At 39.9% G+C, this 72089-nt stretch overlaps 1 protein-coding gene across 1 annotated transcript; it reads right to left on the bottom strand.

Moving 5' to 3' along the window:
• Positions 1-5299: 5299 nt before the first annotated feature.
• Positions 5300-52497, bottom strand: Lpar3 (lysophosphatidic acid receptor 3). Its single transcript, XM_026406175.2, has 2 exons — positions 51762-52497; positions 5300-5628 (listed from the first exon to the last, which is right to left on the bottom strand). The coding sequence occupies exons 1-2, from the start codon at positions 52495-52497 to the stop codon at positions 5300-5302; spliced, it is 1065 nt and encodes a 354-aa protein (XP_026261960.1).
• Between the last annotated feature and the right edge of the window lie 19592 nt (positions 52498-72089).

Genomic DNA, 72089 nt, shown 5'->3' on the forward strand with positions numbered 1-72089 from the left:
AAAAATAAATAAGATGCAAATCCAAAAAATATATATATAAGCACTTAATGTCCTGTTTTAAATATCTTCTTACTTCAAATACCAGAATAGTTTCTGGTTTTCTGACTAAAGATTGACTGCTATGTCCTAGCTCTTGTATTTACGTAAACCTGTGGTCAGGCATTCACCTCAGCAAAGCAAAACATACCAAAACAGAGAAGTCTAGTTTAGATTATCAGCACCAGATCCCTAGCCCATAATTTGCAATATATTTTTTTTAACCCAAGAAGTAACCCATTTGTGTGATTGCAATTTCTTCTCCAGGTCTTATAGAATACTGCAACACAAATCATAACACAGAGGCCAGATCAAAAAATTACCATATGAGCATCACCAGCGTTCCAAGGTGATACCCTGAGGATGGGGGTTACAATATGTACATGTCCATCCCTACTATTTTTCTGCTCCCTTTTACTTTATTCTGCTTATATGTGTATTTATTGGATTTATGTTTTGTCAATTCTTTTAAGGAAAGGTTTTTTGGAGGGGCAGAGGAGGGTCCTCAGCTCCTAGGAAATGTTAAAAAAATATGGTTAAATTAAACGTAAAATTAATGAGTGGTTTTCTACTTGTTTTGATGGAGCAAACAGCAGTTCACACATTTCAAATCTGAGTTAACTTTCAGCTAAAATAAGCCTCTCAGTTTCTCCAAATGGGTTAGCTGTCCATTTTATTTTAGGATTTATTTCTCCCCTGTATTCATGATGGATTTATGATTATACCTTTTACACTTATTTAAAACAGATTTTAGATTATCTCCGTAAGTGATTCTTGTGTACACTAAAACTTGAGAACCACTGTAATAAATAAAAGTAGAACTTTGTTTCTTTGAAATCCTCATTTAAGGAGTTAAATCTAAAGAATCCAAAGTCTTAGGGCTCTTCACAGGATTCACATCTGAGAGATGATGCATAGAATCAGAATTTTGAAGGTGCAAAGATTCTTACAGATCATTTAATTTTAGCCTCTCATTTAGGATGTCAGCAATCACATTTAGAGTTCATAGACAGTTTGGAGCAGAACAGAAATCAGAATGCAGTTATGTGAATTTCAATTCAGTGCTTTTTAAAACATGGCTGTCACGTGCATTTGTGAGAGTGGTGAACTGCACAACTGATAGCAGTAAAGTTCAAACATAATTAGTGTATTAACTTTTCAAAACATGCAGAAGTCCCTTGAGGAAGGGATACTATTTTTTTTTAATATGTACAAAGATGTAACACAAGTTTGTGGTCGGCAGCCCCTCTCGGCTTTTAATAAAAAACATACCTTTTTATTAACGTACAATCTACAGGCTCTAATCTCACTAACATACAGTACAGATACATTTTATGGAAATTTGAATTATACAATTTGAGATTGCTGAAACAGGAAAAAAAAAACTTTACAAAAACAAAGTTTTACTGCAAAAACTGCACATCTCTAAAAAGCTGCCGAGAATTGCAAATTCTGAACTGGCTAACCCAGTGAAATGCAAACTGGATTCATGGATCATCATGCAGAGGTGGTGCATCACACAATATAGAGTGACCCACACTCCAGTTGATGGGCACTGCAACTTCCAATGTGAGTCAGTGACCATGATGCCATTGCCTGCACTATAAACTTTTAGCATAGAACTTACCATGATAAAACACTTGAACTCCTAACCACTGCAACAACGGTATACCATCTGTTAATTTAGGAGACAGCATACTCTAAAAAGCACTGGAGAAAATGATGTAAAGGTGAAATATAGAAGTAGGGCCAAAAAACCACAACAGCATCCCACCTAATATTTTTTTCTGTGAAAACTGGTCTTAAGTTATGAGTATTTGAAATTATGTGGTATATTCAGGACAGCATTCCTCACACAAAGTGCAGCTTCCTTTACTTTAAAAATTTTTGATGTCTTTCAGTGACTCTAATTCCAACTCTATGCCTGAAAGACAATGTGTAAAATTAGAAGCCCGGGGGGTTTCCAATTGAACATGACATTTAGTGATCCACAAAGGGGATGTAAGTCTATGGTAAGCTTTCCAGAAGTTAGATCTGTTTTTGTGTGTTATTAATTTTTTCTAGTATACAGTGAAATGCAGCATCATGTAGAATAATGCTGTGGGTAGGTTTGGTCCAGGCTCTAATAGGTTTTGAATTTGTCACTAAGTTACCTTTGTGGGTGTCTTCACAAGCTTATCTTCACTGTACCTGTTCAACCAGTTAAAACAGAGGGTCAAGCAATCGTATTGCCTCCCCTCCCCAAGTTAGAGGATTAAGGAGCTACTAAGCACAAAATGCTTTTAACCTAAGGAACACGACAAATACTGTGGCCTTGTGGGGCGATATCCACAGGGGAATAGAGCCACACCCTCGTCACCACCTGATGCTGTTGCAGCCAATTCCTTTGTCCTGGGACATCAACTCTGCATGTGCTCAAATTTCCAGGGAAGCTGGCCTCAAATTTGATATATTTCATTTTTTTTTCCCTAGCACTAGGGATTGAACCCCGGGGTGCTCTACCACTGAGCCATGTCCCCAGCCCTTTTTATTTTTTTATTTTGAGATAGGGTCTCCCTAAGTTGCTTAGGGTCTAGCTAAGTTGCTGAGGCTGTCTTTAAATTTGCAGTCCTCCTGCCTCAGCCTTCCAAATGGCTGGGATTACAGATGTGCACCACCAAGCCTGGCAAATTTTAGTATTTGTAAAAATCATCAAAGTGCTGACTATGAGGGTAACTAGAACTTTGATGAAATCCTACATTTACTTTATGGTTTTGTATTACTTGTAATTGGATTATCACAAACTTGTCCCAAATGTACTACTCAATTAAAAAAATTTGCCAAGAAATTTTAACAGTTTATTATTTTTAAAATTACTTCTTTCCAAGCAGGCAGTCTTCATGAATAACCAAGTTCTCTTACCAATATAGATTGATCAGAACACCTTGGAGAGTACTGCAATTTTAAGAAGAATATGAGGGGCTGGGGATGTGGCTCAAGCGGTAGCACGCTCGCCTGGCATGCGTGCAACCCGGGTTCGATCCTCAGCACCACATACCAACAAAGATGTTGTGTCCGCCGAGAACTAAAAAATAAATATTAAAAATTCTCTCTCTCACTCTCTCTTTAAAAAAAAAAAAAAAAGAAGAATATGAAATCTTGTTTGGTTAGGGAGTAACCTATGTTTAAAGTCAAGGGCTGATCTGATAAATTCTGGGTGACATTTTCAGTATTACTATCTTAATGACTTACAGATAAGTTTGGGATCTTAGAATTTGCAGAAGAATATTATTTAAAAATTTTTTTTCTTTCCTATTAAGGCCAGGTTTGCTGAGAGGTCTCGATGAGTTCTGTGACCCCTGGCACTTGTCATTTCCAAATATACATGATTTTTCTACTCTTGTACCATCACTGAGATATGTGTGTGCATAAAAACAAAAACTATATATATCTACCCTGCATTTCCACATTTTGGATCCCCTCCAGACACCATTCCGAATATGACAGTTGGCTGCAGGGTAGTAAAAATGGTTCTTTCCTCAAAATAAAACCTTTAAAGATCCCTTAGTAGCTATTTGGGGACTGGAATTCAATTTCAATTCTCCACCCTTTGGCCAGCTGTAGATTCAAAATGCTTACATAAAACATCCAGAGTATGTACTTCATGGCAAATTTGATTTTTCTTTTGCAATAGAAATGTGTGCCATAGTTACCACAAACTTTATCTTTATTTAGAAAAAAATGCATAGCAGTAATGTACCTCAACAAGAGAGAACAGATCTTTTTAAAATTTTATTTTTATAGGTGTCTTTGATATAAGCTTCTTACAACACAGAGCTCATGAAATCTACACCTGCAAATAATAATACTCTCTATTTTATATCTAAAAGCATTACTTCTCAAATTCTATTATTACAAGTAGTTCTTGCACATAAATGTTACATCACAATAGCAAAAAAAAATGTAAACTTCTTTTGCAAACTACATAAATACTATAATATGTGCCTTAAAGTTATTCTTATTTTAAATCAGAATATGTTCTAACTGCCTTACACAGAAAACCTTGGTCAGTAGCCTATATATTATATATCATATCATATTCCTTTTTTTATTTTTTACTGGTTTGCTTTTTCGTGTTGCCCACGTAAGTCTTTGAAGAAGAAAAATTCAAAATAGAACCCAGATAAAAATTCAGTTCATAAGTTGGACAAGTACTGAAGTAGGTTGATAACTTTGAGCAAAATATGAAATGTGAAATTATTCCACACACTAAATCTAACAAGCCAACAGCGACGTGGAAGTAACTGAAAATCAGGACTCTAGTCATGCTTGTACTTGATCCTATATGGAAGGGATTCTGCCTACTTGTTGATATACCTTTTACTATGCTGTTCTTAAAAAGTCTGCTCTTAAATGGACACTTATTTCTCTCTTTCTCTTTTTTTTTTTTTTTTTTTTTGAGCATAATAGGTTAATTCTATAGCTACCGTCCTGGACTGAAAAGTCTAGATGTCCAGTGACTTTCCTCTACCACCACTGTCGTTGGAGTCTTCAGACACAGAGTTCATGATAAGCAGATGTGCTTCTGTAGGCATGCCCATGTAGAGGACCACACTGAAGCCTTCCCCATTTCCAACAAGGTTTTAAAACCTTTGCCTTTTTGTTGCTATTTTTAAGTAAATGGTTTCCTCAGAATGTTCTTTTGGTTCAAAGTCACGTTTATCCTGCAGCTCTCACCGATTTGTTATTCTTAGATTCCTATTGAACACCTCGCTACTGGCCTAGTTTCTTTGAGGAAAGAAAAAAAAAATACAAATTGCTGAAGCATTTCTGAAAATTTTAAATGCATGCAGAAAGAACTACGTAGGTTTTTCTAGCAGCTAAATAAGATGGCTCAAGTAACATCGTTTATTATTTATTTCAGCTTAAGCCCTTTAACAACATCTTTTAAAAACCCAGGGAGAATGGCTACAAGGTGGTGGCAAAGCCCAGAATGCTCAGCCAGCCAGCTAGATGTTCTGAGCAGTTCACAGGACAAGCAGGAAGACACTGTGCTGTCTTCTCTCTTTCTGTGCATTTTCACCAAATGCATTGTGTCTTCTCGTCCCTGCCCATGCTTTTAAACTATGGAAAACAATATATATATATATATTTTTTTTTAATTTACCAGTGATTAATTCAGACCTCAAATAACACTGTGCATGGGCTTTGTTAGAGACAGGTAACCATTCTTAACAGCTCTTTCCCCAGGGGAGGCCTGGATTGAAGGAGAGGTGTCCACAGCTTAGGAGCTGTTTTTGTTGCAGACTGTGCTTTGGCTAATACTATCTTCTGTATACTGGCTGCCTGTGTCACTCCTGCTGAGGACTGTAGAGGGGATGCGGGAGGGACGCCTCTCTGGGTTGTTCTCCTGAGAAAAGCAGCAGATCATCTTCTTCATGGTGCTGTACATGTCCTCATCTTTATAGGAGTAGATGATGGGGTTCATGACGGAGTTAAGCAGCGCCAGCAGCAGGAACCAGCGTTTCACATGCTGCACGCCACACTGCGTGCAGCTCAGGCCATCCAGGAGCAGAACCACCAGACCTGGGGTCCAGCACACCACGAATGCCCCTAGAGGGAGAGAAGAGGAAGCAACATGGACTCAGACTTATTCAGGATCCTTTTCTCCTAAGGGACCGCAAGGATTTGTCAACTGCAAAACAAACTTTCAGCTTTCATCTGAGCATTTGAGACCTGAATTTGTGAGAGACAAGTAGCTGGGAACCTCCTTGATTATCAATCATATAGGTTTCACTATCTAACCCAGGTCTTGTTATTGTTCAGAGCTTACACCAATCTCCTGCTTAGGAAGCCCTATACTCACATGATCTCCAGCAGTTCTCTGACCTACCCACACTGGAAGGCTGATGCCATCATTATCCACATTTGACAGATGGGGAAACTGAGACTCAATTCCAGGGGGACATGGGGGGAAGCCTCTCTAACACTAGGACCACACACCCAACCCTATCTGCTGCTGTTCTCTAAATCAGACATTCTAAATGCTTTCTTGAAAATAGGACACATTGCATCCATGGTGTATCTCCTAAGGTTTTAACTAAGTCACCCGTTCAAAAATGCTATTCTTTACAGATTCATGCCAATGCTTGGTAAGCACTGTATTCTTTTTGGCATCTCCACAGGTCATCTGCTTAATCATCTGGCCAGAAATAAAATTTTCCTGGGAGGGTAGAAAAGTGCTTTTGAGACTCCACAATAGAACAGAAGATTCTTATTGTCTTCTTACCCTGTAGCCTAAGTCTCTAGGTATTGGAGCACTCTTACCTTACTTGCAAGTTTCCTGAAAATTTTCTTTTAAAATATAAGTCAAGGATGCAATATTCTGCACTTGGTTCTCATAACCAAGTAGCAGCTAGACTCTGTACAGTGCTCAGTGAGCTAGCACTGGTGTGAATGACTTCCCTTGATTAACTCAGGACTACCATATGAGGTCGGCATTATTATTATCTCTGGGAATTGGAGACACCAGGAAAGTTATGTAACTTGCCTTTGTTTTAATAGCTCTTAAGGGACACTTAATTTTGAATGCAGGGAATCTTTTGCCAAGGGATATGCTCTTGGCCATCATGTGACCTGACCCCAGTAGTGTGATGTGGTTACTTTCTTTCAATGTCCTTGTCATTTCCAAATACACTTGCTTATTCATGTGAGGAGCTCTACTAGACAGCAAAGGAGGTGAAGGTCATGTACTCAGGGAGCTAAAATGCTAATGCCGGACAAAGAATAAGCAGATAATTCTGTAAAACCATAGCAACAACTAGTTACTCTTAGTGGTTAGGATTAATCCTGGGCAGTTTCTTCTTGTTGCTTTATTTTCCTTCTAAGAGACAGAATATGAAGCAAGACAAGGTGAGGAAATGCCATGAGCTCACTTTATGAGCCACCCAACATAGGCAAATTACTTCATTTTTCTGAGTCTTCATTCTCTCCTTTAAAAAAATAAGACGATAAACTTAACTATGTGGGGTGGTTGTGGGGATCAGAGATAATGGAAAATGTTGCTCACCAGTATGCTCGAGGCAGCAAAGGCCCTGAGACGTTAGGTGACATCCTCCACAGAGTCAAGTGTCAGAGCCGGGATTTGCACCCAGGATTAGCACCAGAGGCTGTACTCCTTTCCCTAAGCTGGGATGCTCAGTGGTGGGCCAGAAACTGTCTTATTACTAAAGTGAGTGATGGGGATACTTCTGGATCTAAAGTTCCTTTTGAGGTATGTCACATCTGACCATGAAGCTGCATATATCATAACTAAGTTATGCTTTGACACGCTAAAGAAAGATTATCTGGCCAGAAAAAGGAAAGAAGGAGAAGAAATGGGGAGGGAAGCGGAGGAGAAAGGAAAGGATGGGAGGAGAGAGTCTGGATACAGGGTAAGAAGAGAATAAAAATCTGCTGATCTTGTCTTCATAGTGCTTCAGAAGACCAATGAAAGACAAGTTTTCTTTGACAGAATGGCCCCAACACACCAGGCTGCTAAATTAGGGAACAGATGCTTCAGAGACATGGCCGTGAGCTGAGAGTGACACTCCATGACAGTCACCTGGGGAAACACTCTGGTACCCAGAGGCCAAGGTTTCAGCTCAAATACATCTCTGGAGGTAGGCACAGTTAACCTAACAGTTCATTCTTTAGAGCTTTCTTCCATATGTCAGTTTTGGTATGAGCCTTCACCCCAAAATCTTTCAAAGACAAAATGTCAGGAATGGTTTTGGTTCTGGGGATCTGTAATCTTGGAGAATTCTTAGAGGATGTCGGAAATACACAAATGAGCAATTGTCCTAATTCTTAAAAGAGGAGGGGAGTGTGTGTGTGAGAGAGAGGGAGTAATCCTGGAAGATACAGGTCACTTGGTCTCCTACTAATTCTCAGTAAATTCTAGGAAAAAAAAAAAAGCTAAAAATGAACTTCTGGACTGGGGATGTAGCTTAGTGTAGCACTTACCTAGAATGCTGGAGCTCAACCTTAGTACAGCAAAAATAAATAAATATATCAATGAACAAACAAATTCTCTTTAAAAGTGAAAGAAAAATTAAATTAAAAAGTAATGTTTTTTGAGCTGGGAGCCATTGTGCACACCTGTAATCCCAGTGGCTTGAAAGGCTGAGACAGGAGGATCACAAGTTCAAAGCCAGCCTCAGAAAAAGTGAGGTGCCAAGCAACTCAGTGAGACCCTGTCTCTAAATAAAAAAATACAAAGCAGAGCTGGGGATGTGGCTCAGTGGTTGAGTGCCCCTGAGTACAATCCCCAGTACCAAAAAAAAAAAAAAAAAAAAAAAATGACCACAGAGGTGAGAAACAGCATGAGGCATATGGGGAATTCCAAATAGTTCAGGATGGTTTTAACCCAGGTATGTGATTGAGGAAGTAAGATGAAGTCTGAGAGGTCAACATAGGCCAAATTCAGAACGCTGTGAGCAAGATGCAAAAATTAAGATTTATTGTATAGATCAGACACTAAGAGCCTTTTTCAAAAAGGAGTTGATCCAGGGAACGAAGAAGCCTAAATGCCTTCAGTGTATGTAAAGAATTAACTTCTTTCCCAAGCTTCTAGGTGGTATGATTTATATACTATCCTTGATAGGATTAGGACAATATTTGTGTTCCATGATTCATAAGCAAACCCAAATGAAAAAGGTTAGATCAAAGGCCTTTCAGACTCAGTAGCAAGTTGATGCATTGTGAAATCCATTTAGTGGATTGCAACCAGCAGTTTTTTTTTTTTGTTTAAGAAACAATATAGAACAGAAAACATCAGGGTGCTGTAAGTTTACTTCAAGAAATTTGTTTCCATCACACACACAAATGTGTGTGTTAGTCTGTGATTCAGAATGTACACTATTTCTTACTATGAGTCTTTTTTTCTTTTTCTTTTTTAAAGAAAAGTTTTAAATCTACTTCTATAGATCACAAACTTTTGGTCTGTTTGTTTGTTTTAAGTAGAGGAATACTTTTCCCAAAGGAGCTCTCTCATTATACTCAAAAGCCAGGTTTCTCTGACTAAAGAAAGAGCTGGGGAAGGGGGTATGGATAAAGCCCTGCAGGGCAAAATTCCCTCTATCTTCCAACTCCAAATGCTGCGCCCATACACGCATGTATATTGAGATACCTCTAAGGAATCCTTGGCAACTCCACTGACCATAGTCTAAAAACTACTGCTACAGGATGATAGTTCTTTGAAGATTTCTAATCAGGGGTGGGATAAATCTTTTATTTTAAAGTGAAGTTTTACTCACATGCTCAGGGTGGACAGGAGGCATGTGAAACTAGATGTCTGTTCCCACCTGTGTTAGAATCACCTAGATGTCCGCTTTCCATGCAGATTCCTGATCCTTCTCTCAAGTCTAATCAAATGAGAAACTGATGGAGGTGTGATCTGGGCATTTCCCAGTTTTAACCAGCTCCCTGGGAAATGCTATAGCATGGTAAAATTTGAGAACCCCTGGTCTAGGCAGGGAAACACATCTAAAGAAGGGCTAAAATCCCAGGGGATCCAATGAGGACCTGAAGAGGTAGTGACTGAGATGGACTAAAGTGGATGGGTTTGAGGGGGGAGTAAGCAGGAAGGCACTAAAGACTTGATGAGTACTCGGATCTAGGAAGTGAGGGGGAGGAAAGAATCTAAGGTGACTGGGTGGCATCTGGCTGTGAAAACCAAGTGGAGGAGACAGAGGAGGACTAGATTCAGAAGGCGACAGTGGTTCAGTTTTAGGCATCAGGCACTTAAGGGTATCTGTGGCTCCTTCATGGGGAGGAAGCAGCCAGAATCCTGGATCAGAACTCAGCGCTCTAAACACAAATGTTGACTTGGGAGTCACCAGCAATAGATGACAAGTGAATCCATATGTCCTTCCATTAATAAATATTTACTAAGCAATCATCTTCCCTGTGCCAGCTAATCAAAGGGAATGTCTTCATAATGAAGCCGTCTCACTTCCTTCCATTGCCAAGTGACAGGTCAGTTATATTGATCAGATACAGTTACTTTTAATTTTAATGGTGGTTTATGTTCTTTCAGTACCTGTGTAAGAGACTCACTAATAGTCCAATTAGACTACAAATGAGCTTTCTGCCAATAATCAAATAAACTAGTTGGAATGCTATTTTCAAAAATCAATAACAAGAGTTCAATGTTAATTTTTAAAGTATAGTGAATCATATACTCGAATATTCAATTACAGTACTGAGATGACATTCTAATGACTTCAATTTAAGTAATCAGCCACATCAAATTAAGGACTATTTTACTCTTTGGATGGTACAATTATAAATGAAAATATTGGTGACAAGTGAAATAAAAGATCTTTCCAAGTTTCTAAATCAATATGAAGTTTAAATAATCTATATGTCCCCCACCCCAATTTGGAAGTTTACAAAAATCTCAAATAATGCCCTGGCTAACACCTCCCCTCCACGGTGTAGGAAATAGTAAGAGAGAAGAGCACTTTAGCTGGGAGAAGTGGCCTCACTGGAATACATTTAAGACAGTTCAGCATTCCTGGGGTTTTGGTGACAGATAGGATGTACACAAGATGGGATTTTAAGTTGCATGTAACCTGATCTTCAGGACTCATACTTTTCTATTCCATGTAGTTAGACTTGTAGCCATATTTTCATTTGTTTAAAAATTCACACATGCAATTAACAACAAAAAAAATCTTGACATGTGAGTGGCACACAAAACATCCATAATGATAAAAACAATCACACAAAATAGTCTCACTTTGACACATGGACTACTAATTTCATCAAACAGGAAGATATATTTTAAATCTGTTCACTCTGTTATTCTTTGTTTTTGGTCCAGGAAAAAACAGCAATGCACAAGCAATAATACTAACTTACTAAGCCACAGGGCTGTCTGATTTACTAAAATAGAAAATTACAGCTCTACATAAAAATCAGGTTGTGAACCTCATCCTAGGGAAGTGCTGTTCTTATTTGAAAAGAAACTTTAAAAGTAAAAATTTAAAGTAAATAGCTGTTTGGGGTTGGAAGCATCATAATGTGGAAGTCATATTAACAGAATATTCAAGGGAAAATGCTCTTTGACATTAAAAAATGTGTTCAATTTAAAAATAATACATCTAGGGCTAGGGTTGTGGCTCAGTGGTAGAGTGCTCGCCTAGCATGTGTGAGGCACTGGGTTCGATCCTCAGCACCACATAAAAATAAATAAAGATATTGTGTTCATCTACAACTAAAATTTTTTTAATTAAAAAAATAAAAATAACACATCTAGATGTGATGTGCATTCAATTCACATTCATTCACAACATTTTAGAAGTTCAATCATTGAAAGAATAAATTTTCATAATATGAAAATGTATACTTTTAGTAAATCTGACTTATTTTTATTTCAGAAGACAAGAAAACACTAAGGTATTGAGATAGATGATGAGCAGTTAAACTTTCCACAAATAATTCATTTGACACCATTGTTATGACTGTTGGGTGGGTCTTTTGATTCCAACAACCTGTTTTAGACACTTGTTTTAAATTTGTGGCCAGCTTTGGAAAATTGAAAATCTTGATGCCAAGAGGTTATGAGGTAAAGGTTAAAGCAGAGGCATGACAGCCTAAACCACAGCTAAGATCTAATTCTAGTTTTAATTCTAGACAACAGCTGGAAACCATAAACTGTATAAATAAGAAAACACCATCTCCACCTCCAGATTCTACTTTAAGCATCGTATGGATTGACCAACAACACTCAGCATCGCACTAACTATTCTATCAAGGGCTCTCCAGCTTCCAAGAAAAGGTGTGAGGTCCGCTGCATGAATTGGCAGAGCAGCAGCTGTTTGCCTTAAAGAATGACAGATCCCTACCCGCAAGCTCAAGTGCCTCCTTGTGCAGTCATTCCTTTGGATTAGGAACACCTCTGTTGCACTTCACTTGGAAATACTAACACTGAATGAAGGTATGTGTTATTTTATCACATGAACCGCCATTAGCACAGAACAGGACCCTGGGGAATGTAAAAGGAATACCCTTGATGGGGTTGAAAATTTTGAAAGGATTATAGCATGGGGTACTGCACAGGAAAGTTCACCCAGATTCTGGACATGCAGATGGTACAAAATGCCATTCCGAATGGCAAGTAACATGAATACAAGTAACAATAAATATTGGCGAGGATGTACAGAAAAGGGTACACTCATAGATTGTCAGTGGGACTGCAAACTAGTGCAACCACTTTAGAAAGCAGCATGAAGATTCCTCAAAAAACTAGGAATGAAACCACCATTTGACCCAGCTATCCCACTCCTTGGTTTATATCCAAAGGCTTTAAAATCAGCATACTGCATTGACACAGTCACTTTAATGTTTATAGCAGCACAATTAACAATAGCTAAGCTATGGAACCAACCTAGGTACCCTTCAATAGATGAATGGATAAAGAAAATGTGGTATATATACATACAATGGAGTATTACTCAGCCATAAAGAATGACTTTATAATATTTGCCAGTAAATGGATGGATCTGGAGAATATCATGCTAAGTGAAATAAACCAATTCCCTGAAACAAAGGTCAGATTCTTTCTCTGATATGTGGAAGCTAATCCGAGATAAGATGGTGGGGCAAAGAATAGAAATTCTGTAGACTAGATAAAGAGGAATGAAGGGAAGGGAGGGGGATAGGAAAAGAAAAGATAGTGGAATATATCTGACATAACTGGTGAATCTTACCATCATATAAATCCACACGAAATTAATTAAAAAATTAACTACAGTAAATGGCAGAAAAATCAATAGAGGGAAAGGAGTAGGGGGTGGGGAGCGGGAAGAAGAAGGAGAGGTACTGGGAACTGAATTAGAACAAGATATATTCCATACTTGTATGTCAAAATACATTCTGCTGTCATGTTTAACTAAAATGACTAATAAAGTAATAAAATAAAATTTGAAAACACCATTCTGAACTCAGAGAGAGGGAACAGGAAGTAGTAGGAAATGGAGGAGTGTTTGAGGTTAAAGATGAACCTGGAAGGAACTACAGCATGGCACAGCTTAGGAAAAATAAAGTCCTGAGAGAGCTATCATTTCCTGTCCTACTCCATGGCCACTCTCACTGACTCCTCATGACTCTCTTATAGCTCAGGGCCCAAACAACCTCTAGCAATCAAATAGACTTGGTCCTTGAGATGAAATCCCCTTAACATTTCTGTTAGAGTAAAAAGCACAGGCTTGAAATCAAGTGGATCCTGAGTTGAAATCCTGGTTTAGGAGGGAGGGCAAATCAGTTCACTTGCCTGTGCCTTCGATTTTTTTTTTTTTTTTTAATTGTGAGATGAGCATGATGATGTGACCTGACAGGATTTTTTTGTGAGAATTTAATGAGATACTAGGTGGAGAGAACCCAACCCAGAAAACATTAGTTCTGACTGCCCAGATACTGTTGGTTACTTCCTGTGCTGTGCTTCTTGCATGATTTACAAGCAGATCTGGTAAAGTGCTTTAGCTGCTGTTGTGTGCTCACTGCGTGCATGAACACACTCATGTGCTGTCTTAGACCATTTCCTGCTGTTATGATGATTGCCACAGACTTGGGAAATTACCAACAATAGAAGCTTATTTGGCTCACGATTCTGGAGGTTGGGGAGTCCAGGAGCATGGTACTGTCATCTGTGTTACCTGATAACATGGCAGAAGGGCAAGCAAGCAAGCATGAGACAGAGAGCAGGAAGACAGGGCTGGACTCACACCAAATCCACTCTTGAAATAACTAACCCACTCCTGGAATAATGACATCAGTAAGAGCAACTTTGAGAAGGAAGAAAAGTTCACTTGGGGCTCATGGTTTCAGAGTTCTCAGTCCATGGTTGGCCAATGCCGTTGCTCTATGTCCAAGGTAGAACATCATAGCAGAAGGGTGGCAGAGGAAAGATGCTTCCCACCCTCCAGGAAGCAGAGAGAACAAAAGGAGAGGGCCACAGGGCAGATGAACCCTCCCAGGACACCCCCCACCCCACCCCCAGTGATCCACCTCCTCCAGCCATGCTTATAGTTACCAACCAGTCATCTAGTCAAATTACTAATCCATCAAATGGATTAATCCACTGATTGGGTCACAGTTCCCATAATCTAATAATTTCATTTCTGGACATTCCTGCATTTACACAGGACTTTTGGGGGACACCTCATATCCAAACCATAACCTGATGACAGAGCCCTCCTAACATAATTACCCCTTAAAGGTCCTACCTCTTAATCCTGGTACAGTGGTGATTCAAGTTCAGCATGAGTTTTGCGGGGGATGTTCAACCCATAGCACATGCACACACAAAAAATTTATTACATTCTTCTGTTTCTGTATTCATTTGGCTGCCCTACTAGACTGAGAACCTTGGGGAAGATTCTTTTTGTATCTTATTCGACTTGGGACACCCAGTGGTTAGCCAAGTGCCACACATCCTCTAGGTACTTAATAAATTCTTGTTGAAAAAAGGAGTAAAGGATCTTGATTCAAGTCCAGACTTAAAACTACAGTATGATTTTTTTTAAATCTTCCAGTTTCTTCATCGGTATATTAATGGGATTGGAAAAGAGTAACCTGTAAGGCTCCTTCTGACTCCTACAGTCCATGATTTCCTTTAATCATCGTGGATACATAGTCCAAGCAACTGAATAAAAAGGCAAAAATGGATTCTCTGCATGGTGCCCGGCAAAATAATTTTGTGTTAAATTTAAGACGCATATCATGTGATTCCAGAAGAAACTGTTGTCTTGATGGACCACCAGATATTTGATATTTATTTAACATACAGTGAACATTTGTTCAGTGTCAGACACTGCTCATCACTGGTAACATCAAGACAAAGAGTAGAGGATATGGGATTATTGTGCTGGGTGTATACAAGGTGCTGTCAGTACAGGGCCTAATGGTCTCCATTATAATGAATGTCCTCTGTAGGGGTCACCACCACGTGAGTTTTCAAATGGGTAGAAATGTTAAGAATACCTCTGGTCATGAACTGTGGCTCCTTCCCTAGGACTGGACTTCTCTCTGCTCTACTATGTCGTCTCAAGTCCATTTCATTATGTTTAATTGCTCCCTCTGCTTTCAAGTACATCTTTAAACAAAATATTTCCAGGCTTGATAATGACTCTAAGAAATTTTTAACTCAAACAAAGAAAAGTCAAAGAGGCAGGGCCTGGCCTGTGTTGGCCATCAGAGACATGGGCAAGCCCTCAGGATCCCAATTCCCCCTTACAGTGAGTACTCGGAAATATCTGACAATGAGTAAAGGAACAAATGAATGAACAGAAAAAGTTACAAAGCAACCAGGCTAAGTACTAACAGAACCCCACAGGCTATTAAATGCAAAAGCCTGCAAATACACACCATATGGACATCACATCACTCATGGGTAAGGCTTCATAAGGTGTGCACTGTATTATTCCAGAAAATGTCATTCACAGAAAATACAATGATGCTGCTGCCCCTGAAGTCATCCAATGCAATGATTTTGTGCTAATGGTAACATTACTACTCAATAGCTCATAGGTATTTCATATAAAAATATTAATTATTTTTACATATATTATACATAATAGCTAAGTCGTGCTCAGTAGCTGTATCTCAAAAAGAAAAAGGTACAATTTTTACAGATAGTCTGGAGAATATCTACTAACTCACTTTATAAATTCCACATTTGTCATTTCTGATGAAATGTTGACCAAAAATTCAACAAGAACGTTGGTTAAGATTTTTAGGTCAGAGACATTCTGAGAGTACTGCAGGTCTTCAAACTCCTTTTTCTTTTCTGGTTGTTTTCTCAGGTCCCAAGTACTTTTTTCTTTTTAAGATTTTAAAAAATCCTTAGAAATATAGGTACTTATAATGTAGCTAAGTGCCCTGAGAAAGCTAAGATTAAAAATGTGTTGCATATGAAGGCTCAACTCACATATATGTATGATTTATCCAAAGAATGGTACAATATGTAGCTGTTGAAAGCAATAATACTCATGTGAAACATGTTCATAATTTATTGGTATTTAAAAACAAAAAAACAGACTATAAAACACTATGCACAGTAAGACAGCATCCTGCCTAAATAAATTATTAACTTATTAAAAAGACTGATTAATTAATAAAGCACATTTCATGTATATTTGTGTACTTAGAAAAGATCCCAAAACAGATATCCAAAAACCCTAGCAGATACAATCTCTAAGCAGCATGATCCAAATGATTTTTATCTTCTTCTTTACACTTTTCACTGTCTTAATTTTTTTTGTCATGAGCATATCTGTCTTTGAAGTAATACACCTTCACTAAAACCATTTCTGTTTCCATTATGGCAATAAGTAATTTTTCACTCACTACTGTGAGAAATACTATAAGATTGATTCCACATTGAGAATCTATAAGGTCATGAGTACCTTTCCCAGTGAATCTTTTAATGGTAAGATCACTCCATTTTGTCTACAGCTAATTCACTAAATAGGAAAATGCAAAACATGAGTATGAAGGAATCACTGCATGGTAAAACCATGCCATAAGCCTTAGAGTAGAACCAATTATGAAATCAATTATATAAGTGAGATTTGTCATTATTCATTAGAAAAATTATGAATTGGAAAAATGTATTATTAAATGGAAATTTTTTACGAGTTGTACATTAAGTTACTAAAAGCACAGAAGTTGAAGAAGAAAAAACATCCTCTATTATATATTGAGACAAAAGGTCCTGAAGGATCACTTCTCCTCTCCCCTTAAGAGCACAACTATAGCTGGTCATTCTCTGAAAACAGGGCTGAGGGAGATGGAAGCCACAGATTGCCTATTATGGGTGTGAGGGATGCTAGCCTCCTTCATTTATCTACTCTCAGAGGATGATCGTTCATGCAAGTCCACCTCTCAGATAATTGAAGATTAAAATTTTTCTTTGAGAAGTAGAGGCTACTGACCACAAGTCTGCTTTTCTTGATAATTGTGTCACTACTGTGAGCATCTGTTATCCCTGGAGCGAGTGATATCACTCCACAGCTTCCCTTCCCTTGTTCCTTGGCTCTCAGTTATCCACATCCAGCAGTCCAGGTGCCTCTAACAAGCCCTGCTGCCCACTTCTAAGGTACTGTGGGGTTATAATGCAAACACATTAGCTAAGAACTGCAATTAAAAAGTCCATAAGGCCCTGAAGAGTAACATCATATATAAAGCATATTGAAAGACATCAAGACAACTATTTGTGTTGGGAGACCATTTTCCATGATGAGTGCTGGTGCCAGAAGATTGTCAGGGGCATCAGGAAAACACAATCCATCTCTTTATGGGTTAATTTTAATACTCCCTCTCTCATAAAAGATGGAAAAGAAATGCATCACAATTATTATTACTTCAAATCAAAACAGAACAAAACATAAAACAGCCAACCCCCACAGCAAGAGGGGAAAAAAAAAAAAAAAAGGTTCTTAAGCAAGTAGTTGGTAGCTCAGCCCCAGAGGTCCATCTGAGCTCTGGATACTGGCACAATAACATAGGAAAACATATTCACCTTTTTTTTTTTTTTTAAGCCCACATGTTTGAATGTAGGCTAAGCCAGCTCTGGACACACACAGATGTAGATAGCCTGTTGTAAGTACACCCGCTACTAATTCTTAAATAACCAGCTTCTCCAATAACTTTCATTTTGCTTTTTAATACTTTTTGTTGCCAAGAGGTGTGTGTGTGTGTGTGCGCGCGCATGCGCGCGCACTGGGGGGGGGGTGAATCCAAATAACAAGGACCTATACTTTTAACTCAGCAGGGGTATGATTCAAAGGACCATTCAAATTCTATTGAATACCTCCCACTTGTTACTTCCGATCATATCTGACATTTCCCGAAGCTAGTAGTAATAGTATTTATCCTAATTTGCTTCAAAGGAATGTAATGTAACTTCATCTTTGTTTTCTAAGGACTTATTTTTCTAAGTTAACTTTGTAATATACAAAGCAATGCTAATAAGAGCACAGTACTCAGTCCCAAGAATATGGCCACAATCACTGATTAACTTCTTAGCGGGCAGCATGTAATGCCAGAGGTATGCCTACTGACTGCTTTCCCAATCTCTTGCCTCAACTCCTTAGCTGTCCTACTGCCTTCTCCACCACCTATTCTTCTCAGATGTTCTTATTTATTCACTTTTCTTCATCTTCTGTTTTTCTTCGGGAATTCTGATTGTATCCTATTTGTGATAGCAACCCCACCTAACTAGGTAACTCCGTCAAACTTAAACGAAACTCACTTGCTTCCATTGTTCAGAACCTGGGTACAACATTGCCATCTAAGGATTTCATGCATTACCTAACAGATATTTAATGAGCCTCTACAAGAGGCCAACATTAGTGCTAATTGTTCAGGACACAAGAAAACAAGACAGACACCAGCTCTCTCCCAGTCAGTTTCTGACTTCATTGGCAACTTTTCAAAGTTCAGATATAAATTTGCCTCTTTGGAGAGGTTTATTTTGTGTCAAATAAAGTAGTATCCAGTCCAATCAATCCCCTAAACATTATTCTGTTTGGTTTCTTTGTATTACTCTAGGCAGTTATTTTGTTTATGGGTTGGTTGGTTGAGTGATTTATTGTCAGCACCCCAGTTGCAAAGTAAACTTGAAAGTGGGGACTTTGCCCATTTATTTCACCTACAGGCACTTCCCATGTGTTCAGTCCCACTGAGTCCTCCTCTGAAAATTCTGATTTCATGAATCTGGAGTGAGGCCCAAGAGTAAGAATGTTTAACGAGTGCCCCAAGAGAGCCTCATGCTTAAGGGAATGTGGGAAGTACCGATTGTTTTACAAACCTAGATCTTGAACTCTCATCTACAATCCAAAAATCTTATGATCATATCTGCTTCCATTCCACTAAGGGAATGGTTTCTCAGGGGTCCTTTTGCTGTGAAGAAAATTGTCTTCAATGCTGAGATATTCTGGAGGCTCCTGTGAAATGTAATTTGGTAATAATGAATGCCCTGAACCGATAGGAATTTGTGAAAAGTCATTGTCAATTAGGCTCATGCTCAAGAAAAAGAACATGATCCTGCTGATAAGTGACTGTGATGAGTGACTATGCAACCAGAGAAAGGAAAAATACACATTATCTGGAAATATTTTCATGATTTGTACTGAGCAAACTTCCAAAGTTTGACGTAGGAATATGGGAGAAGAGTGGATGAGAGGATTAAGCATACAGTAAGGAATAAAGCAGAAGATGGAAAGTGAGGGAGAGGACAATAAGATAAAAGGGAAAGGAAAGGAAGGACAGACATGACAAGCAGATGCCATTGAGGTGTTCCAGGAGAACCTGGAAATGAGAGAAAAAAGGTTGCCCTGTGAATTAAACCTGAAACCAAAGTCACCAGACAGAGATGTTCTAGACCTCAGAACTGCAAAACCTTCACAGCTATCAGACCGAAGGCTACAGCAACTCATGGGGGCTAGCCATGTCTACAGTGACCCTTTTCTCTCTGGGAGAAAAGTCCTTGGTCAAGGTCAGTCTGTTCTTGTGGCTGGGTGGATATTTTTGTTGTTCTGATTCTGTTCAAAAGGCAACTTCTGATTCCAATTGGACTTGCTAGGTATAGGGAGTAGGCCAAAGGGAGGAAGGAAAGAGGCAAATGAGTTCTGATTCCCATTCTTCCTTCACATTCTTCCCTCTGCCACTATTACTGCCTGGTGACCTCATTCTTTAAAGGCCAGCTCCTCTGCCACATCTTCTGTGATGTCTTCCCCAGTCACTCTCGCCCAGATGAGTCAAATGTTCCCCATGCCACCTTTTCAAAGCATCTGTGGGCTATTGCCCATGTAGCCAGCTAGATGGAAAGCACCTCAAGGGCAGAAATTCACCTTGGAATCCCACACCTGATCTGGCCAGATGTTTAGTAGGTGACTCAGTTTTCAGGGAATCAGGACGTGGAAGCTGAAATGTCACAGAGAGGATACCCAAAGGTAACACAATGGAAACGAAAATGTTTTCCCTGCCAGTTTTCCACCAAGAATGACTCACCCCACTGTACCATCCTCAGACAAAACAGTTCCCAAGCAATCAACTGATCACTTTTTGGTGCAGTCAGGGCTGCAGCGCTTCAGGAGTCCCACCTGATGAATTCCCCCAGTAGCCAGGTCTGTTCCCACCCTTGGCAAGTTGGTTGGTCAGAATTCAAAGCACACTTTTGTTATGAGGACACTGATATATGTGGCTCAAAGTCACTCACCTGTAGTTAATCACTTTATAAGCAATTCCAGACTTTGAGAGATTTCATTTGCCGTGGTTGTATTCATTGATTTATGCTTGACAAGTTATATCCTTTTTACCCTCACTGATATTTAGAAAAACTTCCAATAATATTCTCTAAACTGTGAACCTTACTTTGTGTAAGGCCCCACCAGGGGCGTTCACTCTCTCTCTCTGTCTCTCTCTCTGTCTCTCTCTCTGTCTCTCTCTCTCTCTTTGGTTATTTCTTCAATGCCCTTCAGTCCTTTCCCACCATTCCAGATACATTTGATGCCTCTGTATTTGAAAACAAGTTAAACCAAATCTCAAAACACAATGGATAGCTGGGCTATAATCCCAGTGGCTTGGGAGGCTGAGGCAGGAGAATTTCAAGTTCAAAGCCAGCCTTAACAATTTAGCAAGGCCCTAAGCATCAGTGGATCCCTATCTCTAAATAAAATACAAAATAGGACTAGGGATGTGGCTCAGAGATCGAGTGCCCTTGAGTTCCATCCCCAGTATGCCCCCACCATGGTCTCCCCCTCCAAAAAAAAAAAAAAAACCCACAATGGATGGGCTGGGGTTGTGGTTCAGTGGTAGAATGTTTGCCTAGCATGCATGAGGCACTGGATTAGATCCTTAGCACCATATAAAAATAATAAAGGTAGTGTGTTCACCTACAAATTAAAATCTCTCTCTCTCTCTCTCTCTCTCTCTCTCTCTCTATATATATATATATATATATATATATATATATACACACACATACACACACACACACACACACACACACACACACATATATACACACACATAATGGAATACTCTCTTCACCCTAAATAATACATCTACATTTTATACAACATATAAAAATATATATATATATATATATTAGCCTTATGTTATATACAAATAAGTATATAATTGAGTTGGTACATTGAGTACTGGTATAAATTCCCTCTAGAGAAAGACTGAAACTTCTAGGCCCTTGGATGGGAACACTATTCCCCATTAAGACATTGTTCCTACTGGTTCGACTGAACTTAGTTTCTATTACTTTGTTCTAGAAAGTAGGCAGGGAGCTTAACCATGAGGAGTACTCACACTGGCAGTGCTACACTGCTAACCATCATGATATCCCATTTCAGAACACTAATGGAAAATGCCAAAGTACTTCTTGCTCTTGTTCCTTCTCATAACTATCGACACATTTTTTAATCTCTGTTATACATGTTGGGAAGTCAAGATGATGTAAGGGACAATTCCTGCCCTTCCAGTATTTGCCTTCTAGTAGGGCAAAATGGACTCACACAGGAAAATAACTGTCATAAGATAATAAATGACACATATTAAGTGAAGAGAATGGGTGGATGAGTCAGGAACTCAAAAGAAAAAATTGCACATTGGGGCCATTGAAGAAGACATGATGGAGAAGATAGGGCATGAGGGGATCAGGAAGGAAATACAGGAATTGAATTATTAGGGAAGAAGAATATTCACAGTTTTGTCCCCTATCCCCTGGCCAAACATATAAATATACCAAACATCTTCAAGACGGGGCACCACATATGGTGCTATAAGAATGACAAGCTGGGATAACTCCCAGTACGTATGTCACCCAAAGGAACTGGAGACTGTTACCAGGTCCCTGGGAAGCCAGGGCTTCTCCCATTTTGAAAGAGTTTATCATGATTTCAACAGAAGCGACTGGAGCTTTTCTTCCAGTCCCTCTGTTTCCACATTTGGGCAAATCAAACACACTGAAATCACAGTACATTGCGGTTTGAAAGAATCCTCTGTTTAAAAAGTTACTTTACTAGTATTTCTTTTACTAGTATTTGATTACTTAACGAGTAATCAAATGAGATTAGTAAGTCAAAATGTGTAAACAACAATAAATATTTTGCAAACTATTAATCAACGAAGAAGAAACTTCTAAATGAAATAAAAACAGATGCTGAGAGAGATTGTTCAAGGTTTAAGGGAGTCTTTCTCTGAATTAGGGATGGTCTACATAGGCCCAGGTAATGGAACAAATCAGATACCCTAATTTCAACAAAGGGAGTCTGGACACTCTCTCACTGAAACCATGGAGCTGAAGACATCTTGATACTCAAGTAGCACAAATCTCATCTTCTGGTCCCTTAGGACTCCTCTCCCCATGGAGAACACATCAAAACTTCCTCTTTCAACATGTTCCTTTTTATTTTCATGAAACAACTGTTTGTTGTTGTGTACGGTGACTAATGTGGTATTTTTACCCACTGATAGAGATAACTGGTGGATTTACTAGTTAGGTAAACTTGGATAATACCCTCTAAGCCTTGTTTCCTCAGCCACACATCAGTCAATAAACCCCTCTCCAGGGCTGGAGAGGACCGAGTGAGAAGGCAGGTAGAAGGCCCTTCCATGTGGCATCTGGCACTGGCTCTTCTCATAACTGTGATGGTGGCCCTGGCTCTCTTACTATTACTCCCAGATGCCTGTTTTGATCTGATACTTGGAAACCTAGGACAGTTGGTCAGAAGCACAATATGGTGCAGTGTTTTAACATCCAGGCCTCTAGAGCCAGACCCCGGGGTCTACCCACTGCTCATGGGTAACTCTGCCCCATGTTTATTTGATCTATGAACCCACATGTACCTCAGCTACCCTAGCTGTCACCTGTGGATGATAAGGATGCCCACCTGCTAGGTGGTTGGAAGAGCCAAGTGACTTACTTATATGAGGCTTTGTGTGTGTGTGTGTGTGTGTGTGTGTGTGTGTGTGTATGTTTCTTTTTAGTTATATATAAGGCTGTTCTTGGTGTTGATGCTGCTCTCCAACTTTAACAATGGTCAAAATCAAACTCAAGAGTTTGGATAAAGCTGGAAAAATACTAAGAATCTAGAGCTATCTGAGTTGCAGAAACTAGCTGTTGCTTGCTAAGGAATCCTAGAGGGGTATTGATTTTAAAAAAATAATAAATTTAGTTGTTTAGAACAAAGCTGTACAAATGGAAAGATGTGAAAAAGACCCAGATGCTGAATCTACCCAGTCAGCACACTTCTATTACAGAACTAACAAAGCTGCTTTTTTAAAAACCAAAAATTTATTTATTTATTTAGTTTTCATGTCAATTTTCTCCATTGGACCATATGTGTCTCAAGGACAGGGACCATATATAGCAAATTTACTTTCTTACTTCCAGTTTTTAGTATGCCTGCCATACAGCAAGAACTTGATCAATATTTAGTCACGAATGAATGATCACATGAGTGAATGTATGGATGATTTAATGATACATGTAGATATCTGCCCAAGTGCAAGAACTTTGAATATTAATGGATCAGCATTTGACCCTTGGGTAACCAGATGGGAGCTAATGGCAGATGAGAAGACAGACAGATGAACAAGAGTGCCATTCCTATAACCTGGAACCTCAATTTTGCAACTGCTGTGTGTCTATTTTTACTAAACAGAGGTTATATTATGAATCATCTTGTGTGCTTGGTAATTCTAATCAGTTCAGTCAGAACAAAGGCATTTCATAGGCCTTGGAAAGATCATTTTGCTTTATGCAGATGATACATACCTAATTAAAGTATTTATGCCTAGTTCGAATGAGCTCAAATCTTTTTTCCATACTTATAAAAAATGCTTACTAATAAATCTAATAAATTTTTTGGTAGAATCATAGACTCTAAGGCTTGCCAGAATTTGTACAAGTTGTCTATCTGTCCTCCCACTCTATGAAAGAATCTGCTAACTAACACTATGTACAAGGGTCATCTAACGGCCACCTTAACACCCAAGGAAGCATTCACTCCTCTAGGCAGGCAGCTCTATTTTTAGAAAAGTCTGATAATGGAATAAAATATTTTCCCCTATTTTCTATCCTTTATTCCTAGTTATAACTCCCAAACCTGTGAAATAAAATAATTCATTTTTCCAAGTAACAGTTCTTTAAATGTTTTAAGGTAATTGTTGTGTCCTCGGATCTTTTCTTCTTTGGAGATACTTTTCAAATTCCTTCATATGTTCTGAATCCTTCAAAACCTCAGTCAGCTCCTATTGGTACTGACTACACTAACAAAATTCCTATTAAACTCTGAGCTGCAGAACTGGCCTTAAGAGCCACCACAGTCTAATTTGTATCCAGAAAAAAAAGCAAAATCATATCTTGTCCAATCCAGAATTCTATACATGCCCACGACTGCCTTTCCCTTTCAGATGATAAGAGCCCTCTCCCGTGTACTTGTGGTGACAGAAACACTGAGGTCTTTGGTGTCCTCCAAACATGCCCTGTTGTTAAGGAGTTCTCATCTTTGTGTTCATGTAGTTGGGAAGTGCATCTTATCCACACTTAATGGCCGTATCTATTCTTACAAAATGCTATCATTTGGGGGAGATATCATTCTGCTCCATTGATGGCTGTTTGAAAGATCTTATATTACATGTTATTCTTCCCCTTTTTACCTCCCATGTATTTTGCCACACACAGCTTTATTTATTTATTTATTTATTTATATATCTTTCCTAAATCATTGCTGTTTTGCTCAGGAAATACTTACCAAGTGCAGGGTTCTCCAGCACACTTTTAAGATTCTTGCTTTGTTGACTTTGATCCTGTCTCTTCAGGTCATCTTCAGGTATAATTGCTCAGTTATTGATGAGTATCCTGACTGTTCTATCACCCTGCCTATAATTCTTCTCGGCCACCAGAACATGATGTCCAACTACCAAAGCCCTTCTCAACACCCACTACACAGCATCTATAGATTCTCTTTACCTGATCAGAGTCCATAACACAAAGTGTAAATTGGGTTAACATGTTACTTATGTGGTACTTTAATAATATCTATTTTGTAATTTTGCTGAATAGTTAAGATTCTTTTTTAAATATTAAAATAGAAAAGCAATACACATTCATGTCATCATTTTCTGACTTTATACAAAACTGCTTATATTTATAAAGTATTCAAAATCTTCTAATGTTGGTCAGAATGTAAAAATTAAAGTTCTATTGTTCAAAACTGTAGCATTCCTTATTTAAATATACACTCTGTCCTGGGAAAGAATAATAACTTATTTCATTTTCTATTAACTTTTTTGGGATTCAGTGTAGAATACTAAAGTGTTAAAACCATTGTGTTCAATAGTAACAATAATGAGTATGCTTTCTAATCATCTCATTTTATAGATGAGGAAACTGATACACAGAGGTATAAGGAAATCTTATTAGTGAATAATACAACAAAAGCTCATCTATTCTGAAAAAAAAGCCCCATATTCTTAAGAAAAAAATTCTAGCCAAAAGGAAAAGAGGAAATAAAAATCTTGATATGAACACATCATTTTAATTATTTAAAGAAAAAGAAAATTCCCCTAGGCTGATCCCATCTAGTCAGTAAATATACTTTCTCATAGGATCTGAGCCAGTTTGGGACTCACGAAAGGAGGATTGGGTGTCTTTTTCCATTCTCGAAAGAAACAAGATGACATCAACTCTGATAAGAGTCAACAGAGGGATGTGTGAAATGTTAAACCGAGGTTGGAATTTCTCTTCATAAACATGGAAATGTGGCCCATTAGCAAAATCTGTATTTTGTGTGTGTGTGTGTATATGTGTATATATTTATATATAATATACGTATACAACCGATGTGATTCTGCAATCTGTATTTGGGGTAAAAATGGGAGTTCATAACCCACTTGATTCTAATGTATGAAATATGATATGTCAAGAGCTTTGTAATGTTGTGAACAACCAATAAAAAAAATATACGTATACACACACACACACACACACACACACATATATATATATATATATATATATATATATATATATATGCATTTTAGTGGATTACAGAATTTTATTTATTTATTTATTTATTTTTTTAAATGACTGCTGTGGGGCTGGGGTTGTGGCTCAGCGGTAGAGAGCTCCCCTCGCACGTGTGAGGCCCTGGGTTCCATCCTCAGCACCACATAAATAAATAAAATAGAGATATTGTGTTCAATTACAACAAAAAAATTTTTTTTAAATGATAGCTGAATGCATTATAATTCTTATTACACATATATACCACAATTTTTCATATCTCTCTTTGTATAAAAAGTATTTTGACAGCCAATTTGTGTCTTCATACATGTACTTTGGATAATGATGTCTATCACATGGGGATTAGCAAGGATGGTGTTCTATGGAGATTTGTTAAATCACATCCTATTACACCAGTGGGGATCCCAGGGGCTGTCTGGTTCAAGGAAGATATTTCACAAATAGTACATCAGTTTGCGGACACTAAAAAGGATGGCTAACAGTGATAACAAAATAAAGACACAGGAGTGCAGTGAGACCAGAAGAGTTTGTACAGATTGTAAGCAACCTTCACTTTCCTCTACATAGCACTTCTTATCTGGGCCACTATAAAATCAGTGGGGATATGGTTTCTACTTTTGTGTAGAAACTTATGTCCTTATTTGCAGAAAAATCGGTGACAAGACTGTTGTTTGAAGCTAGAAGAAAAATGGTGTGATTCAGAAATGACATCCTTGCAATACACACAGGTCCCCGTATTATGACATCTACTTGTGAAATATCTTCCTTGAATGGTTGAATCAGACAGCCCCTGGGGTCCCCACTGGTGTAATAGGATGTGATTTAACAAATCTCTGTAAAACACCAGAGCTCAGCAAAACACTCATTTTAGCATGTTTTGGGGCATAGAGGGCATCAGGCCAACTTTGGGAGATACAAGTTGTACTTACCACCCACCTGGGCAGGCCCTGGAGGCTAAAGGACAAGCAGGAGATCCTTAGGGCAGGAGGTTTAAGGAGGAGGATCACTGCTGCCAGCAACCCTGTGCCAGTAGTCTTAGCATGAATGCTAAGAAATCTACACCAGCCAGTATGAACCCCTGAACCCATGGTGGAGTCATTCACAGATCACCCTCCCCTTTCACAGTGTATACAAAAATCAAGTCTGACAAAGCTTCTTCCCTGTTGAGAAGTCTTCTAGAAAAGACCAACAGTCCACAATCTGGCAGGCAGGTCTTCATGACTTTGCTCCAATGGATTGACCCACCAGCCTGCTTGCTCCTCTGAGTAACCCCCTTTTCACCCTTAGACCTGTCTTCTATGTTATTTGCAATGTCCTGGTCTGGCCATTATTAAACCACTCGGTTTAATAAAAATAGTAGCTTACTGTGGGGTGTCCCATTGAAAAAAGTTTTGTACAGTTGGTTATTTAGTCCTTACATCTATGCTTTGAAGTATTATGACCATGTTACCCTTTTACAAATGAGGATATCTAGGCAGTTTAGGTGACACTTGGTCTGGGAAGCTTGTGTGAGATCTCTAATCAGGGGTGCTCCTTCTGTGTGCTTCCAGAGTTCATTGTTGATCATAGAACTTCCATAGTTCATTGTTGTTTTCACAATTTTCTTTACCATGGACTGTAAGTCCTTAAGGGAAAAGACAAGTCTGATTCTTGGTAGCTTCATAGATGGAGCTTAATGAATGTTTGTGAAATAAATAAATAAATGATAACAACACACTGCAATATGGTGTGTTAGGAGCATACTCTGGCACCAACGTGTTTGTATTCAAATCTCAGCTCTTCCAATACTGACTGTGTGACCTTGAGCAAATTATTTGACTTCTCTGCTTAGAATGGGGATAATGATAATCTGTACTTCAGAGAAGAACTAAATGGGTAAATATCTGTGGAGTGCTTAGTTAAGTGCCTGGCATATAGCAAGGATTATGTAAGTGTTTGCTATGCTATTATAGGCATTTAATGATAATGAAGAAACTAAAAAGCACTTGTTAAATGGAATGAATATCATTAGCTCAGTTTTACAGGCAAGAAGAATAACAGAGATAAAGTGACAATCCTCAAATATATGCTGGTCCTAGAATTAAATATCATCACCCGAAGATTTGTTACAAAACATCAAATACTTAGCCTAAGGATTCCTTACAAAATACCTTATCAGTAGACTTTTGAAACAACAACAAACAGCAGATGAATGAGTAGGATCCTAACAAACTCTAAAGAGGCAATGATCTAGAAGTATCATTCAGCGCAAACACACCACTTACTCATACGAAAGATAAACTCCTACACATAAGAACAAAATTAACAAGAAACTTATAAGGAAATGTTTCCTTAGGTTTGTGAGAATGTTCAGGACCAATGAAGTTTCATCTCTGGGGAAATTTTCAGAACAATTTGAGACCTCAGACCTCAACAGAGGATTTAGTGGTATACTCTTCAAAGTAAAGCAGATGTCTCATTAAAACAATAATTTGGTTTAAGAAAAGATATAACCAAAGGAGTCAACAACTGTGTGCCAGGGTTTGGGGGAGTAATTAAATACTGGATCGCTTGTTGGGGACACTGTCTTTTACTGGAATGGAGACTTCTCTTTCTGATAGTAGTGACTGGTTCTCACCAAAGGAGACACAGAAATCTGAAAGATTTGAGTTGACCCTCCTCTGAGCAATCCAAAGACTTTGTCTTCATGTCTGTGACACATTCCAACTTACTTGTGAAGAAATGATAACCAAAACTTGTACTATAAATGGAACCCAGGCCCTCAGTCCTGAACAGTTGTTCTATGAAAATAATACAGCATTTACTGAGGTTCACATCTTTTTTGTCCTAGATCACAGATCAAACATGAATTCTGAAGCATCCTTTTCCATTTTTTTATGATACATATTAAGACCTGCTTAAAATGTTAGCAAAATCATGAAAATATTTACCTAAGAGATTTTCAAGGACAACCCTAGGTAACATGGTTTTTAATATACTCATTAATTTAATCAAAGCCTTTTGAAAAACAAAACCCCGTTGCTACTACAACTCCGGAGAGTTTTTGGATTTCAGTAAAAAGGAATTTGTCCTTGAGAGGATGAAGCCTCCATGAAGATTCTAGGCAATGTTAGTCTCCAAGTTTCTGTCTCTGCATTGTCAGGTTTTCAGTGGGTACAGCTCCATGTTTTGAGATGAAAATGAGCACCTACAAGTCAAAGATCCCCACTTCTAGGGTAACGACTGCTCTCTGCATACTCCTCCATTAACCACACTCACATCCTCATCTATACAATTACACAGGGGAGACTCCTAATCTTATTCCTGACCAAAATCAGTTTCTTCTTTCTTTACACTGGACCCAATAAAAAAAGTCCCTTTCCTAGACCCCAGTTTCTGGCCAGACTTGAATGGTCTAAGGGTGTGAGACTGATTCTAGGCTGGACCAGCTGGATTCCTCTGTAGAGAATATGCAAATCAGAGAAAGAGAGAGACCTTGGTATATGCACATAGGAGCTAAGGTATGCCATGTTTTCCACTGTTTAAATAGAAGGGGGAGGGGAGGTGTAAGTTGGCAAAGGAAGAATAAAATAAGTATGTGGAGAGAAATTGAAATGAGAAATGAATAGAAAAATTTTCTGGATAACATAGGTCTTTCCAAGCCTGGTTCCAGGCTATTCTTTGAAAAGGTAATCTCTATGCCCTTGGGTTGTATGAGGCACCCCTATTCCTCTCCTTTTTCACTTAAGCTGACATGGCATTGTTTCTATTTTTACAATCAAAATATGATTGATAGATGAATGAAACTCTACATGTAAGTCATTTAAGTCTAGGATCCCAAACTGAAATATAAACTTTTTATTCCAGATAAGTCATTACCACCTATATCAAATCAAGCATTTGTTGTAATTGTTAAGTTCCAAATAAAAGAATCAGTCACTGGTCAAAGGCGAAAAGTGCTTCCAGAGAGTTTGCATGGGTATGTGGGTGATTGTAGTATGTAAACGAACGAGAAGACATTTTCCTAACATTTCCTTTCGCTTCATAAGTTAGAGCTTTGAAGAGATGTTTTAAAAGAAATGCACTTAAGTAGATTAGTTATCATTTTGATAAAATGAAAAGTATTAGTGCAAATTATAAACCTCATCAACCGGCTTATTCATAGCACTCTTTAAAAATTGTCCACTTTAAAAAATTATCTGTTGGAGGACTCATGAGCAAGCACATTTTTTTCTTTATGTAGGTAAATGAGGGTGGATTTGGGAGTTGCTTTTAGAGCAGAAGATAATTATAACAGTCCTATGTTTGAATTTCAAGTTCAATATCACATTTGGCATGGATTTCAAAGTCTACCAGGGGTGCTGCTGTATTCACAAGGAGGTTTTTCTTGTTTGATTCCTCTTGCATAACACTCTGAGAAGCGAGCAAAGAAAAAAATAAAAAAGATTCCCTACATGTTGAGACCTGGAGGAATTAGTGTGCAGGAAACAAAACCACACAATAAGCTATACTTCAGTCTCTATAAGCTTTCTATCAAGTCAATTTCATCCTCTCCTTAATATAGGTTTAATAGGCTGGGACCAAATGTTGAAGAGAACATGAACTTCTGACATGGTCTTAACGCTGCCGAAAGACATTGAGCCTGGGTTTGTGACAGGGTTAAGCCATAAGTCCACTGCTATGGAGGCTCTGCCTGCAGGAAATTCCAAGTCCATCTTCACATTTAAAACAGCCTTTTTTCTTTCACCTCATCCATTCCTGCTGCTGTCAGCCAATGCTGGGATCTCTAAGGAGGGGGTGGTAACCATCCTGAGACTCAAGGCTGGTCAGTGGAAGCTCTGTGACCAGTTTCCAATACACTTCATCTGCACCTGTGATTTCTTCTCTCCAGGTTAGAAAGCAGGAAGAAGGATCCATCAGTCCTGAGGGTGTTGATCTAACCTCTTTCGCCCTAGAGGTGCAGTGGGCCTGTTTTGCCCTTGTATATAGTCCGCCATGCACAGTCTTTCACTAGGTAGAGAGGTTGTACAAAACACAGCATCTGCTGGTTGTTGGCAGAGACTTGCTGGCAGATTTAAGTGTTAACATTCTGCTTTTTATTAACAGCATTACTCTTCTAAAGAGACATGAGGAGTTCACAAGTTCATTTGCCTGAATGTGAAATTCTACAAAGAAAGTGAGTAGCCTAGTTTTCCCTCTTCTGACAATCAAAGTCAGTGCAGCTTCAGGGCTATTTCTAGAAGCTGCCAAACTGGTTTCTTTCTCAGGCCTTTTGCACTTGCTTCTGTCAGCTCTGCCTAGATGGAACTTTCCCAGGTCACAGCAGTGGGCTCAGACTTCACTGTGCTTGGGTTTCTATTCCAGGGTCACATCAGCAGAAAAACCTGTCAGGGCCACCCTGTTGAAAGTAGCTTCACTACTCCCCCACCCACTACCATACCCCACTAATTTCTTTCTCTGTCTTCTTCCTCATTGAAGATCTTAACAGTACTTGATGTTACATTCTAATTTATTTATGGTTAACCCACACTAGAATGTGAGCTCATGAAGGAGGGACTTTGTCTTGTTTAACACTTTATTCCCAGGGTCTAAACAGGGCTTGGCCCATAGCAGCCCTCAGTTAGTGTTACTTGAATGAATGAATAGGAATGGAAGCCAAATACCTCAATTTCTAGAGTGACATCTGCTTGCCTTCCCGTCAGCTTTAATTTACCCTTTTATGCTTCCTCCCTTTTTTGCTGACAGGGACAATAGATGGATAGCTCTTTCCTTTCAAACACCTTGTGTTGAAGCAGGAATCCTTCATTTAAAGGTACATGAGTTATAAAAATGTAGTATTCATGGAAAACATAAAGAGAAAGATTTATTGCACTGTTTGTGGGAGTATAGATTAATGAGATTCACTGGAGAACAATTTATAAATATCTAATAAAATTGTAGAACAGGTATTTTCTTGACCTATTAATTCTAAATAATACAGTCCATAAAAATAGCTTATGAATGCTTGGAGAAGAATATAGAAGGAAGCTCATTGTAGCATTGTTTTAGTGGCGAAAAATTAGAAATAGTCCATGAAATATCAATAATTCACACAGCTACAGTACAGTGTGGAATACAATGTAATCTTACATAGTCACCGAAGAGAATTATATACATAGAATTATAGATATAGATATGTGTCTATAGTGACATGAAAAAAATTACTATATTCTCAAGTTTAAAAAGCAAGCTGGAAAACTATCATAAACAGTAAGAACATATTTCTATACAAAAATGATCATTGTGTGTATTGGTAGTATGCACACCCCCACAACTCCCAACATACACATGCACACTCATGCACACATACCCACATACACATACACACACACACACACAAAATTTATATTGGAGGCAAAATGTCTGCAAAATGGTGTATCAAGCTGTTAGTAGTGGTTTTGAATCTCTAAATAGAGAGCTGAGAAGGACTTCCACTTTCTAAATCATAAGTTTTGTAATATCTACATTTTAACAATAAGCAAATGACATTCACAATACCAAAAACAATAAAGATGTTTGACTTCATTTAAATTCTGGAGCCAAAGTACTTCAATATTTATAAAACTATTTAAATTCTGAGCTCTAGTCCCAGTGTTTATATGAACAAATGCTGTTACCTCTGTAGTTTTATTTATTCTTGATCCATAAGATGGAATACTTGCCTGTCTACTGCTTAGGGTTACTGAGTGACTAAATCAACTTCATAGAAAACATTTAAAAACCACTAAGTAAATTCCAAGCAATTTTGTGTATATAGTTTAAGCTCTTTGTTAGCATTACTAATTAATTTATCCCTAAAAATACACTCTGTTACAACTCTTACAGATGAGGAAACTGTGGTGTAAAAACATTAATTTTTTTTTTCCTAGAAAGCAGAACTAGATTCAAACTCTCCATCTTTAAGCCCTTGTTCCATCTCCCAGATTCCCCAGAAAGCAGGTAGGTGCAAAGGCCCTACAGACTATAAACCTGTTCAGGACCAAAGGGACTAGGATCATAGTAAGTGGCAGTGACACATTGCTTTGAACTATAAAATAAAGTAAAACTGTACTGAAAAAAATTATGTTTCTTATCTTGCAAAGTGTGTTGGTCCATTATTACCAAAACAAATCAATCATTTTAATTAGGTGCAGATGATATGCTTTGAGGCACCCCAAACCAGAAACCAAAACAGTTTAGGAAAACCTCTTCATAATCTTCAAGATGATGATGAAGAATATAGAAAAAGTGAGGGAGAGGGCTGGAGAAGATGGAGAAAAGGGAAGGGGATGAAAGAGGAGGAAGAAAGAAAATGTAGGTTTTGATAAAACAAGCATGCCTTCATTGGAGGAAAATTAAACTTCTAGAAAAAAAAAAAGCAGAAATTTGTTTACTAAACTGCAAAACGGATACTTTATCCTCAAGAAATTTGTCAAAGTTTGCGTATTACAGTCATGCCACCATTATACATATCAAGGTATACCAACCTGGGGAAAGGGCCACATGTTCTACCAGGTCCACACAACACAATACCAAATTGCTACTCTTACCATGAAGTCAGTGGGTGGGTGGACTTCAATCCCCTAAGCTTCAGGCAAGCAGCTAATTTTAGTCTAGTATTACAAAGTTCTCTCAAATTCTCAGTTCCAGAGTTCTAGTAGGATAATACACAATTCAGGAAAGTGTCTGTTGATCATAAAACACTGCCAAGATGATTTCAAATGTAAGTTGCCCCAAGTGTTAAAAAAAAGTTACCTTAAAGATGCTTCAGCTTTGTAAGGGATCAGTAGAGAACTACCAGTCACATTGCCCCAGTTAAAGTCAGAAATGTTCTGCCTAGTTTTCATGCACTGGAACATTCCAGTCCTCTCAAGGAGTCTCAAAACACAAAACTGTAGAACCCCACACAATTTTTATTTGCACAATGCTGCAGTGACAGCTCCTGTGCCCAATTCAGACACCCTGATGGCATGCCACTCAAAACTAGTAAAACTTGCCATCAGAATAATTCTAGAAAGCACTTCTTGCCTCTCATTTATAGCTACTTATACTGCTCTGCTTTTCTTTATGTCTTCTCTACGAAGCATTCTCTAAAATATTTTCAGGCAAGACTTCATTCCAAGCTTCCTCGGTGTGCTATAATATTGGAAGCACAGTTTGTAGGTCACTGTAAGAGGTCAGCAAGAAGTCCCCTGGTGTTAATAGCTTGAGTAATACTGCTTTCTCCTTCAGACCATACCATTAAATTGTTTTCATTACCCACAGAGGGATTATTGTGTTAGAGCAAATGAGATCTCACACAAATTCAAACTGGCTAACTTCAACCTAATAAAATAGTTTATTCCTAATAACGAAAAGAATGAGACAATGACAAGAATTTGGAAAGAATTTTCTTATGATATACAGGCAGAAGACAAAAAAAAATGTACTTAACAGATGGATCCTAATAGAACAAAACAGTGCAACTTCAAAGTGCAATCTGGAAATTTAGGGTGAGGGGGTCCACTCTACAGTTTATATTAAGGCTGGAGTTAGGTATTGAGGTTTTAGAAAGAGCTTATATCTTATGTTCCCTGGGAATAGCAGAGATTCCACTTTGGGCCTATTTCACTGGGATTCTTTCATTTCTAAACCACTGGTTTCTTTAGTTAACTGAATTTAAAAGTCAGAAACTGAATCCATGCTCTTGCTGTTCTCCTCATGCCTAGTGTGTCTCCACCTCCTGAGGCTTCTGTCCTTTTATTGTCTTTTAGGTGCACTCTTCTTTGCCTCTCTCACTGCCATCACAGTTACTCTTGCCTCTCACATGCTTCTGCCTGGGAGGAGGGCATTCAGAACAACTCTGTCATTACTCCAGAGTACACCTGCCAGGACACTACCAGCAGAACATTGAATTAGAAACTGGGGTGTGTGTGTGTGCGTGTGTGTGCATGTGTGTGCATGTGTGTGCATGTGTGTGTATGTGTGTGTGTGGTGGGGGAGGCTCATGCATGTTAAATATGTTGCCCAGTGATCTTGACAAAAAAGAGTCACATCACCTCCTACAGATACATTTCTACAATGTCAACTTTCCAAATCCAAATGCCAGTCAGAGCCCATCAGCAGGCCCAGGAAGCAAACTTTCCTTTGATGAGGAGGGATCAGGAGTCCCAGGCCTAGCAGACCTGGCTGACCAGGACCTGGATGTCTGCTTCCTGTCCTAGTCCCACTAATTAGAATCTCCAGGACAACCTGATGCTGGGCCTCCCAGGGGCTCACTGTCCTTCCAAATGATATGTCCACTTATCCTGATTCCCATCCTGGCCCATGTGAAGGGCCAGGCCCCATCACCTGCAGTTTCCTTGATGCTGACATCCGACTACTGATTGCCAAGGGCCCTTAAGCACCTGATTGTTAGGAAATACATTTCATTCTCCCCGACTCTCATTCCCAGATCCCCATGCTTTCTTGGTGGCTCCTAGACACATTCTAGGGTACATGTCATTGTGCTTTGTCATCTAGGAGCTGCCACTTTACACTGATCAGTTGTCATGCTCCAGGCAGGCACAGCCTCTAGGAATCTGTCCAGAGAGAGCCGGTCCCTCCCCTCCACTGGATTATCTGGCAATTCTGATCAAGCCTGCCAGAAACTCCAGCCTTTCCACTGCTGCAGAATCACAGTGGCAGCCAGAAAGGGCGCTATCCATCTCAATGGGCCATCTTCAATCTGTACTACTTCCTTTATCTAAAATGTAGGCCCTGCCATGACCTTTGACCCTTTTTTGCTGTCCTGGAGTATTAAAAGAGCTCCACCAAGGGGCCCCTCAGATTTTCAGGCACTCCTTTCCTCTATCTTGAGGGACTGGCCAGAGATCTTTCTGGGAAACTCAGAGCCCAGAGATGCCGAGGACTTTCCCTCCCATGGAGAAATGCACACTGTGTTTTTTGCATCTGGTCTCACACTTCCCTTGGAAAGGGGTTCTCCTTCCACTACCAGGGGTTCTCCGCTCACCGGTAAATACAGGATGTCCATTAGTATGTCCCAATAAATCTCCAGGGACCTTATGAGAATGAGGACTCTCTGAAGCAACCTCAAGCCCTAGCCTACCCTCCATTCTTTTGTCCAAAGTTGCCTCTGGCCCATGAACCCCATGGGCTCAGCTAGTTCATTTGTGTCCTCTGAACCTCCAGGACCTAGTTATGTCAGTCTCTAAGTCATCCAAGATGGCTGCCCTGTCCAGAGGCCCTGAGCCTCTTGGAGCTGTCTGTAAGTCCCCAGATCCTGGAGCCTAGCCCTAGAGGCTTGGTAGGTTCTGCAGAGGCAGATCTCAGTAAGGTTCCCAGTTTAGAAATCTCCATCCTTCTCTGCCACTTCCCACCAGTCACAACCCCTCCACATCACAATCACTAGATCCCCCTAGACCAAGGCCAACCATCCCCTTAACACGTGGAGCAGAACAAGGCCTGACTCTCTCATGTATCTCATTCCGGGCTTTATAGGAATCCAAGAAAGCTTTCAACTTTTGAACCTTCAGACTGTCCCTGATGGGCCCCGAGGCCAGTCACTTTCCCTTCCACTTGGCAGAAGTCCAGAACCCAGTGGTTGGTTCTTGGCATTGTCCATATGGACCACATTCAGAAAGACTCCCTGAGGCAGGAGGCCCTGCATTCAGAGGCCAGCAAAGAGAAGGCAGGAAAGGTTACACAAACGCTACCCTCCTAAATAGTCAGTTGCCTTTGCCACATGTTCTTCAGCATCTAGACCCTCAAAAGCAAACTCCTTAGGGCATCTCTGGGACCCAGAGCCTTCAACAGCATAAGAAGCCCTAGGAGTAAGATCTTGGAACATTTCCTAGGGAGGAAGACACTGACCTACCAGGGCAGGAACTGCCCATGTTGTACAAAAAGTCCCACTGGACTTTGCTTCAGGTGAACTCAGTCACAAGGAGGACAAGTTTGGATATAACATTTATATCATAAGCCTTGTCTCGAACCTGATAGGAAGGCTCAGAACAGATACAGAGTGAGAACAGACTGTCCTCTGACTCATTGGTGAGTCTAGTTACGCATGCTCAGAAACACAGAAATTCTAAGTGGAGCCCTAGGCGTACCAGTTGAGTGCAGGATTCCTCAACCACACAGTGCTGGATGCCACTTGTCAGGGCTCCAGGCTGTTGGTAATGAAACTTGGTCTGAAAAAAGTATATATCAGCCCTGGAGAAGACAAGAATCCTCTAAGAAAATACTTCTCTAAATTGAGGTTGATCATAAGATAACATACACAGCTGGCCCTCCTAATCCTGGGGAACTACTTTAATGAGAGCTAAGTCTCCTCTAGTGCCATGGACCCTAGTAGGGTTGGTCCTGGTCTGGCATAAGCCAAGAGGCTCCTCTCAGCCATGAGGGCCTCATGGACTGGGCCCAGTCACAAGATGTCAGCACCCACAAGAGCTAAACCTTGGTTTATAGCTCTACTAACCTGTCTTGAAATCCTCAATAATTTTGAGTTTACTTATTTTTTGTAAGGGGGGCAATGGAACATAAGAGAGTCAGAGGAGACAAGCGAAGAAAAAGGAAAGAGCTTTATGTTTTAGAATCTTTAGTGTATTTCCCCTCTGCTTTTTGAACAAGGGACCCACAAATTACATAGCAGACCCTGTAGTAGTATTAATATAACCCTTTTCCAAGTAACCACCACCCTGTGAAGGAGGGAATCATGCTAATCATCACCAGGGACCCTGGAGGTCCCCCAATTCTAGTCCTAACTTTTCCAAAGAAATCTCATTTCATGCTTTAGGGTCACTCAAAAAAGCCAATTCTAGTCCCAAGATAATTAGGTTTTCTACCCAGAACTGCCCCACCCCCACTCATCAGGTCCCTGGTAAGATCCAGGACACAGGGGCTATCTGCTAGGAAACAATCATGACATGATGTCCAGAATCAGTAAGACAGGTCCTTAGTGATGTTGAACCTGTCCCCACAATAAAGGTCAGCACAAGGACTGAGGTTCTGGAAGCTGCTCAGGGCAGAAGAGCCCTGAAGGGAAGAGTCCTGCCTCTCACCAACTGCACATCCCTCCAATTTCCTGAATGGCGCTGCTAAGAGGTGGGCTCCGGCACTGTGAGGGTAGCACAGCTCTCTCTGGTCAGGCAGTGGGGTTGGAATGGAGGCTTGGCCGCAGTTTGATGTCTGACCTGGGGCAGGTTTCCATCTCTGAGCCTCTGTTTCCTCATATTCGAAATGGTGGCAACAAGGCTTCCCTACAGAGCTGTCAAGAGGATTAGAAAGCACCATGTGGTGCTTGATTCAATAAAAATCCTCGCTTTTTTCCTGATAAGGTTGTTATTAGAAATGAGACAATCAAAAGACAGTAGAATGAATCGAACATTACTTTCCTATGTTCATGACCAGTGTACCTCCACATCGTGTACAACCTCAAGAATGGGAAGTTATGGAAGTTACTCTGTGTATGTATAATATGTCAAAATACATTCTACTGTCATATACAAATAAAAAGAACAAATAAAAAATAAAAAAGAAATAAATGAGACAATCATACATACAAATGCCTGACAATTCAAGGTGTTCAATAAATGTCAATTCTGTTCTACCTTCTCCTTCTTTGTCCCTTTGTTCTTGTGATCAGACTCTTCATTAACTGTTGGTTCCTACCCCATTTGTCACCAATACATGTGTTTGTTAGTTCATTATATAAGCACTTGTTGAGTACCTACTGTGTGCCAGGGATTGCAGATATAAAAACAGAGAGTCACAGTCTTATCTGACAGGCTCACAGTCTCATAAGAGATGTAGACATTTAGCAAAGATAATTTAATTGAATTTAGCAAAAATTATTTAAGTTATTTTATTAAAAATTATAACAAAACAAGTTAAATACTTTGCATACATAGATAGTGCACTATAGAAGCATTGGATAATTAATTCTGCCTGAGGGAATCCAAGAAAATATGGAGACAGGAGAATTTTCAGTTGGATATTGAAGGAAGGACATGCGTTTGCCATACTTAAAAAAAAATTGAGAGGAGCATGACGTAGTCATTGCTTATCTGCAGAACTGTGACAAGTTTGGTGTGACAGGAGCTGCATGTGTGTGAAGGGGAGAATGGGGAGAAGTGGTGTGGGGACAGAAATAGGAAAGGAGCCTTGAATTCCAGCTAAGGAATTGGAGCTTCATCTACTTTACAAGAGGAGACATGAAAAGATCAGGGTTCACTCTGCTTTTTAGGAAGATGCCTCAGTTGGTAGTATGAGGACTGGAACAAGAAAGCCTGGAGGAAGTAATCCAGATCCAGACAAAGGTCTTAAGGATGCATGGCAGGATCTGACGACATAGATTTGGTGAGCAAGATGACGCGACCAAGCTTTCCTATTTGGAAGCCAAGGCAGATGGGGCATCCTCTGCAGAGATCCAAAGCAACACAAGAAACAAGATTATAGGGTGGGTAAAAGGTGGGATGCCTGTAGCACATCCAGATGTGCCTGCAACAGGCAGCAGGAAAGAAGGAGCTGGATACCATGTGAGAGTCCAAGGATGGAGACATTCCCTCCAGAGGCACTCACGGGGATGTGTTGGCTCAAGCCTCAAGAGGGAGGAAGATGGCCTTGAAAGCACTTGGAAGGCTGAGGAGAGGGACAAAGGGAACTTCAGGGATGGCCAGAAATGGAGGAGACTGGACAAGCAACAGAAAAGGAGCAGGAGGAGACAGAAAGCATCAAAGGGTCACATGAAGCAGCAGTCACACCACAGGGAAGTCAAATTAGGCAGCTAAATGTGGCAATGGAGGCTTAATTAAGAAGGGTTGTTAGAGTGGTAGGGTAAGAAGCCAGCTTGTCACAGTTTGACGTCTTAAGAAAATAAGATAATGAAGGGTAAAACCTCTGATAATGATGGCAAGGAGACAGGACAGTAATTAGAAGAGGAGATAATGTCAGAGGTTGGACTCTACTGGTTAAACACACAGGAGAGCAGGCTTCAGGCTCCCCAGCTCCTGGATGGAAGTAATGGGTTCCAGCAGAAAATTAGAAAGTAAGGACAGGGGGTAGGAAGGTCCATGCCAGATGAAGGAAGGGAGGGTGTCAAGGCCAGCTGGGAGGTGAGAGAGGACACAGCTCAGAGTCCTTAAGGAAAGTGGCAGCTTGATGAGTCCAATCTAGTTCTTGTCTGTCCTCTGCCTCTGACTCTCAGTATCCACAATAGAATCCTACTTCTGTGTTTCTCTGGTTTCTACCATCTACTTTTGGGATCTCTGCTTCCTGCCAAGTTTCCAGAGGATTCCAAGAAGCTCACACTCTACTGACCTGCTCCCTGTCTGCTCCCTGCAGCCCCTGATGGGCCTCCCTGGCTGGCGGTCTCTCTGGTATACACTGTGCTGCTGCTGGCAGAGGCTCCTTCCTGCAGGGGTTCCTATGAGAACCAGCTCTGCCTGTCTCTGGCACCTGAGTTGCTGACCACTGTAGGGCCCTGGGCCTCTCCCACGAGTCTCCTATATCATTCTTTCTTCCACCTACCTCTCACCTTTCTAAAACTCTGCTTTGTGCTTTTCAGACCCCACCTTCATGTTAACCCATCAATACCCATCAAGATCCTACAGAGTTTTCCATTGCTAGGTGGGGCAGTTTCACTAGGGCCTGAAGATTGGTCACAGACCTACTTAATTCGGTCTGCATGATCTTTTAACAACACTTGAAATCTGAATGTCATTGCATGGGACATGATCTATCTAATTGGCCACAGGTACCACCCCTCACTGCATTATGCCCACCTCAGGTCCAATTTGTATACTCATGTATCTTCCTGGTCTTTGTTCTTCCTTTGGCAAAAAAAAAAAAAAAAAAAAAATCCACACTATCTTGGAATTCAAGGCTTTCCATTCTCTGACTCCAGGATGCCTCTAAAACGGAATTGTCATTGCTACTTAGTTCTTTACTCCAGAAACAGTCTGTGCTGCCCAATACTAACCCATGGCCTGGCGTGACCTCCCTTGATCTGTGGATGCCTGTCTCCTGCCCTGCCACTCCTCCTGTCTTCAAGGCCTTGTTCTCATCTCTTGCTTCCTCTGCTAAGATCTAGTATATATCCTATCTCCTCAGGAAAGCCTCCAAAAGCCATCCAAACTGTTTTATTTGCCTGGATCCCCTCACTTGGCCATTGCATACATTTCTTTGTTCCTTTAGTTATCTTTTGGGGAGCTATCTCATTTTCTCAGATAAGCTCATAAACAGCGTTCCTTATAAGTCAGGCATAAGAAAAAGCCACATGGAGCAGACCTGCCTGTGTGTGCTCTGTCACAAGACACAACTTGCTGACTCACAAGCCTTGGTCATCTCCCGACAACCATAAACCACCAGAGCAAGTACAGAGTCAAAATCCCTTCAGGGTAGAGGCCATGTCTTAGAGTTATCTACTGCCTAAAACCTAGGAGGGAGTCAATAAATGTATATGATGAAGGGGGAAAAAAAAAGCAGAAATCTCTTGTTGAGAAAATATAAAGAATAAAATAGACCTACAGTTGGGTGGTAACCTGTCTGATCTGATAAAAACAGATAACCTTTGTGCTATATCACTACTACTCAGACATCTAAGAACAGGTATATTTCTCCAAGACAAGAAGGTAGAACTCACTAGAAGCAGCAAGAACTAGGAAACCCAGGACTCTGGCCAAAGCTAGCAACGATTTACAAGGTGAACTTGGTCAAATCTCTCAACTGATATTAATTCCTCAAGGCAATGGGATCTTTCCTGCACACACTCCACAGGTCTCATGATAACAATCTGGTGGCAAAGGAGAGCAAGTGTCTGGGCTGGAGGGACAACTGTCAGAGCAGGAGGGAAGGGCTGCTTGCCTGTGGTGTCCTCATAGCTGAGACTTCCTGATTCTCCTTCCCTTTACCCAGCTTCCATGTTGAACCCCAGGTCCATGAGAGGCTTTTATTCTAGAAAACACCTCTCACTCTGGATTCCTGCTGAACATTTTTTTTGCCTAAGCTACACACTGAATGCAGAAGTCTCCAGTTAAAATTTTCAAAGTATAAACAATGCTAACATGAATTTGATAAAATTCCATAGGTCAGAATACACCATAACATTCTAGATGTTAAGTGAGCCTGCTGATGTGAGACCTGATAATATATTATATTACAGGTAATATATAACATTATATTACAGATAATAATCACTTTCTCCTTTAGCAGAAATCAAGGCCCTGAGAGAGGGCTTTGCTGAGTTTTAGAATTCTGAGCCTTCTAGGAGGCCAGGTGTTAGTAGGAAGGTTGGATGTGTTTGGGTAATGGAACTTCTCCCCCAAGCATGTTCTCCTCAAAAAAGGTCAAATTGAGGAATGTTTCTGTCCCTTGCACTCAGAAAATACCCAATAATTGTTTGTTCCTGCTGAAGAGGAAGGTCTCAGTTTTCTTAAAAAAGAAAAGAAAAGAAAAGAAAAAGAAAGAAGCAGAATCCTTGCCTCGCACATGTGAGGTACTGGGTTTGGTCCTCAGCACCACATAAAAATAAACAAGCAAAATAAAGATATTGTGTCCATGTAGAAATAAAAATTATTTTAAAAAATAAAAAGAAGAAAAGCAAAGGAAAAAAATGTTTCAAAGAAGGGAACATGAAAGTTGAATAATGCAACAAAACCGGAAGTGCATTTAATGCAACAGAACTTGAGGGTATGTGGAAGAAAGGGAAGAAGGCAGAAGGCAGAGCAGTGACAGCACTAGAAACAAGGACAATGGTTTGGAAAAAAATGACTTTCAAACTGACTGCAAAGGGAGGCACTAGCAGCAGGGAAATGGGGAAGAAGGACCAATAAAAGCCAGACTGGAGATGACAAAAGCCACACATGGTAGAGGGGGGAGAGAGCGAGAGCGAGAGTGAGAGCGAGAGCGAGAGCGAGAGCGAGAGCGAGAGAGAGAGCGAGAGAGAGAGAGAGAGAGAGAGAAAAGAAAGATTCCTAACAGTGCTGTGCTAGTGAGAAGAGGCAGTGAGGTGACGATCTGAAAAGGCAGGATGAAGTAGCATGGGACAATGGATTTTTGTTTTTTAAATGTGAAGATGATTTCCTTCTAACATCAGATATTGAGGTCTTCCCAATCCTCATGACCCAAGGGGAAAGGATATGTCCAAAACTGTGTTGCTGGGGCAGCAGCTGAGAGTCAGTGACAACTACTCATTCACAACTTGCCCAGGAAACAGATGCGTCCCTCCCTGTCGCCACGTCATGATGCAGGAAGGTCACAGTCTGCCACATAGGTTCTCTGAGTAGTTGTTTCAAGACCAGAGAACAGCCCTGGACACAATGTACTAAGTAATGGTGCCACAAAGGCTTCACTCTGAAAAGATTTACTCTTTCTCTGTCTGATATAACTCTGCACAGTGATAAGAGAGGCCCTGCATGCCAACAGTTGGTTCACAGCACAAGGCAAAAACTTGAGCTCATTTTTTTTTTTTTTTTAGCTATGTGTTCAGTAGGGCAAGGTGGCTAACACTGAAAGCAGACTTCTGTGCTGTGGAGGTACTACAAGAATCTACATGAAAGCTGAAAACAAATGTCTCAGAATTCCCAGGTTCCCTGGTTAGCTTCCCCTGCCTCCTGGTTAAGCATGTGTGTCTATGTGTGTGTGTGTGCATAAGCACACATGTTTGTTTGTTTGTTTGTTCCTTCCTTCTTCCTTCCTTTCCTTCCTTCCTCTCTCCCTTTCTATCCAATAGGGCAAACACAATTCACTGATTGAAGGCCATGAACAATGACAAAAGGCCTAGGTTCTGGTCCCAGTTCTTTGCAGACTCAGGGCAAATTTTTTAATCCTAGCAAAGGAAATAAAGGCAGTTGACTAACAAGGCACCCTGGTAGGATTTGTCTGCAAGATGGGGACAATTTCATACAAGGAATGTCCAGTATATCTACACACAGATGCTGGTGCTGTACTATAGGACTTGAATCAAGCAAATTATTGGTGATCAAGGTCTTATTTACAATGTTTTATTCATAAATGTTGCAAAAGTGAAATGAATTATTAATGCAAGATCATCTGTCAGAGACAGTAATCATTAACAGAATTTCTTGGGGGAGAAGGTAGTTCAGAGGAACTAGCAATGCAAGCGCAAAGCTTCTCAGTTTTGTGGTGACTATGCGCTCAAATTGGTCTGGGTTTCTGGAAACGAAACTGGTACCATTTGCCAGCTGTTAGGCAGCCTCTGCAAAGTACACCTGGTTAGCTTTCCTTTGGCTATATGTCTGTATTACAAAATCTGCCATTGGGATGACACCAACAGTAGGCCTTTCCTCACTGTCTCCAAGGTACTTGGTAACATTACCAGAAATAAAAGAGTACTCGGCTTGAATAGGCAAAAGCTCTTCAGAATCAAAGTCGAAGAAGAGTAGCTAATATTTACTTAGTACTTACTGTGTACTAAGCACTATACTGTATGTTTTATGCATATTATCTCACTGAATCCTCAAAACCTCACCATGCCAGGGGCTCGGGTTGTGGCTCAGTGGTAGAGCGCTTGCCTAGCATGTGTGATGTAACTCTGCACAGTGATAAGAGAGGCCCTTGCATGCCAATAGTTGGCTCACAGCACAAGGCAAAACTTCGATTCTCAGCACCACATACAAATAAATAAAATAAAGGTCCATCAACAACAAAAAATATTAAAAAACAAACATGCCAAACGTGCTAATATTATTCCCATTTTACAGACAGAAAAAAGAAGTCTCAGAGAGGTTAGGTAAATTGCTTGAGGTCACACAACTTAGGTAAATTGCTTAAAGGGTCACACAACTTGGAAGTAACAAAGTCAGGATTTAAATCTACTTCCCTGACTCCAAAGCTCATACTCTTACAGTCTACTTTCATAAGTACAAAATTTATGGAGTATGACAAGTATGGAGTTGTTGGTCCCCTGGAGGTGTTATAACCATCACTACCATTTTTCAAAATCTTTAGAACAAATCAAGAGTGAGTTAAATGTTGGAAGAGAATTATAGGAATAAACTAGAAATAACTAGAATTCAGGGGAAATATAAGTTATGAACCCCATGACTTGAGTCTGGGTCATTCTAGCCCCATTACTTGTAAGAGGCCATTAATTGACTGTGAAAAGTGGGGTCCTGGAGCCAATAAACTTGAATTTGAACCTTGGGCAAGATCAAGACACTGAACCTCTTTGGGCCTCAGTTTGCTCATCTGGTAATGATAATAGAACCTCCCTCATACAGTGGGCATGAATATTAAATGGAATAAAACACATAAGTGAATATAAAACACACAATGGATATGAAATTTCAGTGTTTGTACCAGTGTGAGTCTAGGGCCAAGATATGGAAGTCCACTCAAGTTTTCCTGTCTGTAAGCTAAATCTGCACAGAGTTATCATGAGGGTTAAGTGAAACAAAATGCTTAAAGCTAGGAACATGCTGACTTCGTAATAAGGGGCACCCAACCCTGGTCCTTTCATTTCTCCTTCCCAAGACAGTTCCATCTCTTACCCTTCTGAGACCTTGGTTCCTCATACTGAAAACAGGAAATCCACCCATTCCCTTCCACTCTCTACCTCACCAGCATGTCCCAGCCAGAGCCTGCCACAGGTCAAACTGGAACTGAGGAAACCTGGGTTCTTCTTTGAGTTCCAGCTTTTGAAAAGTCACTTAACTTCCCTAAATCTCAATTTCCTCATTTATCCATTCTATCATGAGCTCAAGAAGCATGTGCTAGAGATGGCAGTACATGTTAGGTACACAAAGACAGATAAAAAGGGACACTTCCCAACTTCAAAGTGCTCTAGGTAAAAATAAAAGCATGTAAACAATTCAGTGCATTGATTATTACCATCAATTTAAGTGAAGAGAAGAGAGGAAGAAGTGAGAAGAAAAACAACCTAGTTTCTTGTTTCAACTACTATAATAAAACTTTTCAAAATCCCATTAATAATAATAATGTTTCATATTTTAACAATTTGGTCCTTTTACTGCCCCAAAAAGAAACCGTGACTTTTCAAATGTTCTTGACTATATCCTGTGGCAAGAAATACATTTTTATCATGATCCAGTATATACATGCACACATGAAAAGAAAGGTTATGAAACGAACTTATACCTATTCAATGCAAGATACGATGACATTACTTTTTATTTGATGTCATTTAAAAAATGTGTTGGCTAAAAATCCCACTACTTTACCCACTACCACCACCATTTTATTTTTGCCTTTTCATAGTTTCAATTACCTTGTTAATTCCAGTCTGAAAATATTAAATGGAAAATTCCAGAAATAAACAATTCGTAAGCTTTTTATGTGTGACATTCTGATTAGCATGATGGATGTGAGACTTACCACCTGGGATGTGAATTTCCCCCATCCCACCTGACATGTGAATCATCCCTTTGTCCAGCATGTCCACACTATATGGGCTACCTGTCTGTCAGTCACTTAGTCATCGTGGTGACCAAGTCAACTGTCATGGTATCACAGTGCTCGTGTTCAAGTAACCCTTATTTAATTTAACAGAAGCTTCAAAGGACAAGAGTAGTCATGCTAACAATCTGAGTATGCCACAGAGAGCCAAAGTGAGTTCTTCTATGTGAAAAGATGGATATTTCAACTTAACAAGGAAAGAAAAGAAAAACTTTATGCTAAAGTTGTAAGCTATTGTTGTTAATCTCTTACTCTGCTTAATTTATAAATTAAACTTTATATTTGTATGCACATACAGAATAAAACAGTGCATATAGGCTTTGTACCATCCACAGTTTGGGGCATTCACTAGAGGATCTGGAACATACTCCCATGGACAACTGGGGACTAAACAATGCACCATCTGAAAAACATCATCCTGAGAACCAGGAAGGTTTGTGAAAGGCTCCAAAAGTATGGTTCACAAATTCTTCACCCTTTCTTTTCTTTTGTATTTCAAGACATTGCAAAATAGAAGAAAGTCCAGCCCATTTTCTGATCCCTGTGTGCACATTTCACATAATGTGTTGTTTGACAATAGACAAGGTGTGTGTGTGTGTGTGTGTGTGTGTGTTTAGTAACTGAAGCTAATTAGCCTTGTTTTTTTTTTTATTGTTGGTCGTTCAAAACATTACATAGTTCTTAATACATCATATTTCACAATTTGATTCAAGTGGGTTATGAACTCCCAATTTTACCCTGTATACAGATTGCTGAATCACATCAGTTACCCTTCCATTGATTGACAAATTGCCTTTCTAGTGTCTGATGTATTCTGCTGTCTGTCCTATTCTCTACTATCCCTCCTCCCCTCCCCTCCCCTCCCCTCCCCTTTTCTCTCTCTACCCCTTCTACTGTAAATCATTTCTTCAATTTGTATTATCTTGTCTTACCCCTCCTTTCCTCTTATATGTCCTTATGTATAATCCTGAGGATCGCCTTCCATTTCCATGCGATTTCCCAGCCTTGTTGACATGTAAGTAGGATTTCAAAATCTCTGAGGCAGGTCCTCAGTGCCCTTTGAAAAGCAGGATCATATGTCTCTAGTGTCTTTTCAATGAGAACCAATATGCAAGTTTCTTCCTCCCTCCCTCCCCCCTTCTCCCCCTCCTCCTCCTCCTCCTCCTCCTCCTCCTCCTCCTCCTCCTCCTCCTCCTCCTCCTTCTTCTTCTTCTTCCTCTCTCTCTCTCTCTCTCTCTCTCTCTCTCTCTCTCTTTCTTTCTCCATCTAAAGGACCCTACCACACATCATAACCCAGAAGCCAGCAAGCATTCTGCCTCAGGGCTGCTAAAATGGGAACATGATGCCTACATGTCTTTCCACCCATGCACAGATTTGAAACTCACACCACCATCATCATCACCAACAACCTCAAAGAAAGAGTCTGCTCCCCATCCTGCTGTGTGTGTTCAACAAAATCCTACACTACAAAGGAACACAATGGATTTCTGGTCTACCTCTTTCCTTCCAAAGGGAGCAGACAATAAAACTTCTCTGCTTCACAATTATACTGTTTCCCACTGTGCCATGACAATCATGAGTGTTCATGGACCCTTCCTTTTGGTACTACACAAGCTTCAGATGTTTCTACTACCACACTTTTCATTGTGCAGTTTTTCCTACTCAGAATTTCTTTCCTCCTGCTCAAACAAATCCCATCTATCCTTCCTGATTACACCCCAAGCTAAGCAGCTTCCCCAAACTTGACAGTCCCTGCTCATCCTTCCCTCCTTCTCAGAACTGAGATTAAGCCCATTAAATCCATGCAACCCCTTGCCTCCTGCATGCTGTTTAGTAGACAGTCAATATGTATTTACTGACTGACTTTCTAACATTTAAAAAGAATAGTATTTGTAAGAAGCATTAGGATTGCGTTTTAAATTACCTTTCCCTACAGGATATATATCAAGGAGTAGTTAGAAAGGTTTGGCACTTTGTCATAAAGATATTTAAAACATGTAATTCTTTTTTTAATATTTTAGTTTTGAATGGACACAATACCTTTATTTTGTTTATTTAGTTTTTTAATGTGGTTCTGGGGATTGAACCCAGTCCTTCACACATGCTAGGCAAGCACACTCACTACCACTGAGCCACAACCCCAGCCCTCAAATCGTGTAATTCTTAAAAAAATTAATATTAAGCTATTGATATCCATATACCAATATAATTATGGTAGATGTCAATGGTGTTGGTTTTTCTAATATACTATCCTTTGGGAGATGCTCATTTTAGGCAACTGAATTTTTATATTTATTAGATAGGGCATCTGGGAACATCTTCCCTAGGAGAATACTGCAGTAGGTGCTCTCGTGGAAAGAGGATCTGCTTGCAATGTATTTATTGCCTTGATCCACAGTCAATCCATAGACCTGTGTTGGTTGCTGCCCCACAAGATTCTCTATCATCTTCTCCCAGCCCTTTCTCTCCGACTTACAACCCCTACCCCTTATACCCTCTCTTTCTTCTTATCCCCATCTTTGATTAATTATGCTTTAATGGGATCATTGAACTTTATAACTTGGAAAGAACTTGAAGATTACTTATTCCATCTCAGATAAGAATATTTAATGCAGAAAAAAATAATGTTCTTCTGATCACCCTATAGAAAGATGAAAGGGTTGGAGCCAACCCCCAAATCTCTGTTATTCAAAGAAATTAGGAGTTCAAGGTCTTAAAAACCTTTAAACTACCTAGCTCAGTTTCATTTCCCCTGTCCGCAAACTTCCCATCTTCCACCAGATCCCTCTGTCTCACCATTGAGGAACTTCCCTAGGCCCTCAACACCAAGCTGTCTTCCCGCTATAAACCAATTCCCCAGTGCTGTTTCATATTAATCCCACTACTTCTCTTATCCTACTTACCTATTTCATTATTTATTCCTGTTTTTCTCTTACCCAATACCACATCTGTCAAAACCACATATCCTTTATTTTAAACTCTTCCATAACTGTTCCAGATAAAGTTACATATGACACTGAAGCTAATGGTTATAACCACCACACGAAGTCCTGTTCTCTCTATCTAGAAGGACAACGACTTTTCAATCTCCTCTTACATGCTGTTTATAACGTGCTGAAAGAAGAAAGTTTTTTCTTTAAGTAAGCAGGTAATTCATCAGGACACAATATCAAGCAAATGATTATGCCTACAAGTTAATCAGGGAACATGCATACCACAGTTCTTTGGCACTACTTATAAATGCCAAACTTCACTCTTTACCAAAGATGTCGGTATCATCTCTAATTGAAGCAGGAAAATATTGATGAATGCAAACGTAACTTTTTCTGTTCTTGTCAAGGTTATAAATGGAGAATGAGGTGGTCAAAGCAGAAGACCAGATAAAGAGGACACCAGTTAAAAAGTCCAAATAAAGCAAAACTAGCTGCAGGGTGCAAGTGTGTTCTGGAGGCCAGCTGCACAGAGAGTTAGGGTCCTATCACTAATACTGAAACGACTCTGGGCACACTGCCTAATCTCTGTTCAGTCTCTTCATCTGGTCAATGGGGACAATAAGAGCACCTACCTCACAGGGTTGTCATGAGGACTAAACACTTAGGACAATGCTAAGAACATATACTAAGCACTATTTAAATGTTTATTAACCCTCTGCTTGAAATTGTGTTGACAACCACACTGGGCATCTGCTGATCTCCAAACCTTATAAGTAGCATCAGGACTGCAAACATGGTGATGGTTTCCATCCACACCACAATGCTCTGCATCCTCCAGGATGAATGGAGTCCCTGAAGGTCATTGTATAGTCCCTTCCTTTTGGCACATGGCAGGAGTATACAGCTAGACCTCTCAATCATGGTCCCCACTGCAGTAGCCACCACTCATGGTGAGCAAAGATCTCTTTGCCTTCGAAGACAAGATAACCAAAATCACAAAATATTTTATGTGCCCACACATCACAGAATCTACCTGTAGCCAGGACTGGAATTTGAGCAATAGGCTACCCGCAATGGAAACAAAACAAAGGGAAAAGTTCAGAATACTGCATTCATCTTCTTGGGACAGGACTCACTGTTCAAAGCAAAACTCTTCAGAGCTGTCCAAGCTCCCTGTCCTAAGCACCTCCTCCTTTTCTTTCTTAGTTTTACTCTAATCAGGCTCTCAACTATACCAAATTCAAACCTCTCAATGTCACCAAACAACCACCACTCTGCTAAACCCAGTAAGACCATGTCTTCTTCCACCTCTCAGGAGCATTGACTGATAATACAGGTTGAACATGTCTAATCTGAAAATCCAAAACCCATATTACAGCACCAACACATAAAAAGTTTGAAACATTCAAACATTTTGGGTCAGGGACTCTCAGCCTGTACCTGCTTCCCCTGGTTGCTTTCTTCTCTTGGCTTCTAAGCCACCCTAATCTCCTGGAGTTTCTCTGATGGTTGCCCCTTGCTTCCCAACCTCCCTAAACCAGGGTTCCCCAAGGCTCCTTCCTTGACCTTCTTCTCTTCAACATTAACATTCACTTTCATGGTGAGCTGGTGGCGTCTTGTGGCTCAAAGTACCTTTCCCTCCCCACCATTAACTCTCAAAGGTATATAAAGCCCAGACCCAAATACTGGATTTCTGATTCATATGTTCAACTGCCTGCTCACTAGGATTGACCCTCCACTTGGATGTCTAATAGAATACTAAATTGGACATGTCCAAAACCAAACTCCTGCCCTTCCCTCCCAACTTATGTTTTCCCCATCTTAGTTAATGACATTCCCCACCTCCCCTTCTTCCTTCACCTTTGTCATCAGCACACCTATCACTTCTACCTTTAAAAGCTATCCAGGATCTGACCATCATCTCCAACGTCCCTCTGGCTGCCGTGATTCTCCCCAGTTTTGAAACACCCTCTCAAACAGTTCTCCTGCTTCTTGCCTTGACCCACAGCATTTTCTAAAAACAGCAACCAGAGAAACATCACTCAAAAGGAAGTTGGATCATGTCACCCCCTTGTTCAAAAGCTTCCAATAGCTTCCCATGTCACTCAGAAATCCTAAAGTCCTTGTAAATACATGGCCCTACGTAAGTTAAGAGGCTCCCCACCTTTCCCTATTATAGTATAAACTCCAGGTGGGTTGGGATTCATGTCTGTTCTTTTTCACTGCTGCCTTCTAACTACCTCATAAGTAGAAACCCGGTGAAAACTTGCTGAATGAATGGGAATAATGGATCACCTGGTTCCTCTTACCTAAGACAGTCATCACTGTCTTCATGAGCTTCATGGGCGTCCTCCGGCGGCTGATGGACCCACTTGTATGCGGAGACAAGACGTTGGTTTTCCTCTTGACATACATGTAGATCCGCAGGTACACCACCACCATGATGAAGAAGGCCACAAGGTTGGACACAGTCCAGAAAATGAGGTAACTCCTGCTGTAAATGGGGGCCAAGGAAGAGCAGGCAGAGATGTTGCAGAGGCAATTCCAGCCCAGTGTGGGGACTGCCCCCATGAAGATGGCGATGGCCCACACAAGCAGAATGAGCAGTGTCACCCTCTTTTTGGTCAGGTTGCTGTGGACTCGCATCCTCATGATTGACATGTGCCTTTCCACGGCAATGACCAGTAAGTTGGTCAGAGAAGCTGTCAAGCTCGTGTCCAAAAGCCCCTGACGGAGAAACCAGCGGTTGACAGTCAAAGTTTTTGAAACTGGGCCAGTGTTAAACATCAGGAATACATAGGCAATTCCAGCAAAGAAATCTGCAGCAGCTAAATTAGCCAACAGGTAGTAGAAGGGGAAATGAAACTTTCTGTTTTTGATCACTGCTGCGATGACCAGAGAATTAGAAAAAAAAATGAACAGGCAGAAAAATGTTCCAACACACAAAACAATCACAAGCTTTGTTCCTGTCCACTCATCGGGAGTGTCAGTGTTGCTCCTATTATAAAAAAAGTCCATGCGTTTGTCATAGTGACACTCATTCATTGTGGAGAAGAGTTGAACATCCTAGAAGAGAAATTTAAAGAGAAAACAAATATCACTCTTTATGAAATTTGTCACTAAGCTACCAATTACCACTGCTAGGTCCTTTCTTCTGGCTAATTCCTATTAATATTTCATGTATCAACATAAATATCACTTACTCAAATACACTAGTACCCAACCTCCTACCCCAGCATTGAGCTTGCATGTTAGTTATTGGTTTCCCGAGCTAGGCTGCAAGCTCAGTGAGGGAGGATTTGGGTTTATTTGGTTCACTATTATAAATAACCTCAGGATCCAGTTGCCCTGCCTGCTTCATGACAGGTAACTGCTGAGTGGCTGGCTGAAGGAATGACTGGATGATCATGGAGGCATCAATGTCAAATGCACTGAGTGCTACAATATCTACTCTGCACTAGAAACAATTACCATACAGCATAAAACATTAATGAATGCTTCCCCATGGTGGTTTCTAGCCCACTTCTTATTTATGGAGCACATTTTTGTTGTTTGTTTGTTTTTTGTTTTTGTGGTGCTGGGGACTGAACCCAGGATCTTGTGCATGCGAGGCAAACACTCTACCAACTGAGCTATATCCCTAGCCCCTATGGGGAGTGTCGATTAATCAAGGGCAGGTTGGTAATACCAGGCACATTCCTGCCAAGATAATGGGTGATGAGTTATTCATCACATGACTAAGTGACTTCTCAAAGAGATCAAGTTTCTGTCACTTTTGATTCTACTCCAGATCCTCCTCTGACCATATTTTAGTCTCAAGATACAATTACATTTTCTTATTAAGCATGTGGTACAGGGAAGGAAGCTTGGGTCTCAATACTTTTTCCTTGTCTTTTTTGTTTACTTCTTTCTTATAGTTTCCTAATCTAAACTATACTAATGTGAGTTTGTTTACTGGATTTTCCAATTCAATCACTTCAGGTCAGTCCCCCCACCCTGGTACTCTCCACCAAATAGGTGTGGAGGATGAGACAGACCTCCATGGCAAGACTGAAACCCAGAGTTTGGACAGAAATCCAACTCAGGATGGATGTGAGAACACACCTGCCAAGTAAGGAGAAAGTCCTTGGGGCATGTGTGTGAAACTGGACAGACAGGGAAGACAGAAATGCTCCCGGTACAAGATCTCATTGATCTAAAAGATCAATGAGATTCTGCCAAGGGAGGGATGGGCAAAGGCTCCAAGGACCCCCACTTATCTATGATTGGTGGGAAGAATCAAGAGTTCAGCCTCACAGTGGCATGGCCATAGCCAGGAAGGGGCCTATCAAAAGGAGACTAGGGTTTAAAGCCAGGAGTCTACCTCTAGGTGGAAGGACGGTGAGATTTCTCCCAAGGAACAAGGCCGCAGCTTATTTACTGGATAGCCAGAGACCCAATAGCCCCAAGTGCTGAGCCAAGTACTTGTGGGAGTTAAGTGGCTCTAACAGCAGAATGTAGTTGAAGTCTTGGCTTTTAAAGGTTCTGAGAAATCTGGAATCCAATACCACATCCAGAATCAGGATAAGCAGTCCAAATAACAATTTTAAGTTAGAAACGTTTCTCAATCTATTTTCTAATTTATATTTTATATGGTATAATGATACTTTTAGATGAGTTAGATACTTGCTTCTCTTTCATGCAAATGGTAGGTAAAATATAATTGTATATGCTTAAACAAATAAGGAGTGGTCTCAAGAGACAAATGGTTATCATGGCTTTCAATTACAAGAAAGGGGGACTCAGTTTTAATAAAGACAAAACAAAATTGCTTTCTTTGGCAAACACCTGCCAATATTTAACTATACATATCCCCGTAACTTCATACAGTAGGCCAATGTAGCTATATAATCTTGTGATAATTTCCCCAAATTAAAAATACAGATGGTATAATTTTTTTTATTATTGATTGTTCCAAACATTACAGAGCTCAGATGGTATAATTTTAATAGCTTCATAATATTTCCTTATATTAGTATATTATACTTTATTTACTTATCCCTAAATGTTGGACATTAAGGTTGTTTCCATGATTTCATTTTTGTAAACAAAGCTACGTTCTTTTTTTTTTTTTTTTGGTACTAGGGATTGAACTTAGGGATAATAGATCACTGAGCCACATCCCCAGCCCTACTTTCGTATTTTATTTAGAGACAAGGTCTCACTGAGTTGCTTAGCCCCACACTGTTGCTGAGGCTGACTTTGAACTCATGATCCTACTTTCTCAGTCTCCTGAGCTGCTGGGATTATAGGCATGCGACACTGTGCCCAGTCCAAGCTATATTCTTGAGCATTAACCTTTATATGTGTGAGCAATTCTTTCTTTAGAAATAGTCCATAGATTTCAAATTGATATAAGTATATTTCAAGGTTTGTGATGCATTTTGCCCAACCTTGCTTGAAAGGGTTCATATTTCTAGTCCCATCAGCAGCATAGGAGAGTTAATAGAGGATACTAATCTGGTGAAATTTCATTTAAATATCCAAAGAGAAAAACCATCTTTCAACCATGTTGAACATATATAAAAATTTAAGACAAACAATGCAAAAACCACCAGCTTTGATCTGAATGTTTGCATCCTCTCCACCTAATGCATGTTGAAACTTTTATCTCCATTTTGGTAGTACTAATAGGTAGGGCCTTTGGGAGGATTGGGTCATAAGGGCTCAGTCCTTGAAACTAGATTAGTGCCTGTGGCTATAAAAGAGGCCCACTTATTTATCTAATAAGTAAGTAGATAGACATATAAACAATAGTTTGAATCCCCTTTTTGCCATTCTACCATGAGAAGACACAGCAAGGAGATTCCATCTTTGAAGTAGAGACCAGGCCCTTACCAGACAAAACAAAATTGCTTTCTTTGGCAAACACCTGCTAATATTTAACTATAAATATCCAGTAACTTCATACAGCAGGCCAATATAGCTATATTATCTTGTGATAATTTCCCCAAATTAAAAATACAGATGGTATAATGTGTATTATACCACATGTGTTGGCACTTTGATCTTAGAGTTCTCAGCTGCCAGAAAGTGACCAATAAGTGGGCTATTGTTTATAAATTACTTAGTATAAGGTATTTTTGTTATAATGTTAGTAATGCTAACACACCACGTGAGAAATTATAACAATACAATTTTCATGTGTCCTTTCACTAATTAAAAATAATTTATGTATTTTATTTTGCTCTAGATAGCTAGGAGGAACATATTTCAATGTTACATTATCTTTGACTAACTTATCTGAAACATCTCCATTAATATGTCACAAAGATTTTGGAATGCAGATGTTACCAAAAAATACTGTTAATTTTTTTTCTAATTTTTCAAAGGGATCCTAGCATTTTAGTTTTGGTTCTTACATTTGGTCAAATTTGTAATTGTATGATGCACTAAAACCTCAATGACTATTACTTCAAAAATCTTCAAATTCAACTTCCCCTCATCAAAACCAAAATTGTACATTCTTAGACACATTTTAGCAAACTTTGTCCTAAGACTGACAAGTAGTTTGTTGAGAAATCACAGAAGACCAGGATTAACCAGACTCTCAGTAAGCAGTCCCTCCAACAGCCAGCCAGCCCACATTCTACCTTTGAGAGAAACAGGTAATGAGAGTAAGAAAGTTCTTATTGGGAACTGATTTTAAAAAAATTTTCACAGAATTAAAATACTATGCAACAAATAAATACATGCTTACCATGAAGCGGCAATACAAGAAAATGAACATCATTATTTTAATTACAAATACAAATAATTAATGTATATACATAGAGAAACACACATTCAGTTCTGTGTATGTGTTGACCATCTTTTAAAGTTATAGAAAAAGGTAAGGAAAAAAAATCCTAAAATGTAAACAGTTAATTAAGAAACATGAAATTTTGGATCATAAATTCTTTCCTGTGTTGTTCTTTTCTGTATTTTCTATAATTAGTAAATAAACAGAATTTTAAATGTCTTAGGAGCATCCATTCTGCTCAATGTAGTCTACCTTTATTGTAGAACAGTAGTTCTGAAAAATGAAATTCCATGTTCAAAGGAAAAGATCAAAGATCTGCCCATGTTCATGAAATCCACTCTTATCAACACAGCACTTTACAGTTCCAGTAACAATAAAAAGAAACTGGTTTTCTACTTAAAACTTCATATAACCATAAAACTTTTCTTGCTGGCAAGTGAGTATATCAGGACATAACTTTCGTCAGTTCTCCTGTAAATCACTTCCTTAATCACCCCAGATCTCCCAAAAATTAGTAACTAAAAGTTTTCCAATGAGAACTTCCGATTTTTTTTCCTTCCTTGGTCATATGCTACTAAGCCTATGGTCAGTTCTTGCTGACAGTCTCTACTTTAGATGATCACATTTTTTAAAGCTGGAATTTACTAAAAACTTTAGTGAGCTTATAACAAACGACCAATTTATCATCGCTTGACCTCTCTCAAACCTTAAAACATGATTCTATGATTTAAAACAATTTAATAAGTTATTTCAGTCCTAGCCTAAAAGTTCTCCCCACAAGATACCTTCTCTAACCAGTTCAAAGCAGCCCTGTTGCTTTCTGAGAGCCCTGGTTAAGTTTCCATGCAGCTACCCAGCTGTATGTGTGTTGCCCAGGATTTACTTTGGCATTTGCCCTTATGGTCCAACACCCACCGCTAGACCACTCTGCTCCCTGCCTATTATGCTCCCTTGGCAGCATCAGTATGTTTAGTGTAAATAAATGAATGATCCTCTGTCCTGTACTATTCCACCCCACCCCCCATTTCAAGTGAAAAGTTTCAGCTAAGTGCTTTGCTGACTAAATGACAATTGGAGAGTTCCCTCACTTACTAACTATGTGTTCTCAGGTGAGTTACTTCATATCTCCACTCTCCTCTGACTTTTAATTACTATTGTTTGGGTGCTTACTCTGTGCCAGATTAAGCATCTAACCTGGATCATTTCATTTGATCTACCAAAAAAATAATGTAGATACTATTATTACTCCCATTCTGCAGATGAGGAAACCGAAGCACCTGTCAAGGGTCAGACTTCAGGGTAATGGAAAAATTTGTTCAGGCATAAACATATGTTTATGTTAAATTTGTTCCATAAATTTGCATGCTTATCTACAACATTATGCTTTCTCTTCCTACGCAAACAAAACACCCGACAAACCAAGAACTATAGTTAAATTTACATTACAGCATTATTGAAATAGAATGATCTGATCAAGTCATATTCAAAGACTGTCTCGCACTATAAAAAAATAGAAAGGCATTCTGAATAGTCTTTAGTCTTTTTTTTCTTTTTAAGTAGTCCTGAGAAGGATAGAAAAGGCACTTTGCTGAGAATATGCTTCCAACTTCTATGGTGAGTAGAAATGCCATATGGTCAATTACAAGACCACATTAGCCCTGCTAAATCTTACTCTGCCAAATCCCAAGCTGTTTTTTGTTTGTTTGTTTGTTTGTTTGTTTTATACTAAAGGTTTAGAAGGTTTAATAGTCCTGACCCAGAAACAAAAGATGCTAAACTCTGGAGTGATTACCACAACTTCAAACTCTGGTAATTTAAGACTTTATAAAATGATGGTCTAGAATGTCTATATGTAGATTCCAAATGAAAACTTCATGAGCAAACCTTTCATTTAGACTCTCCCAAACTTGTTTCTCTGAAAAAAATGTCCAGCCATCCCAGAATGTGGAAACAATTATGAAAATTAAGACATCTGGAAACCACTCAGGCTGCTTTTATTTCTAGCTACATCTGACAAGTTGCTGCCTGGCTGTTTAGTTGGCTTCCAATAACACCTTCCTCTCCCTCTTGGAAAGCAACATGGCGCACCAAAGATAAGGTCAGTTGATGCTCTGCAAATCTTCTTTACAAAGTATATGACAGTTCTTTCCTCTTTAGAAATCCCATCCAGATGTGAGTTGGAGGTTAGGTTAGTTGGTACTTTAGCAACAAAACCTGCATAAGCAATCATGGTTTGGTTTTGTTCTTGTTTTTGTTTGGCATCTGGGATTGAACACTCTTGGGTGCTTTACCACCGAATCACATCTCTGATAAGTGAATGCTGGCACATACCCAACTCTTTCTTTTAATTAATTTTGAGACAAGGTCTTGGTAAGTTGCTGAGGCTAGCCTTGAACTTAGATCTTCCTTCCTTAGCCTCTCAAGTTGCTGTACACCTATGGGTGTACACCACCGAGATAAACAATCATGTTTATTCACTGAATTTGTTTTAATAATGCATGGTAAGGGCAAAATCAGGACAGCATGGGAGTTCTAAATCTACCTGGGATCACTGAGGCTCCCTTTAACCATTAGTTTCAAGGCCTTTGCATTTGCCATTCTGTCTTTCCAGAGCCTCTTCCCCCAGACACCCAAAGAGCTCATTCCTCTACCTCATTCTTGCACAAATATCACTTCATCAGAGATCCTTTCCCTGCCACTCTCTAAAAAGTACCTCACCCTACCCTGCAACACTTAAGCCATTAAACTTGCTTTCTTTTTCTTTACAGCATTTCTCTCTACCTGACACTATCTAGTTGGGGTCATGGTCTCTCTCTCCCAATAGAAGGTTTGCTTATGAAGACCAAGATTCTGTGTTATTTCCACACATCCCTAGTGCAACACATCCCTGCAGCAATGCCCAACACACAACAGGCTCTCAGGAGATACTTGTTAAGTGTAGACTTATGTCAAGTATCCTTGGGCACCCTTGCCCATATGCTCCTAATCTTTTACCCAAACTGACCAGCATTACTTTCTTCTTCTGTATAATGTGCTCTGTAATTTGGATCTCACCACTCTTTCATTTCCCTGGATAGACTTGGCTCCAAGCCCTGCAGACTGAGAGGTGTGAGGAGTGGTGTTCACTGACCCTGGCAGCAGAATAAGCAGAACAGAGAAGTCTGGGTGGTCTGAAAGGCAGTCCCATGACAGGCTGCTCCTCTTGAGTTGGACATAGAAAGGAGGATTTCTCTGTGAACACAGCCTCAAAAGAAAGGTGGACCCCACAGCCAAAGCTAGATCAATTCGAGCAGTAACACAAGTAAGACAGTGCAGGATTATAATCTAAAGTGCAAAATAAATACCCATGAGTCCATACTTATAGAAATAAATTGCTAAATAAAATAATCAATGGAAATGAAAGGACAAATCTCCTAGGTAACTAATAAATTACATAGGTACTCCACCCTGGAGGAGAGGAGTGTAACATCCCTTTTGGTGTGGAACCACTATTTGACCCAGTTATCCCACTTTTTATGATACAGCCAAAAGATTTAAAATCAACATACTATAGTGACATGGCCATGTCAATGTTTATAGCAGCACAATTCACAATAGCTAAGCTATGGAACCAACCTAGGTGCCCTTTAACACCTGAATGGATAAAGAAAATGTGGTACATATACACAATAGACTACTACTCAGCTATAAAGAAGAATGCCTTTATGACATTTGCCAGTAAATGGATGGATCTGGAGAATATCATGCTAAGTAAAATAAGCCAGTCCCCAAAACCCAAAGGTCAAATGTTTTTGCTGATAAGCTAAGCCACAATAAAGGGGGGGGAAGTAGACTAGACAAATAGATATTCAATATATATTCAGTAGAATAGACAAAGGGGAACGAAAGGAAGGGAGGTGGGCCAGGAATAGGAAATACAGTGGAACAAATCTAACATAATTTTCCTATGTGCACATATGAAGTTACCTAAGTGAACCCCACCATCATGTCCACCCACCAAGAACGGGGTCCTAATCAGAATAAGATATAGCCTATGCTTGTAAGAATATCAAAATGGATTCTACTGTCATATATAACTAAGGAGAACCAATAAAATAAAAATTTTAAACTGAGACAAATTCAAACAACAACAACAAAAAATGTGGCTACCTAGTAACCTCCTTCCCAAGACTACAGTATGGAAATAGGGCAGGGCAGTGACTTCTCAATGGAGAAGAAACTTGAAAATCGCAATTTCAACCAGATGATCAAGTTCAAGATCATCAGCTCTAAGTTGTGTTACTAGTCTGTAGCCTTGATATGATGCATTAGGAATTAACAATTTACTCTGTGATCTTCCTCTCAATAACTATAACTCTAGGCTAATCATAAGAGAAACATCAGACAAATATTAGTCAGGGGACATTCTACAATACCCTGACCAGCACTCTTCAAAACTATTAAAGTCATTAAAAACAAGGAAAATCTGAGAAACTATCACCGCCAAGAGAATCCTACAGAGATATAAAGACGAAATACACTGTGTCTTCTGGGTGGACATTGGGGGAAAACAAGAAAGTCTGAATAGAGTAATTTATATCAGTTTGTTAATGATAATAAATGTACCACATGAATGTAAGATTTAGTCACAGGGGACACTATGTGTAGGGGTGGGGTGTACGACCTGCTCATTTTCTGCAAATGTAAAACTGTTCTATAAATAAGGATTTAAAGTTTTTGAAGGAGGAGGAAGGATTATATTATTATACGGCAATAATTTCAAAATAAATAATACTCCTGTGTTTCACAAACAGTTACTTTACAGAGGAGGAGCAATTGGTGACAGATTACACTGAAACAGACATTGTTCATAACAGAGTATTAGGAGACACCGATTATCTTGGATAAAGCTAATTTGTTGACTTTAGCGGTGCATGCTAAGGGTAGGGCCCTTACAAATCTGCTTCCTTATCTTATTACATTTCAATTTCTCTTGAGAAAACTAAACTTTGCTCAGGTTTGTTCCATTTCTAAAGAACAAAACTTAACCCCCACCCACCCACACACACACCTAAAAACCACTCTGATCCAGAGTCTCTGTCCTTCATGTAGCAACAAAGTCTCCACCATATCTACACCCTCAGGGAAGGTCCCCAGAGGGGCAGCCACAGGAGCTGAGGTAAGCATCCACTGGTGTGTGTACAAACTGAAATGTCTCAAGAAACTGAAATGTCTCAAGTCAGCTTTGGCTCAGAGGTGAGGACATGCGGGGGAAACTGTGGCCTGAGCTTAGCTGAATGAAGAGGTTATTGTGGCAGAGCACATCTATGAGCTTTTAGTCAGGAAAGTCAGATAGTCTGCGATATGTCAGCTGCTACACCTACTGCCCTCTCTCCCCATCAAGTGGGTGGGTTTATAGTAGGTGGTATATACACACAGCTCCTTCCCTAGGACTTGTTTAATAAACAAACCACAACCCTAGGTATTGTTTCCCATATGTTCCTGGTGACTGAAGACTGTCTTAAGCCTCTTGATTAAACAGGAAGACGGGCATGGAAACATACAGAACTAAATAAAAGAAGTGACACACAGATTTGATGCGAACAGTAAATTCCCTTAGTTTATCCAAGCATAATACAATCTTTAATGGTGTTTACTTTATCTATTATGAAATTTTAATCTTTAACTCATTTAGCTAGAAAGATGAGGTATATTTTGTTCGTGGACCCTCATAAAAGTAAAGATGTTAATCAAAATGTTTAAATTGAATATTATTTTATATAGAACTCCACATGTGCTAGGACGCAGCAAGTCATTCTTACGCCATTCTGTAATCGCATTTCAGTAGTTTAGCCAGTGGAAGGAGTCAAGGATGTCAAAATTTAATATGTGAACAGTCATAACTGAAATAGATATTCTTGCCCAAAGAACTTTTGTTATCTATAAAATGTAGCTTGGAAAATTTCTAAGTGCTTGCTCACACCACATGACTTTAAACTCTCAAACTGACAATGGACAAACTTGAGGCCTGAGCTGTCCTAACCCAGCCACGGTATTGCACTCCCTCATGCAATGCCTTGCGTGACCTGCCTCTAGTCCTGAGAAGGATGTGCAGGAGTCCCTTGCTCTACAAATAATCTCCCACAGTGACCATCAAAAGGCCAACAGTGACCTGCAGTGGCTCCATGCTTCTGGAGCTACTCCCCTCCCATGTCAGAGCCCAGCTGAATCCTCAAGCTCTCCATAGAGAGGAAAACAATATTTTAAAAGCATGGCAGCTGCAGTGGCCATGGTTCTTGATTCTTCTAGTCAAGCTTCATAGTCCCTAAAGGAGAATGCTTTGTTATGAACTGCTAAACAAGTAAGTCAGAGGGCCTGTGAGAAGGCTATGCTTGGGCCAGGAAGCAGGAGTTCTCATCATGGAAGTGGGAGGCTCAAACTCTCAGGTCTGCCTGCCCCTCCCACCTGCCTGTCTGGTAGTGAAAACAGCCAGGTCACATATGTGAACATAAAAGACATCTGAAGGCTGTGCCTGATCATGTCAGTTGCTGCCTCCAGCTCCTCTCCCTACCCATCTCTGATGGCTCCGATCCTACAGGGATGGTCCTTATGGACTTCATCAACCAGCTTCTTCACTTTCCAGCTTCTGCAGATGAGAGGACCATCCAGAGATGGGAAGGAGGGAGGACGCTGAGGTCAAGACACAGCTTTCCCCTGTTCCTTCCCCTCCAGGTGGCTGTGAATTGCTGGGTTACCTACTATCAGGCAGCCCGGTACCCTGCACTTTCAGCCTCATCTAATTTAGCTCTTCCGACCACTCCTTCCCATCGGAAGACAGACACTTATGGGGAAGATCAGAAGCAATTCCCAACTTTGGGTCCTTTGTAATCTGGAACTTTCATACATATATAAATTGATTCTCCTAATGCAGACTTATATTTACTATATTCAGGTTCTCTTTTAGTCACTGATGGGGTGTGGTGTGGGATCCCCAGCATTTTTTTTTCCTGCTTGTCCATCTTTACCACCAGACTCTTAGCTTCTTAGGGCAAGAACATTCATGTTTGTACACATAATGCTCAGTATAGCAGCTGCGGTAAATGTACATTTAATTTCTGTGCTAGTCAGTTGGTGGGTCTCAGTTTTTGGAAGTAGAGGAGGTGGAAACCAGATATGTAATGTTGAACAAGGCTGAGGTGATTGTTTTCCTACAGAAGTAGGAAAAAAAAAAAAGCATAGGTTATTCTGTTAAAAAAAATTGGCTGAGAAATATTTGATGCCTCTCCTGTGGCATTCCACATACTTTACTAAATATTTATTTGTCTTAACCACACTTATAAATTTACTGAAGCAGAGCTCTTATCCTCCTGTCTCCATGTTTTGAAGCACAAACACAGAATCTGGCTTGTAATAGGCACACGTTTTAAAAAAATATGTTCAATCTGATTGAATGAGTCCCATATTCTGATTCCAGTCCTTCTTTCATCTCCCTGTGGGAACTGACAATGGTTATTCTCTTCCCCTTTCTCAGCCTCTGTGATTCTACTGCCCTAGCTCTTCTCCCACAATATTCTCATCTATCTCCTATTCTTCCACTGATCATCAAGTAGAGACACTCTTGGACTCAGTTCTCAGTCCTCTCTTCTTTTCTCTTTAAATTCTCTCCTACCAAAAAGATTATTACTTAAATGATTTCCTGTATGTGGATGATCCTAAATAATCATCTTCAGCTCTGACATCTCTCACACCCTCTCGAAGGCCGAGTTTCCATCTGAATGTCAGGAACCCAAGGTGCCTTGGAGAAAACCAAGAGGCCCGTGTGGGCAGCATGCATGCCATTTTTTTTTTTTTAATGGCTGAGAAATACAACCTCCTTCAGCTCAGTGGATGGAAAATGGGGTCACATTACCAAATAAGTTTCAAGTATAAAGGCTAAAATGATGGTGACTGCCAATACTCACTTCAGATATGGCCACAGAGGGTCAAGGACATGGAAAGACTTCCCAGCAAACAAAGTCAAAGACCTCAGGTCCCCCTAGTTGTTTATAGGACAGCGTTAGCAAGTTGGCAGGGTAGTTTAGAATGGGAAAACCCTTCTAACCACACTGGCTAGGACTATTTTTCTCCCCCTCTAGTGTTTTACTGGGGTTCTGGGTAGACTACTGTAGCCAGTGTCCTTCATGCACTTTTGGATCTTCATTCCAGTAGTAATCCTTGCCTTTGGATCGACACTCTGGTTATAGCTCTGTGGAATCTAACACTGTTCCCAACATGAGTAATTTGGTTTCCAGACTTCCCCTGAGAATGGGCCTCAGCTTCTTCTGACAGGAACTTCCCATTATCGACCTCGTCACACCCTTGGTATTTGACTGTCAGTCTGCGTTAAAGGGCCAGCAGAACTCCAAACTCCTTTTCTAGAAAGCCCTGTTCTGCATGACCTGAAGTCACCATCATTTTAGCCCTGTTCTGACACTGAACTCACAGTCCATCTTCTAACACATTTGCCCATAATTGTATTTTGTCCTGTTGCTTCTCTTGTAATTATTTCTCTGTATTATTTTTTTAGCCTTATGTTCTGCAGCACAGACTGTGAAATCATGTTGTCTTTTTCTTAAAGAGTAACACACTTGTAACTGGGCACCAGGATATCCAGCTGAAGGAACACTCCATTTCCCAGCCTCCTTGCAGCTGAGGTGGCTGTGTGAGTAAGCACTTGCTAATGCATCATGAGCATAAATGAAACATGCTATGTCAGGTCAGCTCTACATCACCATGTGTGCACCCCTCCATGCTCTCTTCCCCTCCTGCAAGTTGGAACACAACAGGCCTGCAATCTGGCATTTAGCCTTCAGACATGGCAAGCCCTCAGGCAACACAAATCAAAGTAGTTCACAGACTCTTTTCCATTAATGAGGCAATCAGTACCCCCCCCCCAAAAAAAAAATTGAGAATAAACACTTAGAAATGTTTATAGCAATTTAACATTGCTGTGAGATACAAATGCTCCATAGGTGGATTTTTCTCTGAAAAAAACAAAGGAATTAGTCTTTGGCAGAAATTACAAAATAATTTATTAGACCTAAGGGAAACCTGGCTTTAGCTAGAAAGCATTTGAGAAGCAGTGTCCTAGTGTCACGGCAGAGAAATGAGATGAAAGGAACCCTCTGATCTAAACACTGCTGGACTGTTAACATGAGAGAAAAGTAAACTTCTGTTTTATTCAAGTCAGTCTTTGGGGCCTCTTGGCCTAAGAAGACTGTGACTCTAGGTGAAGGAAAGAACCAGAATATGAGCAAATGTTGGCTGCTTCTTGCAGCATTGAGCAAGTTATGGCCAGAAAGAGATGAGCTCAGGCAAGAACTGTCTATAAGTTCTTAAGCAGAGGTGGAAAGGAATAGACAGAATCCGGAAACTAAGAGTCCCGGAAGGCCAGAAAAACTAACTGCTTCTGTAACCCCAAACAGTAGAAAACAGCACTGCCTCCCATGGCCTTTTCCCAAAAGTCTCTCAATTCGATATTGCAGTGGAACAAAGGAAGGTAGGCCTTCAGTAAAGAACAGAGTAAGGGGGCATCTTCCCATCCACACCCATATTTCAAAGGAAGTCAAAGTAGATATTAAAGAGAAGAAGAAAGAGATGGGACAAGCTCTAAAGCTGGGAAATAAGCATGCTTAAGAATTGTATCAGAATGGAATTTGGAAATGAGGTGACTGGTATATGGAACTGGCCAGAAACCAACAGACCAGAGGCCTGTGGAGTTTTTAAGGAACTATATTTCCAGGGAGGTCATAGCTTGGTCTGGAAAGGCCCATGTTCATCCTCTCTCAAGGAGAACAGGCTTCCAATACTCACTTCAGATAGGGCCACAGAGGGTCAAGGACATGGAAAGACTTCCCAGCAAAGTCAGTCTGGAGCTCTGGGAGGCCTGACCCTGAGAGCAGAAGCAGGGAACAGTCACGGAACCTACTCCACTGCCAAAGCAAAGAGGTCTTCATAATTCCTACCCAGCAGGCTGCATCGTTTGTAGGCACCTGTGACTATTCTATGCTTCCCATTTTTCTAAATGGAAGCTATTCTTGTGGTTCTCTTATTTTTTGTTCCTTCATGATATAGTAGGTGTTGATCAGTCAGAACAAAGGAAAAAAAAAAAAGAGAGAATGTTTTAGCATTTGTATTTAAAACAGAGGTTAGAGAACAGAGAGCTGCATCCGTGGAGTTCTGGAGTAGCTTACAACGTACAGAGAAAGCACAGCAGGCTAGGATGCAGAGCAGGAGCAGGATGGCGAGGAGACATCAGCTGGACCTGGGTCTGTAAGCCCCTCACTTGCAGCAGTGGCTGTAACCCTGCACCCCACCTATCTGGCCAGGACCTTTTCCTTCTCTGAAAGTGATGTCATCACTACAGCAACTGTACAGGCTGTTGAAAGGATTAATGAAAGCAATCCTTCTAGCCCAGAGCCCAGATAGTACTCAGTAGGTGGCAGACAGTTCTTCCTAAGGTGAGGTGACTCAAAATTTCTAAGAATTCAATGAAATAGACAACCGGCATTCTGAGAGTTTAACTGCTCATGCTCAAATGAGGGATGATAACAAAGTCATCCTATACACTACCCTAAAATAATGATAGTCCAGAAAAGCCCTTCTCTTGCTTGAGTACAGACTTACTGCCACTATGACCAACCCTCAGACCTGCCACTCAAAACACAGCAGGGAGGCAGCAGTAGAAAGAGCAAGAGGAGGGAGAAGAAGGCAATGCATTGTGGTAGAAGAGCACAGGATTTTGTATTCAAGGTTCAAATACTAGCAGAGAAGCAGGTAGTTGAGAGGTTAAAGAACAGGACCCCTCCCCCCTGCTTCTCAGAGCAAACATCATGTTCACTGGTGAAAAATAGAAAGCTTTCCTCTAGGATCAGAAACAAGGCAAGGATGTCCCCTGTTTTCACTTCCATTAAACATCCTAGCCAGAATAATTAGTAAGAAAAAGAAATGGTATACAGATTGGAAAAAAAAAGTAAAATTATCTCCATTACAGGTAACATGACCTATTATATAGAAAACACTACAGAGTTAAAAACCAAACAACAGTAACAAAACCCTCTTGGAATTACTAAACTAATTCAGTACAGTTGCAAGATACAAAGTGAACCTACAAAAGTCAGTTGCATTTCTACACACTAACGATGAACAATTCAAAACCAAAATTTAAAAAGCATTGACATTTACAATATCATCAAAAAGAAAAAAAAATGAGGGAAAACTTGACCAAGAAGAAGACTTGTATGCTGAAAATTATGAAACAGTGATTAAAAAAATAATAATAAGGAAGACACAAATAAATGGAAAGGCAGCTTTTGTTCGTGGATCAGAAAGCTTAATATTATAATGTTCCATAATATCCAAAGTTATCTACAGATTTAATGGAATCCCTATCAAAATCCTCATGGCATCTTTTGCAGAAATAGAAAAAATAATAATACTGTGGAACCATACAAGACCCAGAATAGCCAAAACAACCTTGAGAAAGAAGAAAGCTGGAGGCCTCACACTTCCTGATTTCAAACCACTTTACAAAGCTACAGTACTTAAAATAGTATAATACTGGCATAAATACAGTTGTATAGATCAGTAGAACTCTGTAGAGATCCTAGAAATAAACTCAGGCATATCCAATCATCTGATCTTCAAGGTACCAAGAATACACAATGAAGAAAAGGGAGTCTCTTCAACAAATAGTGTCAGGAAAACTGACATATGTATACAAACAGGCATGGCCTGTGGAGCTAGCCAGCCTGAGTGTGAAGCCCTGCTAATTAGCAAGCTAGTTAGCCTCTCTGTGCCTTAATTTCCTCTTCTACAAAATGGGAGTAAAAAGAATACCTTCTTCCTAAGACTACTGGGAGATTTAAATAAGGTACTTAGAACAACCTCTGACACATGGTGGTGCTAATTTAGTTACTGTTGTTACCAGTAGGGCCTGGATAAAATTACTTAACCTCTTTGAGCCTTAGTTTCTTTTGTTGTAAAAGGGAGACAAGATCTAATTTAGGCTATTGGGATGAGGTGAATGGCAGAGCAAGTGTACAGCCCCAGTTCACTGCTGGGTCTAGAGGAGTCAGGATGTGGAGTGAGCTCCAGGGTGAGCCCATTCCCAAGAGGTGAGGGGGCATTGGGCTGGGGGATACCAACAGAGAAAACTGAGGAGGAGAAACCAAAAAGGAATCCTCTCCCCCAGATGAGGTGGGTCACTGGAAAGACTACTGAAAAGCCAAGGCAATCTCTCCTTTTCCACCCTGTTCAGAGACTTAGCTGGTATGTTTTCACCACCCTTGAAAACATATAGTTCCAGATGAATATGCACAATCAGGAAAGAGGGAAATAGCCAGCAGGGCCAAAACCCTGAAGTTTGATGTTCTAACTACTGCTGGTTCACAACCTTAGATGGTTCAACTTGATTTTTTGACTTTACAATGGTGTGAAAGTGATGCACATTCAATGGAAACTGTAACTTGAATTCTGAGTCTTGAGCCTTTCCCAAGTTGGTTCTCTCCTGCATTAGTATACTCCCTCAGTGTTGGGCAGGGGCAGTGAGCTACAGACCCCTGCCTGCCATGTGATCACAATGGAAACTCTACAGCATGCTGTGCTGCTAAGCCAGAATGTTCAGGAATTCAGGTGTCTTAAATGCATTTTCAACCTACAACACTTTATACTTATGATGGATCTATCAAGACATAAGCCCATTGGAAGTTGAGGAGTACTTGTACATGACCATGGCTCCTCTAGACTGCTCCATGGGGATATTAGAGTAACCTGTCAAAATGCACTCACCAAACAGCTTGCCAAGTGAGTTCACATCTCTCGCTCCATCTGATCCCCAGTGAGATGGGCAGTGTAGCTTCCACATAGAATAAAATCTATCACCGGGAAATCAGTTCACTCTGATCTGCTTTCCTCCTTCTAGCCCAGGGCTCTTTTCCTTACACTAACCACTGGCGACTCCTTCTGGAAGCCAATTCTCTGAAATGAAATATGTAGATTTATTCTCCATAATAACAATAATGCCTTCTGCAAACATACAGTGACTCCAGAAGAAATATAATCTGATTGTGGTTAAATGTCAATAAAAATTTGTAAGTGCATTTCTCCTTAGAATTTTTGATAAAAGTTTATGGGAAAAGGTCCATCTAATTAAATGAGAATGTCAAAATAAAACTTTAAATACGTGATAGAAAATAGCAATGCTTAGTCACTTAGTTTCAGAGAAAGCTCTGAAGAGAAGCAACCTGGTCCACATCAAGCACAATGAATGATGTAACTTTCTTAACATCTTTTCCACCAACAAAACAGAGGTTACCATTTGATCAAGGGTATAGGGCTTCAATTATTTGACCAAAAGAAATAGGGTGAAAATAACATGAGAAAGGCTAGTCGTGAGTGGTAACAATCCATGGAAATTTAACTTTTCTGGCATCCCTTTTCATTTTCCTGTATTGGATGTCCCTGGAACTTACACATATGCAGGATTGTATGCATGTCATGGACAAGTTCTACAGGTCCTGTTATAGTGGGTTCTACCCAGCCAGTGATTCTTCCCATCTTTGTTAAGGCTTTCTCATCATTCATGATAAGCAAGACAAAGACAAAGATGTGCATGAACATTTAGGAGGATATAAAATGTCCTCAGGAAGCTCACAATCTAGAGCAGTGGGTTCCCAGCCAGGGTTAAGTCTCTCCTCTTCCCAAGAATACCTGGCAATGTCTAGAGACCTTTACACTGTTCATAACCGGGAGTGCATGTGGTGGTAGGCTAGAGATACTGCTCCACAGGTACAGCACAGTCCTCCACACAAAGAATTATCAGTCTAAAATGCCTACAGGGCCAAGGTTGAGGAATCATGACTTAGAGAATGATGTAAGACAGAAGAGTGTAATACAGGGTTAAGTGTGGTAGGAACTGAAATAGAGATAAAATTGAAGTGCTAGTCAATTGACAACATTTAAACAGGTGAGTAATACTCAAGGATATGGTGCAAATGACACCTTTATAACATGTTGGTGAGAATGTAAACTGAAACAACTTTTTGGGAGGGCAATTTAGCAATGTATATCAACAGATTTTAATGTACATACTATTCCTATTTTTGCCTTCCTTCCATCCCCATCTTCTCTCTTCCTTTCCTCCCTCCCTGAACAGAGTAGTCAGCTTATGGCTGAGACTGCAATATGATGAAGAGGACTGTGGGTAGGTGCACAAGGCACAAGCTACAGTTGGGAGCCACACAGGGCAGTGAGCTGGAGGGACCAGAGGCTGATGATGAAGCTGCACAGAGATGCAGACTAGGAGGCCTGTCAGCCAAGGATAAGAGACAATGGAAAAAGACACATGGAGGAGGCAAAATGGCCTCTATGTCTGGGAGACTGGTTACTCTGAGCAAATAAGTAAAAATACTGAAGACAATGAGAGTCAAGTTTCTAACTGCCAGAGAAGATATGTACAGACATGCAAAGAGGGAAGAATAAAAATGTCCCTGGGCTTTGAATTGAAATTGGAAGTATTAGTGTCAACATAATTTTACAATGCATGACCTAATACAGAAAAATTTATCTGTGTGTGTGTGTGTGTGTGCGTGTGCACACATTGTGTATGTATTTCTTAGTTCTGTCCTCTGAGAAATCTAAAAGCAATAACACCTAAAAGCAATGGACATCTCAACCTTTTATATCTTGGTGTCTTCATACTATTCTCAGCTTCTACGTTGGCTCTCTAGAATTATTCATCCTACCTAATTGCAACTTTGTACTCTTTGATCTGCATCTTCACATTTCCCCCATCCTCTCCCCTGCCATGTATGACCTGAGGACCATTGTTCATTGTATTGTATTGTATACCGGTAATTTTCCATAAGAGTAGAAAACAACAGTAACAAAAACCTAGCTAACTATGTGAGATGATGGATATGTTCATTTGCTCCACTGTAGTAATGATATCACTATGTATAGGAATACCAATGTTAGTATATCAAAATACTATATCTTACTCCTTAAATGTATAAAATTTAAAAGGAAAAAAATGCTAAAAGGGAGGACTAAGTAGGTCAGGGAAAGTACAAGATTAACCTGAATTATCTGTGATGCCATAAAATAAATAAATATTTAATGAATGATAAACATATGTCAAAAGAAACAGGAGCCAGCTTCACAGGGTTTCTACTAGCCAAACTGGGCACAATTTTAGCATCAAAATAAATAAAGATAGTAAAAGATTTTAATGTAATGAATACAAAAGGAACCCATGTGTGTTTCTTAATATAAACACATAACAATAAAAACCTTATACTCCAGGTATGTATAATATGTGAAAATACACTCTATTGTCATGTATATCTTAAAAGAACAGATTTTAAAACCATGAGAAAATAAGATTCTTCCATACAGTAGAATTCCAAGTAATATATGTTGAGGGAGGAAAAAAATAATCACCCTTTGACAATCTTCAGAGGAAGCTGATTTGGGCAAAAGTCATTAACGAAGGGTAAGTCTGTAGGTGAAGGTTTAATGAACAGGCCATTAACATCATCTTAGAATATTTCCCCACAATCACCAATAAATTTCAGAGGAAAAAGTGGTGGATTTAAGGCAGAAAGATCTGGTGGACACCAACAGAATGAGGTGACCAAGGTCAATACTCCAGTGGTGGAATGGGTGGGTACCATGTTGTCAGGAGCTGAGAAGAGCAGTTTCACTTCTGTGGTACCCTGCTAATGCTGTGGGGCTCAGTTCCAAGGAGACACCCAGCAGATTCAGGTGAGAGTCATTCTACAGGATAAAACCTGCCCTCTACTTAGACAACTGCCAGGACTTTAGGAACAGAATGTCT

Source organism: Urocitellus parryii, chromosome 11 (genome assembly GCF_045843805.1).
Source record: "Urocitellus parryii isolate mUroPar1 chromosome 11, mUroPar1.hap1, whole genome shotgun sequence".
In the NCBI taxonomy this organism is placed as follows: Eukaryota; Metazoa; Chordata; class Mammalia; order Rodentia; family Sciuridae; genus Urocitellus; species Urocitellus parryii.

Bases quoted from the DNA above. Each gene is read 5' to 3' on its own strand.
- Lpar3 (XM_026406175.2), bottom strand. From the start codon at position 52,497: ATGAATGAGTGTCACTATGACAAACGCATGGACTTTTTTTATAATAGG. The intron at 5,629-51,761 runs GTAAGAGGAACC...CTCTCCCTCTAG, and splicing joins GACAGTGATGACTGTCTTAG to GGGCATTCGTGGTGTGCTGG.